The 60948-nt window shown below is 42.3% G+C and overlaps 1 protein-coding gene across 1 annotated transcript; it reads left to right on the top strand.

The window, feature by feature from the left end:
* The first annotated feature begins 14327 nt into the window (after positions 1 to 14327).
* On the top strand, positions 14328 to 56236 carry LOC134965281 (5-hydroxytryptamine receptor 3A-like). The gene is made up of 9 exons (XM_063941766.1): positions 14328 to 14435; positions 26119 to 26163; positions 26476 to 26585; positions 39529 to 39698; positions 39886 to 40043; positions 40998 to 41202; positions 48123 to 48344; positions 51238 to 51395; positions 56153 to 56236. The coding sequence occupies exons 1-9, from the start codon at positions 14328 to 14330 to the stop codon at positions 56234 to 56236; spliced, it is 1260 nt and encodes a 419-aa protein (XP_063797836.1).
* The last annotated feature ends 4712 nt before the right edge of the window (positions 56237 to 60948 follow it).

The raw sequence follows: 60948 nt of genomic DNA on the forward strand, positions 1-60948 counted from the left end.
GTCGACTACGATAATGCAAAGTTACAGCCAAGAGGGCTAAAAGATATTCAATATATGATTATTGGAATAAAAGATGATTTGCATATCACTGATGACTCATCTGTCCCTGACACGAGAGTACACATGTTAAGGGGAAGAATGCTGAGGTAAATTTCCCTCCTCTCATGAGGAAAAAGAGCGGGAAACTTCAGACAAGAGACGGCAGCTTCCCACAAGAGAATTCTCAGGCTGTATCCTTTCCCCACTAGGGCCAGGATGTGTTGAGAATCTTCCCCTTGGGTGTCCTGTTTGCACTAGCTATTCTCAGGGATCCTGCAGATAGCGTGCACATTCTAGTATACTACCCAGACCGGCAATTGTGTCGGCATGGGTTTATAGCGCTGTGGCAGCGTGGACAGGTACCTTATCAGCAGAGATTGAGACCCTAGTATGCATATAAATATTTTAAGATGCTGTCTTAAGTGATAGATATATAATTATAAAGCATGCCCAAAGGGACATGAGTATACTGGGTCCTAGAGACAAAAGCTATGTCGATTTCTGCTTGACGTGTCCTGTAGAATATACATTGGACAGATGATGCCGACTTAAGAGGCATATGGAAGGCTGAGGATTGTGTGGAGAAAGGTTCTCGGGCCTGGTCTCCACAGTTATAGCTGGTAATTCTGATATTTTGCCTTATATTCCTGCACAGCCTAGGAAAGCACGACATTATTAAATGCAGCTTTTCGAATAAAGAAACAAGAAAGTCTGAGGTGCGTCCTTTCTTGTCAGAGACGGGGGCAGAGGAAAGAAGCTGTACAACACAGCTAGTCCCCAGGAACAGAAGTCCTCCCCGGCCTCTACAAAAATCCACCGCATGTCGCTGGGGCTCCACAGGCGGAGCTAGGCCCGGTGGGGACACGCCTTCGTAAGTTCAGCCACAAGTGGGTTCACTCCCTGTTAGATCCCTGGGCAATAGAAATTGTATCGCAGGGATACAGGCTGGACTATGAGAAGATGCCACCTCACCGAGGACCCGGCGGGCTTCCCCCCAAGAGAGGGAGCCAGTGTTAACTGCAATTCGTAAATTGTATCTTCAACAGGTGGTGGTCAAGGGTCCCCTCCTTCAACAAGAGGGTGTTATTATTCAACCATGTTATAATCCCGAAACCAGACGGTTCGGTTAGACCCATATTGAATTAAAATCCCTGAACATATACCTGAAAAGGTTCAGGTTCAAGATGGAATCGCTAAGAGCGGTCATTGCATGCCTGAAATGAATCGGGACATAAGGGATGCATACCTTCGTGTCCCCATTTATCCACCTCATCAGGCGTACCTCAGAATTGCGGTACGGGATTGTCATTACCAATTTCACCAAGGTAATGGCGGATATAATGGTGCTCCTGCGGAAGCAAGGTGTCACTATTATCACATACTTGGATGATCTCCTCATAAAAGCGAGATCAAGAGAGCAGTTGCTGGACAGCGTATCACCTTCTCTGGAAGTGAAACGGCAACACGACTGGATTCTATATATTCAAAAGTCGCAGTTGGTTCCTACAGCTCATCTGCCTCGCCTAGGCATGATCCTAGACACAGACCAGAAGAGGGTTTATCTCCCGAAAGAGAGAGCTCAGGAGCTCATGACACTGGTCAGGAATCCATTGAAAACCAAAACAGGTGTCAGTGCATCATTGCACTCGAGTCCTGGGAAGGATGATGGCATCATACGAGGCCATCCCCTCCGGCTGGTTCCATGCAAGGACAATGGAACTTACTGGACAAGTGGTCCGGATCACATCTTCAGATGCATCGGTTAATCACCCTATCCCCCAGGGCCACGGTGTCTCTCCTGTGGTGGCTGCGGAGTGCTCACCTTCTCAAGGGCCGCAGATTCGGCATTCAGGACTGGGTCCTGGTGACCACGGATGCAAGCGTCCGAGGGTGGGGGGCAGTTACACAGGGAAGAAAATTCCAAGGTTTGTGGTCAAGCTAACAGACTTGCCTTCACATCAATATCCTGGAACTAAGGGCCATATACCACGTCCTAAGTCAAGCGGAGTTCCTGCTTCGCGACCAACTGGTTCTGATCCAGTCAGACCGCAGGGGCTCATGTAAACCATCAGGGCGGCACAAGGAGCAGGGTGGCGAGGGTAGAAGCCACCAGAATTCTTCGCTGGGCGGAGAATCAAGTAAGCGCACTGTCAGCAGTGTTCATTCCGGGAGTGGACACGACCTCCACCCGGGAAAGTGGTGACTTCATCAGGAAGTCTTCACGCAGTTTTGAAAATTGATGGAAACTGCCTCAGGTGGACTACATGGCGTCCCACCTCAATAAAAAGATAAAAAAGGTTTTACGCTGGGTCAAGGGACTCTCAGGCGATAGCTGTGGTCGCACTAGTAACACCGTGGGTGTTCCAGTCGGTCTATATCTTCCCTCCTCTTCCTCTCAGACCCAAGGGCTGAGAATTGTAATAAACGGAGGAGTGTGAACAATATTCTTTGCTCCGGATTGGCCAAGAGGGACTCGGTACCCGGAACTGCAAGAAATGCTCTAAGAGGACCCATGGCCTCTGCCTCTCAGTCAGGACATGTTGCAACAGGGACCCTGTCTGATCCAAGACTTACCGCGGCTGCGTTGGACGGCATGGCGGTTGAACGCCGGATCCTAGCGGAAAAGGGCATTCCGGATGCAGTTATTCCTACGCTGATAAAGGCTAGGAAAGACGTGACAGCAAGACTTTTTCACTGTATATGGTGAAAAATAGGTTGCTTGGTGTGTGGCCGGGAAGGCCCTACAGAGGAATTCCAGGGGGGTCGATTCCTGCACTTCCTACAGTCAGGAGTGACTATGGGCCTAAAATTAGGATCCATAAAGGCCAAGATTTTGGCCCTATCCCTTTTTCTCTCAAAAAGAACTGGCTTCACTGCCTGAAGTTCGGACGTTGTTACAGGGGTGCTGCATATTCAGCCCCTTTTGTGCCTCCAGTGGCACCTTGGGATCTTAACGTGTGTTGGATTCCTAAAATCCCATTGGTTTGAGCCACTTAAGACCGTGGAGCTAAAATATCTCACGTGGAAAGTTGTCATGCTTTTGGCCTTAGCTTGGACTAGGCGTGTGTCAGAATTGGCGGCTTTGTCATGTAAAAGCCCATATCTGATCTTCCATATGGAAAGGGCAGAATGGAGGACTCGTCCCCAATTTCTCCCTAAGGTGGTATCATCGTTTCATTTGAACCAACCTATTGTGGTGCCTGCGGCTACTAGGGACTTGGAGGATTCCAAGTTGCTGGACGTAGTCCGGGCCCTGAAACTTTATGTTTCCAGGACGGCTAGAGTCAGAAAAACTGACTCGCTATTTATCCTGCATGCACCCAACAAGCTGGGTGCTCCTACTTCAAAGCAGACTATTGCTCGCTGGATCTGTAGCACCATTCAGCTTGCACATTCTGCGGCTGGACTGCCGCATCATAAATCAGTAAAAGCCCATTCCACGAGGAAGGTGGGCTCTTCTTGGGCGGCTGCCCGAGGGGTCTCGGCTTTACAACTTTGCCGAGCTGCTACTTGGTCGGGTTCAAACACTTGCAAAATTCTACAAGTTTGATACCCTGGATGAGGAGGACCTTGAGTTTGCTCATTCGGTGCTGCAGAGTCATCCGCACTCTCCCGCCCGTTTGGGAGCTTTGGTATAATCCCCATGGTCCTTACAGAGTTCCCAGCATCCACTAGGACGTCAGAGAAAATAAGAATTTACTCACCGGTAATTCTATTTCTCGTAGTCCGTAGTGGATGCTGGGCGCCCGTCCCAAGTGCGGACTCTCTGCAATACATGTATATAGTTATTGCTTAACTAAAGGGTTATTGTTATGAGCCATCTGTTACTGAGACTCAGTTGTTGTTCATACTGTTAACTGGGTATGGTTATCACAAGTTGTACGGTGTGATTGGTGTGGCTGGTATGAGTCTTACCCTGGATTCCAAATCCTTTCCTAGTAATGTCAGCTCTGGCCGGGCACAGTTTCCCTAACTGAGGTCTGGAGGAGGGGCATAGAGGGAGGAGCCAGAGCACACCAGATATAGTACCTAATCTTTCTTTTAAGAGTGCCCAGTCTCCTGCGGAGCCCGTCTATACCCCATGGTCCTTACGGAGTACCCAGCATCCACTACGGACTACGAGAAATAGAATTACCGGTGAGTAAATTCTTATTATTCCCTTGCTGTATCAGCAGTAGCACAACTGTAATGCAGCCGGCATACCATACCCAACCCAGCTGTAATACCTACCAGCCTGGTAATCATTGTGCAACTCTATGAATACATTTTGAATAACTTCATTTCTAATCACAAATGAGACAATCTACTGGACATTGTTATAGTCTCACATTGAATTTTTGTTCTTGTTTTTATAAAAAAAAAAAACATAAGTAAACTAAAGTTTACAAACATTATATTGTGTTTTCTAGACTGAGCTTTACAGCAACAAGCCATTATTGCATTTAAATTACATGCAGTGTAAAGTTAAGTACTTACATTTGCAGAGAAAACATTAAGATTTCAAGCAACTAATAAAAAATGTGAGTGATTGGTTCCAAGTGGTTTTTAGTGTACTAATGGTGAAGAGGGAGGAAACTACTTTTGGCATTTCAGAGTAACATTAAACAGAGGAGTTGGATGCTGTCTGCAGCTCAGCTTTATTAAGGATTAGCACATTATACAGTAATCAAATAAGGAAAATGAATGAAACAGAAGCAGGGTGTGTGATACTGTATACACTTGTATATAAATTTATGGTAAGTCTGAATGTAATATACTCCATACAAAAGATTTAAAGGAACACCAAAGAGAACAACCAAGCTCTATATACTCTATTCATATATATATATATATATATATTAGAGATGTGCACTTGAAATTTTTCGGGTTTTGTGTTTTGGTTTTGGGTTCGGTTCCGCGGCCGTGTTTTGGGTTCGACCGCGTTTTGGCAAAACCTCACCGAATTTTTTTTGTCGGATTCGGGTGTGTTTTGGATTCGGGTGTTTTTTTCAAAAAACACTAAAAAACAGCTTAAATCATAGAATTTGGGGGTCATTTTGATCCCAAAGTATTATTAACCTCAAAAACCATAATTTCCACTCATTTTCAGGCTATTCTGAACACCTCACACCTCACAATATTATTTTTAGTCCTAAAATTTGCACCGAGGTCGCTGGATGACTAAGCTAAGCGACCCTAGTGGCCGACACAAACACCTGGCCCATCTAGGAGTGGCACTGCAGTGTCACGCAGGATGGCCCTTCCAAAAAACACTCCCCAAACAGCACATGACGCAAAGAAGAATAAAAGAGGCGCAATGAGGTAGCTGTGTGAGTAAGCTAAGCAACCCTAGTGGCCGACACAAACACCTGGCCCATCTAAGAGTGGCACTGCAGTGTCACGCAGGATGGCCCTTCCAAAAAACACTCCCCAAACAGCACATGATGCAAAGAAGAAAAAAAGAGGCGCTATGAGGTAGCTGTGTGAGTAAGATAAGCGACCCTAGTGGCCGACACAAACACCTGGCCCATCTAGGAGTGGCACTGCAGTGTCACGCAGGATGGCCCTTCCAAAAAACACTCCCCAAACAGCACATGACGCAAAGAAGAAAAAAAGAGGCGCAATGAGGTAGCTGTGTGAGTAAGATAAGCGACCCTAGTGGCCGACACAAACACCGGGCCCATCTAGGAGTGGCACTGCAGTGTCACGCAGGATGGCCCTTCCAAAAAACACTCCCCAAACAGCACATGACGCAAAGAAGAAAAAAAGAGGCGCAATGAGGTAGCTGTGTGAGTAAGATAAGCGACCCTAGTGGCCGACACAAACACCTGGCCCATCTAGGAGTGTCACTGCAGTGTCACGCAGGATGGCCCTTCCAAAAAACACTCCCCAAACAGCACATGACGCAAAGAAGAAAAAAAGAGGCGCAATGAGGTAGCTGTGTGAGTAAGCTAAGCAACCCTAGTGGCCGGCACAAACACCTGGCCCATCTAGGAGTGGCACTGCAGTGTCACGCAGGATGGCCCTTCCAAAAAACACTCCCCAAACAGCACATGACGCAAATAAAAATGAAAGAAAAAAGAGGTGCAAGATGGAATTGTCCTTGGGCCCTCCCACCCACCCTTATGTTGTATAAACAGGACATGCACACTTTAACCAACCCATCATTTCAGTGACAGGGTCTGCCACACGACTGTGACTGAAATTACGGGTTGGTTTGGACCCCCACCGAAAAAGAAGCAATTAATTTCTCCTTGCACAAACTGGCTCTACAGAGGCAAGATGTCCACCTCATCATCATCCTCCGATATATCACCGTGTACATCCCGCTCCTCACAGATTATCAATTAGTCCCCACTGGAATCCACCATCTCAGCTCCCTGTGTACTACTTTGTGGAGGCAATTGCTGCTGGTCAATGTCTCCACGGAGGAATTGATTATAATTCATTTTAATGAACATCATCTTCTCCACATTTTCTGGAAGTAACCTCGTACGCCGATTGCTGACAAGGTGAGCGGCGGCACTAAACACTCTTTCGGAGTACACACTTGTGGGAGGGCAACTTAGGTAGAATAAAGCCAGTTTGTGCAAGGGCCTCCAAATTGCCTCTTTTTCCTGCCAGTATAAGTACGGACTGTCTGACGTGCCTACTTGGATGCGGTCACTCATATAATCCTCCACCATTCTTTCAATGGGGAGAGAATCATATGCAGTGACAGTAGACGACATGTCCGTAATCGTTGTCAGGTCCTTCAGTCCGGACCAGATGTCAGCATCAGCAGTCGCTCCAGACTGCCCTGCATCACCGCCAGCGGGTGAGCTCGGAATTCTGAGCCTTTTCCTCGCACCCCCAGTTGCGGGAGAATGTGAAGGAGGAGATGTTGACAGGTCGCGTTCCGCTTGACTTGACAATTTTGTCACCAGCAGGTCTTTGAACCCCAGCAGACTTGTGTCTGCCGGAAAGAGAGATCCAAGGTAGGTTTTAAATCTAGGATCGAGCACGGTGGCCAAAATGTAGTGCTCTGATTTCAACAGATTGACCACCCGTGAATCCTTGTTAAGCGAATTAAGGGCTCCATCCACAAGTCCCACATGCCTAGCGGAATCGCTCTGTGTTAGCTCCTCCTTCAATGTCTCCAGCTTCTTCTGCAAAAGCCTGATGAGGGGAATGACCTGACTCAGGCTGGCAGTGTCTGAACTGACTTCACGTGTGGCAAGTTCAAAAGGTTGCAGAACCTTGCACAACGTTGAAATCATTCTCCACTGCGCTTGAGACAGGTACATTCCACCTCCTATATCGTGCTCAATTGTATAGGCTTGAATGGCCTTTTGCTGCTCCTCCAACCTCTGAAGCATATATAGGGTTGAATTCCACCTCGTTACCACTTCTTGCTTCAGATGATGGCAGGGCAGGTTCAGGCGTTTTTGGTGGTGCTCCAGTCTTCTGTACGTGGTGCCTGTCCTCCGAAAGTGTCCCGCAATTCTTCTGGCCACCGACAGCATCTCTTGCACGCCCCTGTCGTTTTTTAAAAAATTCTGCACCACCAAATTCAAGGTATGTGCAAAACATGGGACGTGCTGGAATTTGCCCATATTTAATGCACACACAATATTGCTGGCGTTGTCCGATGCCACAAATCCACAGGAGAGTCCAATTGGGGTAAGCCATTCCGCGATGATCTTCCTCAGTTGCCGTAAGAGGTTTTCAGCTGTGTGCGTATTCTGGAAACCGGTGATACAAAGCGTAGCCTGCCTAGGAAAGAGTTGGCGTTTGCGAGATGCTGCTACTGGTGCCGCCGCTGCTGTTCTTGCGGCGGGCGTCCATACATCTACCCAGTGGGCTGTCACAGTCATATAGTCCTGACCCTGCCCTGCTCCACTTGTCCACATGTCCGTGGTTAAGTGGACATTGGGTACAACTGCATTTTTTAGGACACTGGTGAGTCTTTTTCTGACGTCCGTGTACATTCTCGGTATCGCCTGCCTAGAGAAGTGGAACCTAGATGGTATTTGGTAACGGGGGCACACTACCTCAACAAATTGTCTAGTTCCCTGTGAACTAACGGCGGATACCGGACGCACGTCTAACACCAACATAGTTGTCAAGGCCTCAGTTATCCGCTTTGCAACAGGATGACTGCTGTGATATTTCATCTTCCTCGCAAAGGACTGTTGGACAGTCAATTGCTTGGTGGAAGTAGTAAAAGTGGGCTTACGACTTCCCCTCTGGTCTGACCATCGACTCCCAGCAGCAACAACAGCAGCGCCAGCAGCAGTAGGCGTTACACGCAAGAATGCATCGGAGGAATCCCAGGCAGGAGAGGACTCGTCAGAATTGCCAGTGACATGGCCTGCAGGACTATTGGTATTCCTGGGGAAGGAGGAAATTGACACTGAGGGAGTTGGTGGGGTGGTTTGCGTGAGCTTGGTTACAAGAGGAAGGGATTTACTGGTCAGTGGACTGCTTCCGCTGTCGCCCAAAGTTTTTGAACTTGTCACTGACTTATTATGAATGCGCTGCAGGTGATGTATAAGGGAGGATGTTCCGAGGTGGTTAACGTCCTTACCCCTACTTATTACAGCTTGACAAAGGCAACACACGGCTTGACAAATGTTGTCCGCATTTCTGGTGAAATACTTCCACACCGAAGAGCTGATTTTTTGGGTATTTTCACCAGGCATGTCAACGGCCCTATTCCTCCCACGGACAACAGGTGTCTCCCCGGGTGCCTGACTTAAACAAACCACCTCACCATCAGAATCCTCCTGGTCAATTTCCTCCCCAGCGCCAGCAACACCCATATCCTCCTCATCCTGGTGTACTTCAACACTGACATCTTCAATCTGACTATCAGGAACTGGACTGCGGGTGCTCCTTCCAGCACTTGCAGGGGGCGTGCAAATGGTGGAAGGCGCATGCTCTTCACGTCCAGTGTTGGGAAGGTCAGGCATCGCAAACGACACAATTGGACTCTCCTTGTGGATTTGGGATTTCGAAGAACGCACAGTTCTTTGCGGTGCTTTTGCCAGCTCGAGTCTTTTCATTTTTCTAGCGAGAGGCAGAGTGCTTCCATCCTCATGTGAAGCTGAACCACTAGCCATGAACATAGGCCAGGGCCTCAGCCGTTCCTTGCCACTCCGTGTGGTAAATGGCATATTGGCAAGTTTACGCTTCTCCTCCGACAATTTTATTTTAGATTTTGGAGTCCTTTTTTTACTGATATTTGGTGTTTTGGATTTTACATGCTCTGTACTATGACATTGGGCATCGGCCTTGGCAGACGACGTTGCTGGCATTTCATCGTCTCGGCCATGACTAGTGGCAGCAGCTTCAGCACGAGGTGGAAGTGGATCTTGATCTTTCCCTAATTTTGGAACCTCAACATTTTTGTTCTCCATATTTTAATAGGCACAACTAAAAGGCACCTCAGGTAAACAATGGAGATGGATGGATACTAGTATACTTATGGATGGACCAGCGACTGCCGACACAGAGGTAGCTACAGCCGTGTACTACCGTACTGTGTCTGCTGCTAATATAGACTGGATGATAATGAGATGAAATTAATATATATATATATATATATATATAATATCACTAGTACTGCAGCCGGACAGGTATATATATTTATTATGTAATGACTGATGACGGACCTGCTGGACACTGTCAGCTCAGCAGCACCGCAGACTGCTACAGTAAGCTACTATAGTAGTATGTATCAAGAAGAAAGAAAAAAAAAACACGGGTAGGTGGTATACAATTATGGATGGACCAGCGACTGCCGACACAGAGGTAGCTACAGCCGTGGACTACCGTACTGTGTCTGCTGCTAATATAGACTGGATGATAATGAGATAAAATTAATATATATATATATAATATCACTAGTACTGCAGCCGGACAGGTATATATATTTATTATGTAATGACTGATGACGGACCTGCTGGACACTGTCAGCTCAGCAGCACCGCAGACTGCTACAGTAAGCTACCATAGTAGTATGTATCAAGAAGAAAGAAAAAAAAAAACACGGGTAGGTGGTATACAATTATGGATGGACCAGCGACTGCCGACACAGAGGTAGCTACAGCCGTGGACTACCGTATTGTGTCTGCTGCTAATATAGACTGGATGATAATGAGATGAAATTAATATATATATATATAATATCACTAGTACTGCAGCCGGACAGGTATATATATTTATTATGTAATGTCTGATGACGGACCTGCTGGACACTGTCAGCTCAGCAGCACCGCAGACTGCTACAGTAAGCTACTATAGTAGTATGTATCAAGAAGAAAGAAAAAAAAAACACGGGTAGGTGGTATACAATTATGGATGGACCAGCGACTGCCGACACAGAGGTAGCTACAGCCGTGGACTACCGTACTGTGTCTGCTGCTAATATAGACTGGATGATAATGAGATGAAATTAATATATATATATATATATATATATATAATATCACTAGTACTGCAGCCGGACAGGTATATATATTTATTATGTAATGACTGATGACGGACCTGCTGGACACTGTCAGCTCAGCAGCACCGCAGACTGCTACAGTAAGCTACTATAGTAGTATGTATCAAGAAGAAAGAAAAAAGAAAAAACACGGGTAGGTGGTATACAATTATGGATGGACCAGCGACTGCCGACACAGAGGTAGCTACAGCCGTGGACTACCATACTGTGTCTGCTGCTAATATAGACTGGATGATAATGAGATGAAATTAATATATATATATATATATATATATATATATAATATCACTAGTACTGCAGCCGGACAGGTATATATATTTATTATGTAATGACTGATGACGGACCTGCTGGACACTGTCAGCTCAGCAGCACCGCAGACTGCTACAGTAAGCTACTATAGTAGTATGTATCAAGAAGAAAGAAAAAAAAAAAAACACGGGTAGGTGGTATACAATTATGGATGGACCAGCGACTGCCGACACAGAGGTAGCTACAGCCGTGTACTACCGTACTGTGTCTGCTGCTAATATAGACTGGATGATAATGAGATGAAATTAATATATATATATATATATAATATCACTAGTACTGCAGCCGGACAGGTATATATATTTATTATGTAATGACTGATGACGGACCTGCTGGACACTGTCAGCTCAGCAGCACCGCAGACTGCTACAGTAAGCTACTATAGTAGTATGTATAAAGAAGAAGAAAGAAAAAAAAAAACGGGTAGGTGGTATACAATATTATATATATATTATATACAATTATATATATATATATATATATATATTAAACTGGTGGTGATTATTAAACTGGTGGTCAGGTCACTGGTCACACTATCAGCAACTTGCAAGTAGTACTCCTAAGCAGACAATCACAATATATATTATACTGGTGGTCAGTGTGGTCACAATGGCAGTGTGGCACTCTGGCAGCAAAAGTGTGCACTGTACGTTATATGTACTCCTGAGTCCTGCTCTCAGACTCTAACTGCTCCCCACTGTCAGTGTCTCCCCCACAAGTCAGATATACATTATACAGTCACACTATCTATCTATCTATCTATCTATCTATCTATCACTTCAGCAAGTAGTAGTACTCCTCCTAATGCTCCCCAAAATTACTACTGTGTCTCTCTCTACTCTAGTCTCACTCTCTTCTTCTCTTCTCTATAAACGGAGAGGACGCCAGCCACGTCCTCTCCCTATGAATCTCAATGCACGTGTGAAAATGGCGGCGACGCGCGGCTCCTTATATAGAATCCGAGTCTCGCGATAGAATCCGAGCCTCGCGAGAATCCGACAGCGGGATGATGACGTTCGGGCGCGCTCGGGTTAACCGAGCAAGGCGGGAAGATCCGAGTCGCTCGGACCCGTGTAAAAAAAAATGAAGTTCGGGCGGGTTCGGATTCCGAGGAACCGAACCCGCTCATCTCTAATATATATATATATATATATATATATATATATATATATATATACATATATATATGAAAAAGAAATTGGAGGTGTGAGCGCAAACCGTGTTTAAATGGAGAATGTCTGTGGAACTACAAGTCCAAGTCCAGATAGTTAGATCCAAATTGAAACAGGTAGAGTCTCCAGACAATCTGGCTGCACACTGCCGTTTAGATCAGCTGTCATCCACCCCGTTCTCCCGTCTCCCAACGGGGAAAGATTTTGTCTAGAGAAGATAGAATAATGGGGGGCACCAATAGTGCATTAAAAAATGACAATTTATTGACACATCATAAAACACAGGTCTAAAAATGTAAGTGTACCAAAGATGGTGGTATAATCACTGCTGATACATTCGTTTTAAAATCAAAGATACAAGATGGATTCACCACTGCATGTTGTCTTGTTCAGCGTCCATCCATAAGCCACGCCCCTACATATATATATACGGTATATATATATATATATATATACTATATATATATACAAAAATACAGAGGCACTCTGGTGGGCTTCTTTCCAAGAAATGACACAAGGCACACATGTAGCAACGTTTCGGAATTTACTACTTCATCAGGACATACAATTAAACATTAAGTTGAAAAATCACTCACCTATATACCATCCAAAAGTGAACTAGTTCCCCTCCACGCTCCCACTGCTCCAGACACCGGTGCTGCCAGCACTTCCGGTCCTGTGACGCTCCGGGAATCCCTGATGTCATTCCACCACTCAGAGACCAGCGGCGTTGGCATAGCAACCCGTGTTGTCTTGGAGCAGGGATTGCTATAGGAGATTTGCATAACAAACATAATAAACTAACCAATATATAAGATATCTATATGAGCGGGTTCATACACTAAGTCCATACTATTTAATGTACTTGTACTCATATTACCTGCTAAAAATTATGACATACATGTATAATACCTAATATCAATGTACTATAGGAAACCCTTATCGAGATCTAATATATTAAGATATCCAAATATTTAGACATGATATGACTAAATGAACATATTAAATGAAAGCTGTTCATTAAGGCCTCTTGGTTTTACTGTATTGAGCTTGAAAATCCATTGTGCTTCCAATTGCAAGAGTCTCTTATTACGATCTTCACCACTTTGATAATCTGGAACTTGATCAATGATCATGTATCTCAAGGCAGCCAGACCATGTTTAGCTTGCGCAAAGTGCCTGGCTACTGGTTGATCGCTCTCTTTATTAGCCAAAGCGGCTCTTATAGCTGAATGGTGTTGTGCTATACATTCTCGAAATGTTCTCATAGACCACATGGGTACATGTACAGGTAAGTGAATAGTCAATGCAAAATTGACACCCAGAGTGTGGATGTGTAATGTATTTTGAAGTAATCATATAGCTGCACGTAGTGCAGCCCACACATTTGTAACAACCTCCTGGTTTCAGTCGAGTATGGCTGGGCATTCTTTTGGAGATGTCAGTACATACAACCCAGTCTTTAATATTGTGTCCTTCACTCATGAGATTAGTAAAACTGAGATACACTTCCTAGATGTCTTGATACATCTAGAGGGAGGTGAGATAAAGACATCCATCTTCTCTAAACCTATGGATCTTAACACAATCTTGGCAGCCCAAAGTCATTATCCTCCAGCCCTTAAGAGAGGTCTTCCCTTCTCCCAATTCCTTCAAGTCAAAAGACTCACAAGTGATCCAACGGAACTAGAGATAAAGATGAATGACATGGAAAAGAAATTCATACAGAGGGGGTATTCATCCCAGGTTTTGACTAAAGCAAGAGAACGTGTGAACAACATGTCTAGAGAAGAGATTTTGGGGAGGAAAATGATGATTTCCGGATACCCAGACAGATCGTCTTCATTGGGTGTATAAGTACAACTCTGCAGATCAACATATTAAGAAGACCTCTGAATCTTTATGGCCCATAATACAGCAAGATCGGGGTTTTAAAAAATTTGAAACATACCAGGAGTATGTCCTGCTACAAGAGAGGACGCAATATTAAAGACTGGGTTGTATGTACTGACATCTCTAAAAGAATGCCCAGCCATACTCGACCGAAACCAGGAGGGTGTTACAAATGTGTGGGCTGCACTACGTGCAGCTATATGATTACTTCAAAATACATTACACATCCACACTCTGGGTGTCAATTTTGCATTCACTATCCACTTACCTCTACATGTACCCATGTGGTCTATGTTATCAAGTCCCATGCTGGCTTTATTATATAGGTAAGACAGTGAGAACATTCCGAGAATGTATAGCACAACACCATTCAGCTATAAGAGCCACTTTGGCTAATAAAGAGAGCGATCAACCGGTAGCCAGGCACTTTGCGCAAGCTAAACATGGTCTGGCTGCCTTGCATTGATCAAGATCCAGATGATCAAAGTGGTGGAGATCGTAATAAGAGACTCTTGCAATTGGAAGCACAATGGATTTTCAAGCTCAATACAGTAAAACCAAGAGGCCTTAATGAACAGCTTTCATTTAATATGTTCATTTAGTCATATCATGTCTAAATATTTGGATATCTTAATATATTAGATCTCGATAAGGATTCCCTATAGTACATTGATATTAGGTATTATACATGTATGTCATAATTTTTAGCAGGTAATATGAGTACAAGTACATTAAATAGTATGGACTTAGTGTATGAACCCGCTCATATAGATATCTTATATGGTGATTAGTTTATTATGTTTATTTTGCTTATCTCCTATAGCAATCCCTGCTCCAAGACAACACGGGTTGCTATGCCAACGCCGCTGGAGCGTCTGGAGCAGCCAGCGCCGGCGTCTGGAGCAGCAAGAGCGTGGACGGGAACTACTGTAGTTCACTTTTGGATGGTATATAGGTGAGTGATTTTTCAACTTAATGTTTAATTGTATGTCCTGACGAAGTAGTAAATTCCGAAACGTTGCTACATGTGTGCCTTGTGTCATTTCTTGGAAAGAAGCCCACCAGAGTGCCTCTGTATTTTTGTCTACATTATCCCTGTGAGCAGTGCACCGCGGCCATTGTGATGGATTAATGGAGTGCCGGTCTATCAGCATATATATATATATATATATTCATCACAGTATATTCATACTATGGCATATATTTTGTAAACCTGTGCAGGTGAGTACATCTTTCTATATTGTTAGTTTATAAAATTGAGAGCCACAATATACATAAAGTTTAAATACATAGTCTTCCTATTAATTTTAATGACTGTGGATAGATAGATAGATAGATAGATAGATAGATAGATAGATAGATAGATAGATAGATAGATAGATAGATAGATAGATAGATAGTACTTCTTGTGCATAGATAGATAGATAGATAGATAGATAGATAGATAGATAGATAGATAGATAGATAGATAGATAGAGCAGTACGGATGGTGTAATGGTTAGCATTACTGCCACATATTAATGCCCTGCGTGGGTTTCCTCCGGGTACTCCGGTTTCCTCCGGGTACTCCGGTTTCCTCCCATAAACCAAAATATATACTGGTAGGTTAACTGGCTCCCAGCAAAAATTAACCCTAGCATGAATGTGTGTGTACATGTGGTAGCATTGGTGTTTCTATAATGGGAGCAGTGTGTGCGGTGCACACGGGCCCCTGAGTCCAGAGGGGGACCCCACCATACACACTGTACCCATTTTTAAAATACTCACCCCTCCGAATTCCAGCACCGGCATCCGCAGGGCCATTAGAACACTGTGAAAATGGCTCAGCGGCCATTTTCACGGAGTTCTGCGCATGCGCAGTAGAGAAATCTCAGGAAAAATGCCCGCTGCGCCATTTTCCTGGAGATCTGTGCATGTGCAGTAGAGTCTGAGCCCTCTAGTGCTCAGACTCTACAGCGTCTGGGCAGAGAGGAGGGGGCCCGAACGGAGGAGGCTGAATGCTGGCCTCCTCCTCTCTTAATGCGCCCCTGTGTGGAAGGGCGTATAGACTGGGGCAGGGACTGATGTGAATGGCCAAATATTCTCTGTAAAGTGCTGCGGAATATGTGTGCGCTATACAAATAACTGGTAATAAATAAATAAATATTAGATAGATAGGCAACAGAGCCCTGCACTCTGTACAACCACTCACACACCCTTAGTTACAGCCCTGACTGAAATTCATACAAGTACTGTACTACAGATATTTTGCCAAGCTGCTGCCTTAAAATAACATAGAAAATCTATTTAAAACTACATTAAACTTTTGTTGTTAAAAGCCACTGTGGCATATAATACAAGTTCAATTTGGTGTATGATAGATAACTAGTTTTTAAACAAACAGATAAAACAAGTAAACAAAAATAAACTATGCATATACAAAATGCTGGTGACAATTATTTGCATTGCAAAATATATTCTATTTTTAATTTCTACTGTTAATACAAGCAGTGTCAGGATGGAAATAATACCCTTTCTGGGCTGCTCCACCTCCTTCCTCCCCACAGCCCTTCTCTGCCTTCCTCCAGGACCCTACTTTCCCTTGCACTCAGCCCAACCCCTATAGTGTGCGGCTAGGTACTGTGGGCTGGCCCCTCCCCTGGGACCAGCTCTGTGCCCTTCTCACTTCCCACTTGATATGTTCCTCACCTCTTACCCCTCAGTTCCCCTTTCTCTTCCCATACCCTTCCTTTATGGTACCCCCTGACCTCCCCCCATTTCCAATTGGGATCAGTTGAAAGTGTACCCTGTAAAGTCTCATTAATCTGTAAAGTTCCAGCCAGGGTGAGAGCTATGAGTCGATCCTGTCTCTTTGTCTTCTACATAAAGTCACTCACATGTTACAGTTATGTTTTGAGGTCATATTTATTATACACATTTTGTTGGAAATAAGATACCCTTAACATGCACAGTAAGTTACCCCTTTTATTTCTTGGTGATGTGATGATACTTGTAGATTTTACAATGCATTTCTCAGTGTTTTCCAACATGCAGTACATTACTGTCTTACATACATGAGACAGTAGATAGTGGTAAACGTAATAAGTGACATTAATTAACTAGAAAATAAATTATTATATGCATGCAGGGGCGCCAAAACCTTTTTGGTTGGGGAGCCAAGATACATTTTCATTTTGGCTCCCCTAAATCGCTGAATGTGTTTTCCTTACCCGCCACACCAACTACCTGGTGACGGAGATATCTATCTATCTATCTATCTATCTATCTATCTATCTATCTTAATAATTATTTTTGCTCAGTATTCACTACTGAAAGATAAGGGAAGGGGCCACAGTTAAGTTGCAGGAATATTCAGGAAAATGAAACAAGTACATTTACAGAGTAGAAGGTCCTAACCAATCTCTCAAAGCTGAAAGTGGACAAATCTATGGGGCCAGATGGGATACATCCAATGATACTAAAATAATTTAAAGAGGTGCTGGTAGCACCATTAACAGAATTATTCAACCAGTCATTAGCAACAGGAGTAATTCCAGAGGACTGGAAAAGAGCGAACATAGTCCCACTGCACAAAAGTGGAAGCAAGGAAGAGGCAAACAACTACAGACCAGTGAGTCTTACATCAGTATTAAGGAAATTGATGAAAACACTCTTAAAAGGAAGAGTTGTAGATTATCTCAAATCCAGCAATTTACAGGATCCCATACAACATGGATACACTGAGGGGAGATCATGTCCAACAAATCTTATTGACTTTTTTGACTGTGTGACTAAAGTGATGGATAAAGGTGGTGCCCTGGATATAGATTATCTAGACTTTAGTAAGACTTTTGACACTGTCCCACATCGCAGACTGCTAAATAAACTTGAAAAGTTGGGATTGGATACTAAGATTATTGAATGGATAAGATCTTGGTTGCAGGATAGAAAACAGAGAGTTGTGGTAAATGGAGTGCATTCACAGGAGGGAAATGTTACCAGTGGAGTACCCCAGGGATCTGTACTTGCACCAGTGCTTTTTAATATCTTTATTGGTGACATTGCAAATAGCATTAAAAGGAAAGTATGCCTTTTTGCAGATGACACAAAGGTATGCACAGGGTAGACACACCAAAAGGGATAAAACAAATGATTGAGGATCTAGGTAGACTAGAGGAATGATCAAGAGTGTGGCAATTACAGTTTAATGATAAAAAATGCAAAATGATGCACTTGGGTCTCAAAAATCCAAAGGTTAAATATAGTATTAATGGCACTATACTGGAAACTACTGGGGAGGAAAGGGATCTAGGAGTCAATATTTCAGATGACTTAAAGGCAGGTAAGTGTGAGGACACTGGGTTTATGTGCACTTATTATGGGAGCAGCCTTCAGAAAGGCTGTCCTTTACAGCTCAGTGCAGTTACCCCAGTGCCCGGTATGGGTCGGGAACCACACAGTAAGGACACAATAGCAAGGTACAAAATGCACCTTTATTTCATATTTATCATTGCATATGAAAACCGTATCCACTTTTGTAACATACTATACAGGTCGCACTACTACATAACAAACACAGACTAAACTACTATGAAAACCACAGAAGGAACTCTTCCCCCCCTAAGCAATCAATAGTCACCTCAGGCAATTTGTGAGCTGGGAGGACATGGCATGCTGGGAGGCTCCTGCTGTATGCAAAAAGGCTGCTGGTAAGCTGGTTGTGAGTTCTGGCTGCCCGTCCTGCTGGTGATGAATCCCAGCCGCTTTGGCCTGCTTGTGATGAATGCCGGCTGCTTTGGTCTGCTTGTGATGAATCCTGTCCGCTTTGGCCTGCTTGTGATGAATCCCGGCCACTTAGCCTCCTTGTCCTCTATTCCTGAGAATAGGAGGCACTGGGGAGTCACCAGCTTTTGGCCGGCCCACTCAACCCAATCACCTAGGACAGTTCCTGCGAGAGCGTCTAGCCCTGGCTGTATCTCTGCTGCTGGAGGGCTGCCTCTGCTGGGGTATGCTGTTGGTCTGGCTGATGTCAAAAAGCCTCGCTGGGTCTGGAGGGAACTCAGCCTCCTCCACTCTGATCCTGCCTCTCAAGGACAGTCACCATGAACAGATCCAATCTGAAGAACACAGAGCCTGGCCCCTCCCTCTATCCCTCAGATCTGTGCAGGGATTGGCTGGCTCTTGAATCCCAGAATGTACATGTCCACGTAATTCTGTGCTGGTATTGGCTGGCTCTTGAATCCAAGAAATGTAAAACGTCCCTTGAGCAGCATGGCTCCCTGCTGGGCTGGTGCCTGGGATTCTTGAAAGAGCCCTGGTAGAACAAAGCCAGGTAATTATGCTGATAAGGGGGTGGACCATAAGAGGATCATAAAACGAGTCACTGTTAACCCCTTCTCGTCATTCGTTATGTCACAGCCTCTTCAGCTGATTGTGGTTTCCTGTAAGGGGGGGGTTTTAGAGGGGGTTGTGTCAGCCCTGTACTTCCTGTACACATAAGTCCTTTAGTCACTGGGCTACATTTAAGAATACACATTTCCTGGGTTACGAGCCTGCATGGCTTAGGGGTGACTACTATCTGATGATCCTGGTGCAGGCCATCCAAGGATCATCACAGTAAGCAATGTAACAAAGCAAAGAGGAAGGCTAGTCAGATGCTTGGCTGTAATGGGAGAGGAATCAGCAGCAGAAAGAAAGTAATAATGCAACTGTATAGGTCATTGGTACGGCCTCATCTAGAATATTGTGTTCAATTCTGGAGACCATATCTTCAAAAGGATAGTAATACATTAGAGACTATACAAAGAAGGGCAACTAGAATGGTTCATGGCCTACATCACAAAACATACCCAGAAAGGCTAAAAAAATCTCAATATGTATAGTTTGGAGCAGAGAAGGGAAAGGGGGGACATGATAGAAACTTTCAAATATATCAAGAGTTTTAACAAAGTCCAGGAGGGAAACATTCTCCTAACGAAGAGAAGCAATAGGACACGAGGACATGCACTGAGACTGGAGAAGGGGGGGGGGGGGGTTCAGGGAAATTTGAGGAAAAATTACTTCACAGAAAGGGTAGTGGACAAGGGGAATAGCCTCCCATCAGAGGTGGTAGAGGCTAAGACAGTAGAGCAATTTAAGCATGCATGGGATAGACGTAAGGATATCCTTACAAAGAAATAAGGATCAAATAAGGTTTGAGATAAAAATCTGGTAAAAAAAAAAGGGGCAAACTAGATGGGCCAAGTGATTCTTGTCTGCCGTCATAGTCTATGTTTCTATATTTCTATCTATCTACAGTATCTATCTATCTATCTATCTATCTATCTATCTATCTATCTATCTATCTATCTATCTATCTATCTATCTATCTATCCATCCATACAAACAAACAAACAAACAGACAAACAAACACATAAGCATACAATTATGTAAAAGACAGCATAGAGGACACTATGGGGAATGTGTATTACAGAAGTTGTGCAGCAGATATCTGCACTTTGCCTTTTTTCTATAGCAATAGCAATTGTGTTAGCCATTGTAGTCTATGGGCTACATAACACAATTTACTGGGAGACGGATTGTCTGGATCCCTCCCTGGTAACAGCCGTTGGTGCATGTGCTGTCTAATGACCACACATGCACAGTTGATCTGCAGCCTAAAGTAAATTGTTGGAACAAAAGATCTGGTGTACCTGCACTGCTGTAGTATTTGAGTATTGATTAATTGTAAGTGACCAACATATAAACAATTAGGTTGAATAATTCATCAATAATTAAATGGTGTTGGCGGTGCTCCCCAGAGGAAATGATAAATATCATACAGGGTTTTTGTGCCGGGGAAAGAGGCCGCGGCAACAAAGAAGAAAACCTCTTTTTTGGGGGCACTCGTTTGATAATACAAAAAATATATTTTTTTTATATTGTTTAAAATATATTATTTTAATTTAATCAGTTTAAAAATATATGTATGTGGGATATTAACCCAATCTGCTACACCCCTTAATAGAGTTTGCAGAGACAGAGACAAAGTGGTGCAAATTACTAAAAAAAATTTTAAACAAAGTTAATTGACCACTGGTTACTTGGTAAGTATCTAATAATTCACAAGGTACAAGTATTATTTTTTGAAATGTTTCTTTTACCTTTAAATCCAGGACAGCAGTAGATATCTTGTGTCCATGGCTCAATAATTTGTAGCAAAGAAGATAATTGGTGAAAATATTTGCTCTGTACCTAACAGGTGAATGTGCCTAGTAGGTGAATATGAACATCTGTAGCATGATGGGATTCCAAGTGGAAATAGTTTCTCCCACCCTGTCGGGCATAATAATTTACCCAGGGAAACAGATATATATATAGGGCATTTAGTCCGTTTGAAAAAACACACTTATTTCTAAGAGAAGTAGAATCAGTGTCGGTTTTTCCACTGACTTCTACTGCCTTCCCATGTGCGGATGATTCCACAGTGAATGGGAGGTGAGAGAGTCGAGCGGCCGGCGCTGACGTCAAAGTGACGTCACAAGGAGTTTCCGTGCAAGAGAACACGGCTCCGTTCCCGGGCACCAGGAGAAACACACGCTGACCAGCCGCAGCGCTGCTGCACGCTCCACAAGCCAACACACTTTCTACGAACAGGTATTCTGGTGTGCTCTCATTGAGGAGCAGCGGGTCTCGTTCCCCTGCAATGACGTAAGGTTACCAGGGATTACCCGACCCGCAGCCCACAACAGTAGTAAACGCCGCCTTCTTTCTTCACATCAGCGCCGGCCGCTCGACTCTCTCACCTCCCATTCACTGTGGAATCATCCGCACATGGGAAGGCAGTAGAAGTCAGTGGAAAAACCGACACTGATTCTACTTCTCTTAGAAATAAGTGTGTTTTTTCAAACGGACTAAATGCCCTATATATATATCTGTTTCCCTGGGTAAATTATTATGCCCGACAGGGTGGGAGAAACTATTTCCACTTGGAATCCCATCATGCTACAGATGTTCATATTCACCTACTAGGCACATTCACCTGTTAGGTACAGAGCAAATATTTTCACCAATTATCTTCTTTGCTACAAATTATTGAGCCATGGACACAAGATATCTACTGCTGTCCTGGATTTAAAGGTAAAAGAAACATTTCAAAAAATAATACTTGTACCTTGTGAATTATTAGATACTTACCAAGTAACCAGTGGTCAATTAACTTTGTTTAAAAATTTTTTTAGTAATTTGCACCACTTTGTCTCTGTCTCTGCAAACTCTATTAAGGGGTGTAGCAGATTGGGTTAATATCCCACATACATATATTTTTAAACTGATTAAATTAAAATAATATATTTTAAACAATATAAAAAAATTATATTTTTTGTATTATCAAACGAGTGCCCCCAAAAAAGAGGTTTTCTTCTTTGTTGCCGCGGCCTCTTTCCCCGGCACAAAAACCCTGTATAAAGTAAATTGTTCCCTGATGCGATCACTTTATCTTACATATTGTTGGGTTGGGCTGCTATCAGTGGATGTGATTTTTAATAAATCTTGGTGAAAATTTCTTATTGCTTGAATTGCTGCAATAAGAAATTCTATTTATTTAGTCTAAAACTCAATGATCTGTAAATGGGCCCTTCATGTATTTTTCTTCTAATACACATTCACTATAGAGTCCTCTGTCCTGTTTTTACATAAATGTGTGCTGATGTGTATGTATGTATGTATGTATGTATGTATGTATGTATGTATGTATGTATGTATCTATATATATAGAGATAGATAGATAGATAGATAGATAGATAGATAGATAGATAGATAGATAGATCACCAAGAAATAAAAGTACACTCATGAGATGTTATGGAGAGAACAAAAAAAGTCTTTATTCCACATTACACAAACCTGGGAGCACTGCCCTGATGAAGAGACGTGGCATACAGCACATTTCCACAGCTGTTTTCATTGCTAATTTTATACGGTAGATGAAAGTATTTTTGAACTGGTAAAAGAGTGTTACCAGAGGCTCCAGCTTCTCTCACAATTTCTCCAGTGTATATAAACCAAGCACTGTTATTATTAATTCAACTGAACATAGTGGACTAATGCAGACCAGACATCAGAGCTGCAATTCCCTTACTCCCCGACACGGGGGGGTCATTCCGAGTTGTTCGCTCGCTAGCAGTTTTTAGCAGCCATACAAATGCATAGTTGCCGCCCACGGGGGAGTGTATTTTCACTTTGCAGGAGTGCGAACGCCTGTGCAGCAGAGCGCCTGCAAACACATTTTGTGCAAAACAAGACCAGCCCTGTAGTTACTTATTCTGTGCGATGATTGCTGCGATGAGTGACACGGTAATGATGTCAGATAACTGCCCAGCAAACGCCCGGCCATGCCGGCATTTTTCCAAACACACCCAGAAATGCCCACTTTCTGTCAATCTCCTTGCGTTCGGCTGTGCGAATCAAATCGTCACTAGAACCAGTGCAAAACCACAAAGGACTTCGTACCCGTACGACGCGTGTGCGCATTGCGGTGCATACGCAGATTAGCAGTTTTTTTCACTGATCGCTACACAGCGAACAACGGCAGCTAGCGATCAACTCAGAATGACCCCCACAGAACCTAACTGCCAAACAGCAGACATTAATGATTGCCGATTTGTCAAGGAATCGGGAAAAGACAGCATGTAATCCCCAACTACCGGATCTTGATAATGTTTTGGTGATAAATGGCAAAATGAGGATTTCCAACATGTTCCTCCCCCAACCCAGGCACTGGGAGAACAAGGAATTGCCCCAATTCTCCCCTGATGTATAGTTCCCTTAACTGAAATCTCTGCAATTAACTTATATATAGAAAGTATATCCAAATTGCTAAATACTGTAGTAGTAATAATAATAATAATAATAATACTAAACAAAAATGTTGTCAGGGATAATACTTTGAGGATAATATAAAGTACTTCAATATATTGTGACAATAGGGCTTAGTAGCTATGGAGTAAAATAACATGAAAAAAACAAATCCGGAGACACTGCTGTACGGTTGCAAATGCAAACCACAAATCATTGACTGAAAACAGCAATTCTGAGCCATTCACTGGTATCAAGGGCATTGAGCGAGGGTTATAAAAATATATATATATATATATATATATATATATCGGGCCTTATTCAGATTTGTTAGCAAACAAAACAAAATTAGCAATTGGGCAAAACCATGTGCACTGCAGGGGAGGCAGATGTAACATGTACAGAGAGAGTTAGATTTGGGTGGGGTGTGTTCACACTGAAATCTACATTGCAGTGTAAAAATAAAGCAGTCAGTATTTACCCTGCACAGAAACAAAATAACCCACCCAAATCTAACTCTTTCTGCACATGTTACAGCTGCCCCACCTGCAGTGCAACATGGTTTTGTCCAATTGCTAACTTTTTTGTTAGCTGACAAACCTAAATAATCCCCACTGTGTATTAATTCAGGAGAATTGGTAGGTATATAATCTCTGTGGTTGAACTCAACTAGAAACTGGGTATTTGAAGGCTTCCATTATTGAAAATAAAATCTGAGAAACTGTGCCCATGTTCTTCCGAATTTATAGATCAGTGACAATGGGGTTAATTCTGAGTTGATCGCAGCAGGAATTTTGTTAGCAGTTGGGCAAAACTCTGGAGGTAATTCCAAGTTGATCGCAGCAGGAATTTTGTTAGCAGTTGGGCAAAACCATGTGCACTGCAGGGGAGGCAGTTTTAACATGTGCAGAGAGAGTTAAATTTGAGTGTGGTTTGTTCAATCTGCAATCTAATTTGCAGTGTAAAAATAAAGCAGCCAGTATTTACCCTGCACAGAAACAAAATAACCCACCCAAATCTAACTCTTTCTGCACATGTTATATCTGCCTCCCCTGCAGTGCTCATGGTTTTGCCCAACTGCTAACAAAATTCCTGCTGCGATCAACTTGGAATTACCCCCCATGTGCACTGCAGGGGAGGCAGATTTAACATGTACAGAGAGAGTTAGATTTGGGTGTGGTTTGTTCAATCTGCAATCTAATTTGCAGTGTAAAAATAAAGCAGCCAGTACAGGTTGAGTATCCCATATCCAAATATCCGAAATACGGAATATTCCGAAATACGGACTTTTTTGAGCGAGAGTGAGATAGTGAAACTTTTGTTTTCTGATGGCTCAATGTACACAAACTTTGTTTTATACACACAGTTATTAAAAATATTGTATTAAATGACCTTCAGACTGTGTATATAAGGTGTATATGAAACATAAATGAATTGTGTGAATATAGACACACTTTGTTTAATGCACAAAGTTATAAAAAATATTGGCTAAAATTACCTTCAGGCTGTGTGTATAATGTGTAAATGAAACATAAAATGCATTCTGTGCTTAGATTTAGGTCACATCACCATGATATATCATTATGGTATGCAATTATTCCAAAATACGGAAAAATCCGATATCCAAAATACCTCTGGTCCCAAGCATTTTGGATAAGGGATACTCAACCTGTATTTACCCTGCACAGAAACAAAATAACCCACCCAAATCTAACTCTTTCTGCACATGTTATATCTGCCTCCCCTGCAGTGCACATGGTTTTGCCCAACTGCTAACAAAATTCCTGCTGCGATCAACTTGGAATTACCCCCAATATGCAGAACTTTTCTCAGTAAACCAAGAAATAAGAAGTACAAAGGAAAGTACTTCTTCAACTATTTTTTAGCATAGAAATGTGGGGTTCAGTACGATATGCCGGCGGGTGGGCTCCCGGTGACCAGCATACCGGCGCCGGGAGTCCGACCGCCAGCTTACCGACAGTGTGGCGAGCGCAAAGAGCCCCTTGCGGGCTCGCTGCGCTCGCCACGCTACGCGCACCATACTATTTTATTCTCCCTCCAGGGGGGTCGTGGACCCCCACGAGGGAGAATAAGTGTCGGTATGACATCTGTCGGGATCCCGGCGCTGGTATACTGTGCGCCGGGATCCCGTCAGTCGGCATACTGAAGACCACCCAAAATGTGAATGAGTTGATTGTAGTAAGGTCTTCAATAGCCAACATACTTCATTTTTGGAAATACTTCTGCACATGTTTGTTGCAAATGGTTTTATTAAAATGTCTTAATAAAGTGCTTTTTATTTTATAATGTTATCTGAATATATTCTTAAAACATATTATTTTTAATATTAGACACACAACTTTTTGTGATTAGTAAGTTTTTGCTGCAGACCTGCATCTTTTGATTTTTTTCTCTTCTCTCAGACTGAGAAAAGTCAAGTACTGACCACTTACATATGGTATAATCAGGTAAAATTATTTTATATTTATATGTTTGTGTTACATTAATGTCTATTTAAGTAATTCTTGCAAATTTTTTATACATAATAAATAGCTATTGTATCATGTTCACATTTATTGAGATAATGATAAATTCTGGTGATCAAATGAACAGTGGATGTACACAAAATGAATTAAAATAGTACCAACTGCTTGCTACTAAAAGAATTTGCTGTTCTACAGTAGGTGTTTGAGTAGATTTATTTCTACTTTGCGGATTTTGCTATTTTATTTTATTCTAATACAGTTAATTTTTCCTTTATACTTTTATATCTACTGTAGTCCTGGGTGGATGAGTTTCTAACGTGGGATCCATCAGACTTTGATAATGTGACTGTAATTTCAATTCCCACACGTCGCGTGTGGGAGCCGGACATAATGATCATTGAATTGTGAGTATTTATTTAATCTGGTAAAAATCTTTATTTTTATTGGCTAATAAATGAATTATTATTGCATGGCTTGAAATATAATAAGTGGGCTACTTCAGTAAAACACACATTAAATACAAAATATTGCAAAATAAAAACAATCCAGAAACCACTACTGTTTGGAATAATGCTTACAATGTGATAATTGCCAAATAAAGTAAAAAAAAATTGTTTAAATCAAGATCACTCTAGAGCACAGGTTCTCAAACTCGGTCCTCAGGACCCCACATGGTTCATGTTTTGCAGGTCACCTGTAGATTTTTAAAATGTGACAGTTGGTGATACACAGTTTGACAAAGTTTGAGAACCACTGCTCTAGAGTAATTGTAGTCACTTGTGGTTAATACTGAATTAGATAGGATAACTGGAAGCGGGGCCAGAGTATTAGGGGGCCACATGGTTCTGGCCCCCTTGCCCTTATGGATCACCAGTGAAATGCAGTATCATAGGATATGGATGTCCCCTTCTCCACTGGACATGACATCATCTATTACTATGCTGCATTTTCTGAAGAAAAAGGTGGCTGCATTGCAGTACAACTGCTCATGCTGCTGCCAGGAACAGACTGGGGCTGTAAAATAGCATTTGGCTCTGTGCATGCACAATAAGGAGGCGCGTCCTGAGGGGGAGTGGTCATGTCTCACGGCCATGCCACGAGTCACAAGGGTCTGGCTTTGCGGTATGTCCACATTACTCTGTATGCCAGGCTGTTGGGCAGAGCACCTGGAGATGGAGTGTTTGGCCAGCCCCTATCTCTATGTTTCCCGGGCAGCTGAGCAGAGTGCTGGGAGGCGGAGGTACTTGGCAAGCCCCTGTCTCTCTTTCTGCCATGCGGCAGAGCAGAGGCAAGGCTTTTAGGCTTGACCTACCCATTAGATCGTGGAGATAAAGTAAAGAGGGGTAATGGAGACAGGAGTGACAGAGGAAAGGAGGGTGGGGTTCACAAGTGCACAATAGGTGGCGGGATGAATGCATTTTGAACAAGGTTACAGTGCGGGGTGGGTGCTGATATAATATATACAGCTAAGGGACCAAGTTTGGCATATTGCAACACTAATTACAGTGCATACAAAAAAATATTTTGGAAAAAGTTTATATATTTTTTTATTTCAAAACTTTGTGAATGTTTTTTTTTTTCAAACTGACTGTTACTTTTCTTAAACTAAATGAGCAGATTTATTTAAATCTTACCTTTAATTCGCCAATCAGAAGTTCTATGTTTTAGATACAAATATCTTTATTTTGTACAGTATCACTGCTCTCTCCTGACAAAAATATGTCCATGGTCCAGGCATTTATTTAAGTGAATGCGTTAAGAAGGGTTAATTGAATACCTGATTAATTGAATACTGGATTGGTACAGTACTGAAATGATCTCATTTTTAAAAATTGTACAGATATATAAATGAACCACTAAAAAACATTCAGGAACATACCAGAGCTAATGCTACATGTCTGAAGTAGAAGATGACAGAGAACAAAAGCTTACAGAACTGTATGTTCGGCTACATAACTAATGAAAATAGAATATGATTTTCAATATACTGTAGATTAAAGATGTGCACCGGAAATTTTTCGGGTTTTGTGTTTTGGTTTTGGATTCGGTTCTGCTGCCATGTTTTGGATTCGAACGCGTTTTGGCAAAACCTCCCTTAAATTTTTTTGTCGGATTCGGGTGTGTTTTGGATTCTGTTTTTTTTTTTTCAAAAACCCCTCAAAAACAGCTTAAATCATAGAATTTGGTGGTAATTTTGATCCCATAGTATTATTAACCTCAATAACCATAATTTCCACTCATTTCCAGTCTATTCTGAACACCTCACAATATTATTTTTAGTCCTAAAATTTGCACCGAGGATGCTGGATGACTAAGCTAAGCGACCCAAGAGGGCGGCACAAACACCTGGCCCATCTAGGAATGGCACTGCAGTGGCAGACAGGATGGCACTTAAAAAAATTGGCCCCAAACATCACATGATGCAAAGATAAATAAATAAAAAAAGAGGTGCAAGATGGAATTGTCCTTGGGTCCTCCCACCCACCCTTATGTTGTATAAACAGGACATGTACACTTTAACAAACCCATCATTTCAGCGACAGGGTCTGCCACACGACTGTGGCTGAAATGACTGGTTGGTTTGGGCCCCCACCAAAAAAAGAAGCAATCAATCTCTCCTTGCTCAAACTGTCGACCTCATCATCATCCTCTGATGCCTCACCCCTTTTACTGTGTACATCCCCCTCCTCACAGAGTATTAATTCATCCCCACTGGAATCCACCATCACAGGTCCCTGTGTACTTTCTGGAGGCAATTGCTGGTAAATGTCTCCACGGAGGAATTGATTATAATTAATTTTGATGAACATCATCTTCTCCACATTTTGTAGAAATAACCTCGTACGCCGATCACTGACAAGGTGACCGGCTGCACTAAACACTCTTTCGGAGTACACACTGGAGGGGGGGGGGGGGGGGGCAACTTAGCTAAAATAAAGCCAGTTTGTGCAAGGGCCTCCAACTTGCATCTTTTTCCTGCCAGTATACGTACGGACTGTCTGACGTGCGGTCCTTCAGTCCGGACCAGATGTCAGTTTTTGCTCCTGAATGCCCTGCATCACCGCCAGTGGGTGGTTTTGGAAATCTGATCCTTTTCCTGGCAGCTCCAGTGGCGGTAGAAAATGAAGGAGGAGCTGTTGGCGGGTCACGTTCTGCTTGACTTGACAAGTGTCATGGCGTGCAGGACTATTGGCGTTCCTGTCTAAGGAGGAAATTCACACTGAGGGAGTTGGTGGTGTGGCTTGCACTGGGAGCTTGGGTACAAGAGGAAGAAGGGATGTAGTTGTCAGTGGACTGCTTCCACTGTCACCCAAAGTTTTTTTAATTTGTCAATGACTTCTGATGAATGTACTCCAGGTGACGTATAAGGGAGGATGTTCCTAGGTGGTTAACGTCATTACCCCTACTTATTACAGCTTGACAAAGGCAACACATGGCTTGATACCAGTTGTCCGCATTTCTGTTGAAATAATTCCACACCGAAGAGGTGTTTTTATTTTTATTTTGACCAGGCATGTCAATGGCCATATTCATCCCACGGACAACAGGTTTCTCCCAGGGTGCCTGACTTAATCAAACCACCTCTCCATCAGATTCCTTCTTGTCAATTTCCTCCTCAGCGCCAGCAACACCCACATCCTCATCCTGGTGTACTTCAACAGTGACATCTTCACTTTGAATATCAGGAACTGGACTGTGGGTGCTCCTTCCAGCACTTGCAGGGGGCATGCAAATGGTAGAAGGAGCCACCTCTTCCCGTCCAGTGTTGGGAAGGTCAGGCTTTGCAACCGACACAATTGGACTCTCCTTGGGGATTTGTGATTTAGAAGAATGCACAGTTCTTTGCTGTGCTCTTGCCAGCTTAACTCTTTTAATTTTTCTAGTGGGAGGATGAGTGCTTCCATCCTCATGTGAAGCTGAACCACTAGCCATGAACATAGGCCAGGGCCTCAGCCGTTCCTTGCCACTTTGTGTCATAAATGGCATATTGGCAAGTTTACGCTTCTCCTCAAACGATTTAATTTAGATTTTTGGGTCATCATTTTACTGAACTTTTTCTTTTTGGATTTTACACGCTCTCTACTATGACATTGGGCATCGGCCTTGGCAGACAACGTTGATGGCATTTCATCGTCTCTGCCATGACTAGTGGCAGCAGCTTCAGCACTAGGTGGAAGTGGATCTTGATCTTTCCCTATTTTACCCTCCACATTTTTTTTCTCCATTTTTATAATATGTGGAATTATATGCCAGTAATATTATTATATCAATAGCAATTGCCTACTGTACTGTACTACTATATACTGGTGGTCACCAAAATGCTGCACTGTCCTACTATATACTGCTCACAACAATGCAGCACAGATATGGATACTTGAAGTGACACAGAGCTGCAAGATACAGCAATGGCCTACTGTACTGTACTACTATATAAACTGGTGGTCACCAAAATGCTGCACTGTACTACTATATACTGCTCACAACAATGCAGCACAGATATGAATACTTGAAGTGACTCGGAGCTGCAAGATATAGCAATGGCCTACTGTACTGTACTACTATATATACTGGTGGTCACTAAAAATGCTGCACTGTACTACTATATACTGCTCACAACAATGCAGCACATATATGGATACTTGAAGTGACATGGAGCTGCAAGATACAGCAATGGCCTACTGTACTGTATTACTATATATACTGGTGGTCACCAAAATGCTGCACTATACTACTATATACTGCTCACAACAATGCAGCACAGATATGGATACTTGAAGTGACCCGGAGCTGCAAGATACAGCAATGGCCTACTGTACTGTACTAGTATATACACTGGTGGTCACCAAAATGCTGCACTATACTACTATATACTGCTCACAACAATGCAGCACAGATATGGATACTTGAAGTGACATGGAGCTGCAAGATACAGCAATGGCCTACAGTACTGTACTGCTATATATATACTGGTGGTCACCAAAATGCTGCACTGTACTATTATATACTGCTCACAACAATGCAGCACAGATATGGATACTTGAAGTGACCTGTAGCTGCAAGATACAGCAATGGTCTACTGTATTGTACTACTATATAAACTGGTGATCACCAAAATGCTGCACTGTACTACTATATACTGCTAACAACAATGCAGCACAGATATGGATACTTGAAGTGACATGGAGCTGCAAGATACAGCAATGGCCTACTGTACTGTACTACTATATATACTGGTGGTCACCAAAATGCTGCACTGTACTACTATATACTGCTCACAACAATGCAGCACAGATATGGATACTTGAAGTGACTCAGAGCTGCAAGATACAGCAATGGCCTACTGTACTGTACTACTATATATACTGGTGGTCACCAAAATGCTGCACTGTATTACTATATACTGCTCACAACAATGCAGCACAGATATGGATACTTGAAGTGACCCGAAGCTGCAAGATACAGCAATGGCCTACTGTACTGTACTACTATATATACTGGTGGTCACCAAAATGCTGCACTGTAATACTATATACTGCTCACAACAATGCAGCACAGATATGAATACTTGAAGTGACTCGGAGCTGCAAGATATAGCAATGGCCTACTGTACTGTACTACTATATATACTGGTGGTCACTAAAAATGCTGCACTGTACTACTATATACTGCTCACAACAATGCAGCACATATATGGATACTTGAAGTGACATGGAGCTGCAAGATACAGCAATGGCCTACTGTACTGTATTACTATATATACTGGTGGTCACCAAAATGCTGCACTATAATACTATATACTGCTCACAACAATGCAGCACAGATATGGATACTTGAAGTGACCCGGAGCTGCAAGATACAGCAATGGCCTACTGTACTGTACTAGTATATACACTGGTGGTCACCAAAATGCTGCACTGTACTACTATATACTGCTCACAACAATGCAGCACAGATATGGATACTTGAAGTGACTCAGAGCTGCAAGATACAGCAATGGCCTACTGTACTGTACTACTATATATACTGGTGGTCACCAAAATGCTGCACTGTATTACTATATACTGCTCACAACAATGCAGCACAGATATGGATACTTGAAGTGACCCGAAGCTGCAAGATACAGCAATGGCCTACTGTACTGTACTACTATATATACTGGTGGTCACCAAAATCCTGCACTGTACTACTATATACTGCTCACAACAATGCAGCACAGATATGGATACTTGAAGTGACCCGCAGCTGCAAGATACAGCAATGGCCTACTGTACTGTACTACTATATACACTGGTGGTCACCAAAATGCTGCACTGTACTACTATATACTGCTCACAACAATGCAGCACAGATATGGATACTTGAAGTGACACAGAGCTGCAAGATACAGCAATGGCCTACTGTACTGTACTACTATATATACTGGTGGTCACCAAAATGCTGCACTGTACTACTATATACTGCTCACAACAATGCAGCACAGATATGGATACTTGAAGTGACACAAAGCTGCAAGATACAGCAATGGCCTACTGTACTGTACTACTATACTGGTGGTCACCAAAATGCTGCATTGTACTACTATATAGTATATACTGGTCACACAACAATGCAGCAGATATTGAGCACTGATCAGGATACTAGTACTGAGTCTGACACGGAGCTGAAAGATACAGCAATGGCCTACTGTACTGTATTACTGTATAATATACTGGTGGTCACCACAATGCAGCACACTGAGCACAGATATTGAGCTTTTCAGGCAGAGAACGTAGCCACGTCCTCTCCGCTCAATCAACAATGCACAAGTGAAAATGGCTGTGACGCGCGGTTCTTTATATGGAATACGAATCTCGTGAGAATCCGACAGCGGGATGACGACGTTCGGCCTCATGCGGGTTAACCGAGCAAGGCGGGAAGATCCGAGGCTAAAACACGTGAAGTTCGGGAGGGGGGGGGGGGGGGGGTCGGATCTCAATGAACCGAACCCGCTCATCTCTACTGTAGATACATGTGAATGTTGTGCAGAGATGCTCTTTTACTAGCTTCTCTGAAAACCTCATGATCAAGTCGATTATTGGAGCCCAGGTATGTAATAATAAGATTTTAAACCTACCGGTAAATCTTTTTCTCGTAGTCCGTAGTGGATGCTGGGGACTCCGTAAGGACCATGGGGAATAGACGGGCTCCGCAGGAGACATGGGCACTTTAAGAAAGACTTTGACTCTGGGTGTGCACTGGCCCCTCCCTCTATGCCCCTCCTCCAGACCTCAGTTAGAGAAACTGTGCCCAGAGGAGATGGACAGTACGAGGAAATGATTTTTGTTAATCCAAGTGCAAGATTCATACCAGCCACACCAATCACACCGTATAACTTGTGATATACTACCCAGTTAACAGTATGAAAAACAACATAGCATCAGTCCAAGACTGATGAAACTATAACATAACCCTTATGTAAGCAATAACTATATACAAGTCTTGCAGAAGTAGTACGCACTTGGGACGGGTGCCCAGCATCCTCTACGGACTACGAGAAAAAGATTTACCGGTAGGTTTAAAATCTTATTTTCTCTAACGTCCTAGAGGATGCTGGGACTCCGTAAGGACCATGGGGATTATACCAAAGCTCCCAAATGGGCAGGAGAGTGCGGATGACTCTGCAGCACCGATTGAGAAAACAGGAGGTCCTCCTCAGCCAGGGTATCAAACTTATAGAAATTTGCAAAGGTGTTTGACCCCGACCAAGTATCAGCTCGGCACAGCTGTAGTGCCGAGACCCCTCTGGCCGCCGCCCAAGAAGAGCCCACCTTCCTAGTGGAATGGGCCTTAACCGATTTTGGTAACGGCAATCCTGCCGTAGAATGTGCCTGCTGAATCGTGTTACAGATCCAGCGAGCAATAGTCTGCTTTGAAGCATGGACGCCAACTTTGTTGGCTGCATACAGGACAAACAGTGCTTCTGTTTTTCTGATCCTAACCATTCTGGCCATGTAAATTTTCAAAGCCCTGACCACATCAAGGGACTCAGAATCCTCCAAGTCACGTGTAGCCACAGGCACGACAATAGGTTGGTTCATATGAAAGGATGAGACCACCTTAGGCAGGAATTGAGGACGGGTCCGCAATTCCGCTCTATCCATATGGAAAACCAGATAGGGGCTTTTATGTGATAAAGCCGCCAATTCCGAAACTCGCCTAGCCGAAGCCAAGGCTAACAACATGACCACCTTCCAGGTGAGATATTTCAACTCCACTGTCTTAAGTGGTTCAAACCAATGTGACTTAAGGAAACTTAACACCACGTTAAGGTTCCAAGGCGCCACCGGAGGTACAAAAGGAGGCTGAATATGCAGTACTCCCTTCACAAAAGTCTGTACATCAGGTAATGAGGCCAATTCCTTTTGAAAGAAAATGGATAAGGCCGAAATCTGAACTTTTAATGGAGCCTAATTTTATGGCCAAATTCACTCCAGTTTGTAGGAAGTGAAGAAAACGGCCCAGGTGGAATTCTTCCGTAGGAGCATTCCTGTCCTCACACCAAGAAACATATTTTCGCCATATTCGGTGATAATGTTTAGACGTCACGTCCTTCCTAGCCTTTATTAGCGTAGGAATGACCTCATCCGGAATACCCTTTTCCGCTAGGATCCGGCGTTCAACCGCCATGCCGTCAAACGCAGCCGCGGTAAGTCTTGGAACAGACAGGGACCTTGTTGTAACAGGTCCTGCCTTAGAGGAAGAGGCCACGGATCTTCTGTGAGCATTTCTTGCAGAGCCGGATACCAGGTCCTTCGTGGCCAATCTGGAACAATGAGAATTGTTCTCACTCCTCTTTTTCTTATTATCCTCAACACCTTGGGTATGAGAGGAAGAGTAGGAAACACATATACCGACTGGAACACCCACGGTGTCACTAGGGCGTCCACAGCTACCACCTGAGGGTCTCTTGACCTGGTGCAATAACTTTGTAGATTTTTGTTGAGACGGGATGCCATCATGTCTATTTGGGGTAGTCCCCACCGACTTGCAATCTGCACGAAGACTTCCTGATGAAGTCCCCACTCTCCCCGATGCAGATCGTGTCTTCTGATGAAGTCTGCTTCCTAGTTGTCCACTCCCGGAATGAACACTGCTGACAGAGCGCTTACATGATTTTCCTTCCAGCGAAGAACTCTGGTGGCTTCCGCCATTGCCACTCTGCTCCTTGTGCCGCCTTGGCGGTTTACATGAGCTACTGCGGTGATGTTGTCTGACTGGATCAGAACTGGTCGATTGCGATGTAAGATCTCCGCTTGACGTAGGGCGTTGTATATGGCCCTTAGTTCCAGGATGTTGATGTGAAGACAAGTCTGTTGACTTGACCAAAGTCCTTGGAAATTTCTTCCCTTTGTGACCGCTCCCCAACCTCGGAGGCTCGCGTCCGTGGTCACCAGGATCCAGTCCTGAATGCCGAACCTGCGGCCCTCTAGAAGGTGAGCACTGTTTAGCCACCACAGGAGAGATATTCTGGCCCTGGGGGACATGGTGATCCGCTGATGCAATTGCAGATACGACCCGGACCATTTGTCCAATAGGTCCCATTGGAAGGCCCTTGCATGGAATCTGCCGTATGGAATGGCTTCGTATGTTGCCACCATCTTTCCCAGAACTTGAGTGCTGATGTACTGACACTTGTTTTGGTTTCAACAAGTTCATGACTAGAGTCATGAGTTCCTGCGCTTTTTTCCGGAAGAAAAACCCTTTTCTGGTCTGTGTCCAGAATCATGCCCAAGAAGGGCAGACGAGTTGTAGGATTCAGCTGCGACTTTGGAATATTGAGAATCCAGCCGTGTCGCTGTAACACATTCAGTGAAAGTGATACGCTGCTCAGCAACTTCTCCCGTGACCTCGCTTTTATGAGGAGATCGTCCAAGTACTGGATAATTGTGACACCCTGCTTGCGCAGGAGCACCATCATTTCCGCCATTACCTTGGTGAAAATTCTCGGGGCCGTGGAAAGCCCAAATGGCAACGTCTGAAATTGGTAATGACAATCCTGTACCGCAAATCTCAGGTACGCCTGATGAGGAGGATATATCGGGACATGCAGGTATGCATCCTTTATGTCCAGAGATACCAAAAAATCTCCCCCTTCTAGGCTGGCGATAACCGCCCTGAGTGATTCCATCTTGAACTTGAACCGTTTAAAGTAAAGGTTCAGGGATTTTAAATTTAAAATGGGTCTGACCGAACCGTCCGGTTTCGGAACCACAGAGTTGGTAGTACCCCTGCCCTCTTTGAAGCAGGGGAACCTCTACCACCACTTGTTGCAGACACAATTTGTGAATCGCATGTAACACTATCTCCCTTTCCAGGGGTTGTTTCGGTAGGGCCTATTTGAAAAACCGGCGAGGAGGCACTTCCAGCTTGTAACCCTGGGAAAAAAATTCTATTGCCCATGGATCCACCTGTGCGTGGACCCAGACATGGCTGAACAGTCGAAGACGTGCCCCCACAGGAGCTGACTCCCTCAGGGGGGCCCCAGCATCATGCGGTGGATTTAGCAGAGGCCGGGGAGGACTTCTGTTCCTGGGAACTAGCTGTGTTGTGCAGCTTTTTCCCTCTGCCCTTACCTCTGGCAAGAAAGGACGATCCACGTGCTCTCTTGCTTTTATTGGAACGAAAGGACTGTATTTGATAATGAGGCGCTTTCTTAGATTGTGAGGGAATATATGTCAAAAAATTTGATTTACCTGCCATAGCCGTGGAGACGAGATCCGAGAGGCCCTCTCCGAACAATTCCTCACCCTTGCAAGGCAACAACTCCATATGCCTCTTTTAGTCGGCATCACCTGTCCATTGCATGTTCCACAGGACACGTCTAGCAGAAATCGACATAGCGTTGACTCTAGAACCCAGTAGACTAACGTCTCTTTGGGCATGTCTTATTTATATATATATATATATATATATATATATAAGACAACATCTTTTACATATATATATATATATATATATATATATATATATGGGTTCACTACGATATGCCGGCGGTAGGGCTCCCGGCGACCAGCATACAGGCGCCGGGAGCCCGACCGCCGGCTTACCGTCAGTGTGGCAAGCGCAAATGAGCCCCTTGCGGGCTCACTGCGCTCGCCACGCTACGGGCACGGTGGCGCGATACGCGCGCCACACTATTTTATTCTCCCTCCAGGGGGGTCGTGGACCCCCATGAGGGAGAATAAGTGTCGGTATGCAGGCTGTCGGGCTCCCGGCACCGGTATGCTGGTCGCCGGGAGCCTGACCTCCGGCATACTGAAGACCACCCTATATATATATATATATATATATACTAGGTACAATAACATGGTATCCTTATCTAGGGTTTCAATCTCCGCTGATAAGGTATCTGTCTACGCTGCTACAGCGCTATAAACCCATGCCGACACAATCGCCGGTCTGAGTAGTGTACCAGAATGTGTGTAAATGGACTTCAAAGTACTTTTACTGCATGCTATCTGCAGGATCCCTGAGGATAGCTTTAAAGTCAGCGCTACCTTTTTGGGTAAACGTGTCAATGCCTTGTACACCCTAGGGGAAGATTCCCATCGTATCCTGGCACCATTAGGGAAAGGATACTCCCTGAGAATTCTTTTTGGGAAGCTGCAGCTTCTTGTCTGAAGATTCCCGCTCTTTTTCTTCATGAGAGGAGGGAAATTTACCTCAGCTTTCTTCCCCTTAAACATGTGTACCCTCGTGTCAGGGACAGATGAGTCATCAGTGATATGCAAAACATCTTTTATTACAATAATCATATATTGAATACTTTTCTGCCAGTTTTGGCTGTACTTTGCATTATCGTAGTCGACACTGGAGTCAGACTCCGTGTCGATATCAGTGTCTATTATTTTGGATAGTGAGCGTTGTGAGACTCTGAAGGTCTCTGTGACATAGGGACAGACATGGGTAGATTCCCTGTCTGTTCTCTAATCTTTTGTGTAATAAATTCATCTTAGCACTTAATTTCACATATCCAATCAAGCGTCGGCGTTGTCGACGGAGACACCACACACACACACATTTGCTCCATCTCCTCCTTAGGAGAGCCTTTTACCTCAGACATGTCGACACACACGTACCGACACACCACACACTCAGGGAATGCTCTTCTGAAGACAGTTCCCCACAAGGCAATTTGGAGAGACAGAGAGAGAGTATGCCAGCACACACCCCAGCACAATATGACCCAGGAAACCCCGTAGCGCTGTTATTATTATCTGCGCCAAATTATGTGCCCCCCCTCTTCTTTAAAACCCTCTCTTCTACCGTGGTATAAGCAGGGGAGAGTCCGGGGAGCTTCCTATCAGCGGTGCTGTGGAGAAAAACATGGCGCTGGTGAGTGCTGAGGGAGAAGCCCCGCCCCCTCGGCGGCGGGCTTCAGTCCCGCTAAAAGTGTAAAATTGGCGGGGGCTCATGCATATATACAGTGTCCAGCTGTATATATGCTCTCTTTTGCCAAATAAGAGGTTTATATTGCTGCCCAGGGCGCCCCCCCCGCCCGCCCTGCACCCTTACAGTGACTGCTGTTTGTGAGGTGTATGGGAGCAATGGCGCACAGCTGCAGTGCTGTGCGTTACCTCAGTGAAGATCAATGAAGTCTTCTGCTGCCTTTTGAAGCCTTCTTTCTTCTCATACTCACCCGGCTTCTTTCTTCTGGCTCTGTGAGGAAGACGGCGGCGCGGCTCTGGGACGAACGTCCAGGGCGAACCTGTGTTCCGACTCCCTCTGGAGCTAATGGTGTCCAGTAGCCTAAGAAACAAGACCTTGAAACTCAGAGAAGTAGGGTTGTTTCTCTCTCCTCAGTCCCTCGATGCAGGGAGTCTGTTGCCAGCAGTGCTCCCTGAAAATAAAAAAACTAACAAATATACTTTCTTAGCAGGAAACTCAGGAGAGCTCCCTGCAGTGCACCCATCTCCTCTGGGCACAGTCTCAAACTGAGGTCTGGAGGAGGGGCATAGAGGGAGGGGCCAGTGCACACCCAGAGTCAAAGTCTTTCTTAAAGTGCCCATGTCTCCTGCGGAGCCCGTCTATTCCCCATGGTCCTTACGGAGTCCCAGCATCCTCTAGGACGTTAGAGAAATGTAAAATTCATGTTTAAGTTATGGAACTCCTTCCCTGTTGTGGGTGGCTCCTATATAATGACATAGGAGGAGAATGATGTATTAAACATTTACTAAGTACATTCTATAAAATGATGTAGAAAATGATTGGATGCTATTGTCATCCTCTCCACTTGCCCACTTTAGAATGTTTGCTACATCTCCCCTTCTAGCCAAGTCAACTAACTTCACTTTAATTGTTTTACAGTGTGGATGCTGGTAAGTCCCCAGAGGTTGCTTATGTCTATGTTAATAATAAGGGCAGAATATTCAACAACAAACCAATGAAAATAGTAACTTCCTGTAACCTTGACGTTTACTACTTTCCATTTGATCATCAGAACTGCTCCATCTCTTTCGCAAGCTGGACTCACAAAAGTAAGTTTTTAACTTTTTCATAAATTCACTTTCTTCCTATTAATGAAGCATAAAGCTATGTAACTATAAAGTACTTCTTGTTTTCTAAAACAAATATATTTAATAGCAGACCAGATTACTGTACGTAGTCAATTATCCCATCATTGACAAATTAACTGATTCATTTATTTACATTTCTCATTTCTAGTTCAGGATATTAGCATATCATTTTGGAGAAATGCAGATGACACAAATAATTTCCAGACTGTAAACAAGAATGAAGGAGAGTGGAAGCTCATCAGTGTAATTCCCAACTACAGCGTATTCAACGATAGTGACAGCAGCTATGGAGAGTTAAAGTACTTTGTAAGTTAATTCTTCCTTCTGTCCACTGGCATCCCGACCACCAGCATATCATACCCAACCCCTCTAGGGAATGAAAAAATATTAATTCAGTACAACTTCCTCCTTCTTGAAAAACACAATTTATATATGTTCTTGTCCTATCCAGAAATAGCCCATAACTGCCTTATGGCCAAAAGTATTCCCAAGCTAGATGACACTTCCAGTCCATCATGAATTATATTGCTAGCAGAGGTAGTACATCAACTATTTTGATAGCAACTGGCACAATTTATTTATTTACAGTAGGTGCTCCCGGTGGACTGATGAGTGTTGGAGTGTCCTGATGAGCCCATGTGATCATAAATTCTTTACAGAATGGGATGGATAATCTAGTGGTAGCTACAAAACCCAGCCATTGTCATTTAAGAACATTAAAAACACACTTTCAACTATAGCAGTATCCATACAACAAATGCACATAAACAAAACCATTCTGTCCCAAAGGGTAGTGTATTCAAATAAGCTTGCAAACTAATTATATTCCCGGTTCCATGATTGATTCTGTTCTTGAGGCATGTTGTTTTCCTCACTTCAGGCAAGAAAATATAGTGATAGCAAATATAAAGACCTCCATAGATCTAGATGCTGTGTCCCCAATTTCCCAACTCAACCGGAACAGACGTTCATCAATCGGAACCGCCAACCGATAATCAGCGACCCTTGGGGGAATCAGGGGAAATTCTTGTTACAAAGCTGCGATCCTGACTGTTTTCGGTCAGGAGCGGGTATCAATATTTTTAAACTTGTTGAATGTTCCTGAGTCTCTGACCCAGGCTTCAGAAGATGAGGAAATTGCAACAATCTATCATTATCATATGGGGGCTTCTTCTCAGAATTCTATGCAACACTGTAGTATTGCATTATTGACTTGTTTTGTCAGTTTTCATTTATTTTTCCCCATTCATTTTCTGACAGATAATAATCCGAAGACGGCCTGTCTTTTACGTTGTGACTCTTGTTCTGCCCAGTATGTTTCTGATGGCCATGGATCTCGTTGGATTTTACCTTCCCCCAGAATGTGGGGAGAGAGTATCTTTAAAGATTACCCTCCTTCTAGGCTATTCTGTCTTCCTCATCATGGTATCAGATCACGCGCCGGCAACTGGAACCCCGCTAATAAGTGAGACTTGCTTGGGTTTTGAAAATTATGATAATAATGATAATGGTCTGATACGGTAACAGTTGCAAACTGGGCATAATTTTTACTAAAAACAAAGTGGCACACATAAAAATAGCATATGTGCCAGGTGCACCAGGAATGTTACATGTACTTAGATTTATGTTTTAAACCATTTTTTTGTTTGCACATAATGCATTTGCTAATACAGGTTGAGTATCCCATATCCACATATTCCGAAATACGGAATATTCCGAAATACGGACTTTTTTGAGTGAGAATGAGATAGTGAAAACTTTGTTTTTTGATGGCTCAATGTACACAAACTTTGTTTAATACACAAAGTTATTAAAAATATTGTATTAAATGACCTTCAGGCTGTGTGTATAAGGTGTATATGGAACATAAATGAATTGTGTGACTGTACACACACTTTGTTTAATGCACAAAATTATAAAAAAAAGTTGGCTAAAATGACCTTCAGGCTGTGTGTATAAGGTGTATATGTAACATAAATGCATTCTGTGCTTAGACTTAGGTCCCATCACCATGATATCTCATTATAGTATGCAATTATTCCAAAATACGGAAAAATCCCATATCCAAAATTCCTCTGGTCCCAAGCATTTTGGATAAGGGATACTCAACCTGTAGTCAGAAATACTGTAAGACATAAAATATCTCTAACACATGTGATACATCTGTCTCATGTATGGAATAATTGCTACATACGTACACCAAAATACACTGTATGTGCAAAAGAATGAAGAACGAAGAGAGCAGCAATTAGAGTCTTAGTTGTTTTCATAATAACAGCCAATCAGAAATGGTTTGCTAGTGCAGATGGTGACCATCTACAGTACTGTACATCATCATCTGCTATTTACACTTTCCCTGTACACGGGTAAATAATACAGTTCTCCACATGCATATACAGTATGCCTCTGTGTATCAGCATACATCTATTCCCAATTGCACGAACATGCCTTTCTGCACTTGTCTTAAGCTATAATTCCCCTCCCATCCCTTGCACTTCTGTGAGGTGTGATACAAAATGTCAACATTCAGAATGTCTAAACCAAAATATTGACATGGATATTATGGTAATATGTCAAATGTTGACCTCACAATTTAGTCATTAACATAACGACAACATTGCCAGAATGTTGACATTGTAAATGTCAACATTCAGAATGTTGACACCATGTTTAGCTGAATTTAGCCCTAATTGCAGCCTGACCATAACCATAAAACGGACTGGCATTCACAATGCCGACATTATGACATATAGACACTGTGAATGTCGTCATTTTGACTGTCTATGGGCATAATCCTATTGGGCATAATCCTACCTATCCTATTAGCCATGATGATGGCACGGTTATCGTACGATGCAGGCACTTATTGGGGATTATGCTTCGGGTGCCTCAGGCACGCGAAGCAGCCCCTGGAGCTGAGATAACACGTGGTATCAGAGACTTATCCCCGATCCCATGTGTTTTCGTGTGATTGAGGGTCTGATTTTGGCCAATGACAACGGCCTTTCATTGGATACTGAGATAATGACCATCATTTATTAATTGCGATATCTGGCCATATTTAATGGACAAATCGCATCATGGATAATAGGATACCACCCCATGTTTTGTCCATCCAAACATTGTGAATGTCAACATCCAGACCATGTTGACATTCTGGCATTGATATTCTGAATGTTAACATACTGACTACACAGACCTTCCATGCACACACAGTGCAAGTGGCAGAATCACACAAGGCTGAGTACTCAGCCTGTATTAGCCTCACTATGAAATAAAAATATTAAAATACTGAGAATATTGGTTTTAGCTAGAGATGTGCGCTGGCCTAAATCTTGGGTTTTGGTTTTGGATCTATATCTCCTTCGTGTTTTGGATATGTATTGGTTTTGCCAAAACTGCCATTGGGGGTTTCGGTTTTGGATCTGTATTTTTAGAAAAAAACATAAAAACCGCGAAAATCACAAAATCACAGAATTTGGGGATGCTTTTGTACATACAGTATTATTAACCTCAATAACAATCATTTTCACTCATTTCCACTCAGTTTTGACCACATCACAATATTGTTTTCATTCAGCGCTGGATCTTGCTGGTTTTGGATTCCACATAAGGGAGCCGCATCCGGAACTCAGCGCAATTGCACTCCCTTTCTGCCACGATGTCTGCAATAAAGTGAAAATATGTTGAATTAATACGAAAATTAGTTGTGTATATTGGTCAAAAACATTTACATGGTACTACATACCTTGTGTAATGCTGGATGAAGCAGTTACCTTCTCCAAGTCGAACATAACGTTGAGAAACTGATCCTACATTGAGGCTGAAAATAATCTCTACAGATGATTATAGCATCTAAAAATATAATACTGCACAATATATATTTTTTGTTGCTTGTACTGGGGTCAAAATTGCCTGGAAATTAATCGTATTGGGTTAATAATACTCTAGTCACAAAAAAAGGCCAAATCATGTTATTTTACATGTTTTAGTAAAAAACATTTTCTAAAATATTTGAAACCGAAATCGGCAAAAATGGTCTGACACAGATCTTTATCAATAACTAGATCAGGGGCCCAAGGAAGGTCGAGTATGTATATAGTGGAAGGAAGGGTTGAATAATTTAATTTAATTTGATTCTAAAAATTTAAATTAATCATTGGTAGCATTGGTGATGGTCTTTATTGCATAGGCAACATTTTTTTATTGGTTATATGATTGCACTAATCTGACTTTTACTAATCCAACTTTTACTTTTTATTTGATTTTACATGCCCTGATTTAAGTTGTCTATGCCGCCCCTCTCAATTGTTTGTCCTCCATATCTATCATCAAACACAAACCAAGTGGGGTACAACACACACCACAATTAGTACAAAAAATGTACCACCTACAGTGACAATACATGTATGAGTATGAAATAATAACACACTGCTGTCTGACCAGCAGTGTCACAGTACATAAAAATAAAATAAAAATTGTATAGTACACTGGAGTACAGCACAAACAAAGAAAATATTGTATAATTATAATTTTAGGTTTTTGATGTTAGCTTTTATTATTTTAATTTTACACTGGGACAGAGCCCCTGTATGGATGAACAGATCACCCCTTTCAGATACAGCAGACAGAGCACCCCTTTCATATACAGCAAACAGAGCGCACCTGGACTGACACTGATAGGACACACCAGCCCCTGGATGTTACTGGGTTAATTTAATTAACACAGGGACAGAGCCCCCTTGCAGGGGTGTAGCGAAGGTGGCTCCGGGTGGCAAAAAAGTTAGAGGGCACGCTGCCGCCTGCCACCTCCCCTCCCGCCGGCCGCTGTACTGTCAGCCGCAGAGCAGGAGGAGGAGAAGCAAAAAAGGAAGCACACTGACTCAGACTCGGAGACTAGGTAGGAAACAGGACAGGCCAGAGGCAACTCTCAGGCTGCTGCAGCACCACCTCTCTGCCCCTCAGGCTACTGCGGCATTGCTCAGGCACTTCTGGGACATTATTTTCATTGAAGCATTCTGGTATTATCATGTCTGGGATGGCAGTTCTAGGGTATTATTTTCATTGAGGCATTGGAAGATGATCAAATTGGGGGTGGCGGGGCAATTTTTGTGCATTATTTTCATTGGAAGTTTTAGGTGGTTTAAGGTCTGTGAAGATGGTCACATTTGGGGCATTATTTTCATTGAGGCATTGGAGATTATCAGATCGGGGGGGGGGGGGGGGTCAGGTTTGGGGCATTATTTTTATTCAAAGATTGGGGGGTTATCAGGTCTGTGGGGGGTCGCATTTGGGGCTTTATTTTCATTAAGGAATTGGGGGGTTGTGAGGTCAAGTCAGTTGGGGCATATATAGTGTCTAATTTATTTGAATTAAACAAGTAAATAGTTAAATATAGCTACTCCCACAGCCACTCTACCATGGTGTAATGTGTATAAGGGGCTCTCCTGTGTGGCATAACAAGTATAAGGGGCTCTACTGTGTGGCATAATGTGTATAAGGGGTACTACTGTGTGGTGTAATGTGACTAACGGACACTACTGTGCGGTGTAATGTGAATTAGTACTATTCTCAATGAAGCCATTATTTATTTACCAGTAATTTACATAGCACACATATATTCTGCTTTACAGAGAATATTTTGCCATTCACAGTAGTCCCTACAGATACAGCAGACAGAGCACCCCTTTTAGATACACCAGCCCCACGCCAGTCAGACAACACAGTACTGAGACAAACACGTCTGTTCAGTACACTCTCCACAGCCAGCGTGAAACTGGCACCAATCACCGGGGACCTTTATAGAATCAGACAATGGGATGATGACGTTTTGCCTCAATTTGGGATCTGAGTAAGGCGGGATACCCTGAGCTGGACTCAGATTCGGACTCAGATCGGGAAGCTCGGGTGGGTCTGGATCGGGAAGCTCGAGTGGGTCTGGTTCTCGGGGAACCAAACCCACTCATCTCTAGTTTTAGCCCAATCACCTGAAGACCCAAATGAAAACAGAAAAAGCCAGTTTGAGCTGATTTGTCACGCTGATGTGTAAAATGTTTAATACTACAAAGATATTCCCTTTTTTTTCCTATCCCCTAAATGAAATTGAGTTGACTAACCTGTTCTTGCTTTTAATTTACTGTTGACCTACAGTTTAGTTGAAAAGGAAATACAGGTGTCTATAATTAAAGTTCACTTATTCCAAGCAGTCTACAGCAAAAACTACTTATCAGAATGTCTCCAAATTTTCAGTATGTCTTAATGAAGCCATGGAAAGGAAATTCACTGCAAAAAAATTTCATAAATTGCATCTTTTTCAAAGATCTTTCATCTAACTAAATCTCTGCAAAGCTTCTGGGGCTGAATTAGCATTTTGGGATAAAAAAATTCAGGATTGCATGTTTTTGTAAATTTTATTTAATTTTGAATTTAAGACAAAATGAGAACAAAAAAGTTGCGAGGATGTTGTTTACTGTAGATAATGAAAAGAGGTATGATTTGCTAAATAAATTTGCATATCTGATACCTTACAAGCTGAAAAATGACCCCCTAGTGGTGATTTTTTAACTAATAGTTTTTGCCGTGAGTTTCATTTCCATGGTCTCATTAATATGAAAATTTGATGACATTCTGATAAGTAGTTTTTGCGGCAGACCGGTTGGAATAAGTGAACATTAAATATAGACACCCTGTGTATACTTTTTGCAACTTATTTATCAATATAGCCTAAAAGAAAGACTTTATATTGCCACAATTTTTTGTAATAGAACATTGTTTTCATTTCAATGCAACAATCTCAAAAACTTACTTAACTCTTTAGCATTATTGGCTGGCAGCAGTATAAAAATAGTGACCGCTTCTCTGCCCAATCTTCAGTAGCCATGCCCCCTTCATGACATCATCTATCCCGTCACGTTTCCTTTGTGATGCCATTGGTCAGGGGGAGTGGTTGGGGCATGGCCAGCACAGGGCACCTTGTTACGGCACTGGAGCATGGGATTCCACTGTGACTTGCATGAACCCCGCATTAGTTGAACACTCGCATTAGCACAAAGTAGTAAATCGAGTTAACATGGCTGCCCACAACTTCAGCCACTTTACGTGCGACTCTGAATCCTCCCCATGGTCTTTCTTTACCCCACTTTCAGGCGATTTTCACAATCAGATTAATAAGTACACTAAGTCGCTGGCTGATTATCTACCACTGACTACAAAGTTACTGCAGGCTGCTTCTGCAAGATAGTAGTAATTAAGAGTGGACTTTATGTTAAAGAATAGTTTTTAGCATCTTTGCTGTTTGAGGAATCTTAATGACACAATTTTCAGCATTCTGCAACTATGGTATCTGTTATATATTTTGTTCATACTGTTATTTTTTTTATTACAAAATAACATGTTGGCATAATGGGGTGTCACTTCAGTTTTTTTTGGCAAAGGCTCTTTGCTTGCTCTGTTTAACAGCCTGCCAAGCCTCACCTCCAGCAGCCAGAATTTAGATGCTATACTAATGAGTCCAAATGAACAACAGCATATGAGTCGGTTAGTAATATTATTGCACATTTGTTCCTATACATTGTATGGAATTCCATCTGCAGATGCTTGCAAATGTTAGAGATTTGTTATACTGTTTAATCATCAATAGAATCTGATTCGATTTGAAATTGGTTATATCTTCACTGTTTACAGTTTATATTCACAGCTTACAGTTCAAAGTTTGCTCCGTTTGATTGAATAAAGATGGGTTGAATTTTTTCTAACTCCGAGTTCCCCCTTTAGTTTGAGTTCACAGTTTGCAATTAAGAGCCACCAAAATGAAACAAATTTAGCTCGTAGATGTTTGAGCTGGTTAACACTGTCATGTAAACATGATTTAATCTCTTCTTCATGTCATTAATAAACCTTTGCTTGGTACAGTAAATGTGGTCTTACTTTGACTGCATTATAAAATGGATTTGCTGAATTATATGACCGGTGATACATAGAACGGTACTTGCTCAAATTAATGTATTGGTCACCATCCACCACTTGTGCTAATTCATCTAAACTAGCATAAAAAATTCACCCAGTGCACCACAAAAGACCAGCAAAAGCTACATACATCCGACATACATACATACATACATACATACATACATACATACATAATAGTAATGCAGGGATCTCAGTTATACACATTTGCAAACATATGGTACGCCACCAGATGCCTTACCATGGATGGTGGCTTACTATATGTTTGCAAATGTATTTAACTGAGATCTCTGCATTGCTATTACCATGCATAATATGTTTAATTTGCTGGTCCATTATAGTGTTCTGGGGGAATTATTTTAATTTTATATTTTTAAATATATGACCTTCCAGACACTTTTCTCTTTACTTTTTTTATAGGTGTGTATTTCATTTTGTGTTTGGTACTGCTCGTAATCAATTTGATGGAGAGCATTTTAATAGTTCATATAGTCCATCAGAAAAATCTTCATCCAGAGGTTCCACAGTGGCTGAAGACCTTGGTTCTGGAGAAGATGGCCGCCTGGTTTTGCATGAAGGGAAGAGTTCACTTTGGAAAATCATGCAACAATATATCTGAGAATATGGAGAGCAGTTGTACCAGTAAGCACCAGAATGCAGCGCAAAAAAACCCTCTTTTTAAATAGAATTTGCATGAAAATACTTCATTTGATTATCAAATCTAACATGATGATGGAGCAATGAGATAGTTTATATGCAAATTATTTTGTAGTATACTGTAGCCATTATGACTGTAAAAGATCTAATGTTTGCACTATCTGCCTGCATAGTTTACATATATTATTCAGTGCATGGTGTAAATCAGCCTAATAATATAGTTCTAGTCAAACAGTTTCACAGACAGTATATACCTACTTCACAGACAGTATATACCTACAGTAGCTTGTTGTTTCCCTGAGGCTCACCCTGTGTCCACGGCGGCCTCAGCATGTGGCTATGACTGTGTGTTAGTGGGGGGCACCTTCCCCCATTGCCACCGCTGGTGATTGCCTGTCCCACTCTAAATTCTGCACAGTTGGGAGAGGGAGTATAGGTCTTGCTACACACCTGCTTTGATATCATAGTGATTAGCATTAAAGCGGAAACATGAAACATTAATGTGGACTATATCGTTCCATTGCATCATATGTATACTGTGGAAGGTTACAACGGAAACATAGGTCATTTATATTTGTGTGTATTGGCTGACATATGAATCTCTGTTCTGTATCTTCAGTTCCCTGCAGTCTACAGTAAAGAAGCAACAACCACTGCGTCCTGATTGCTAACAGATTTTTGAAACATAGTGCAAGTCACAGAGATAACAATTAATAAAATCTATATGACTTTAAATCTTAAACTTAACAAATGCGGTCCAGTAAACAGAATAGAAATAGCCGTAAAGTTGCTCTGTTATAGAAATGAGGAAGGCCAGCTTGTCAGTCCTCACCATTATAAATAACAACTCGCCCTACCCCTTGGCTGCTTGTTATATTGCCAGCCCTCCACACCCTCAGTGGTATCCCTAACATGTCCCGGAGGTGAGTATTTTACAACTTACAGTAGATTACAATGAAATGTACAGGGATATATGTACAGTATTTAGTAACTAGATAGATACAATAGCTCAAATATTATTACAAAGTTATGTCATTAAGAGCCTATGGAGTTAATCAGGCAAGGCGGGGAACACAAAATATCCTTGGGGGGCCACGTGTAGTTAAAGGGTGCCAAATGGAAAACCCTGCCCTAATAGGTGTTAATGCAAGTGGGATCCATGCAATACTACCTTAGCATTTCTCAGGACGGTGCCAGATTCTACAACCAAATGGAACTCAGTGCAGTGACGGCAGTTTCTTTGCAGAACTATGACTGGACCTTGCCAGGGTTTTCGTGCAGTCTCGCTGTGGGCATGACACTCCCATAACATGCCCATGACACTCCCATAACACGCTCATAAGACAGACTATCTCTGCCACTGCAAAGGTATGTCCACTGCATTTTCAACATATTGCTGACACGTGCGTCTCCCGTGCACCTTGATCACAGCTCTGACTCTGTGCATAGGCTATCTAGACAGATGCATAGTGAGACACAAAGGAGGGTGTAGGAGCCGAGACAGGGGTGCCGCAATGGGACCTCCCCCTCCAATGGGTCATGGACTACCTCCTCCCCAACTTTCTCTTTGGCATAGAGACTACTCTCCTGGGCTGTCCATGTGAGTAGTCTATGTTTTTGGAGGGGGTAGGGGAATAGTCCATAATGCGGCAGAAGCAGAAAGTCCCATAGTGGCACCCCCATCTCGGCTATTGCGCACACCTTTGGTGCAACATAGATGCATGCGCAGAATAAAATAAATCATTTTACTTCATCTGACATCAGCAGTGCATGGGACTCAGAATCAGGCCCAATATCTCAGTCTAGTTGATGAACAGTGAGGGGCGGGATGTAGGAAAATATTATTTCACTAGGATAGATTTTAGTAAAAACTTTCAAAATATGTAGTTAAAAAAAACCAATTAGGAATATAAACTTACAAATATGACATATCATAATGTAAAATATAGATTTAAATAAATAATAGTCTGTTATAAGAATAAACTATTAGGGCAGTGGTTCTCATGGACTCTTGCAGGGGTGCCTTGGGTTGGAGGTCAAGAACCAATTCAAACTATTTATTGTCAATATAATAGGTAAAACCAGAGCTTGTGGCTGCACATCATAAAATATGTGGACAAACAGAAGCAAGTCATGTCCCTCACCACATAACTGGCCCTAAAGATGATATATAAACATAATTTACTTAATTTAATATTTTTTTTGTAAATTTCTCAACAAGACACATTTGGCCTAGTGGTGCCATGAAAAAAATCTGATTCTCTGGGGCACTGTGATTCAAAAAAGTTTGGGAACCCCTGTATTAGGGGATTAGACAAGCCATTTTCACTGTGAATTTGCACCATGATTCTCATTTGCAATGCTATTCCAAATTCGCAATTCATTTTCCCAGAAATGTGTGTTTTTTATGCACTCAGTAGCATGACCCTCACTTGCATGGAGGTCCAATGAAAGATGTCGCTGATGACACATGGGAGCATGCATCAGCAGCGGCATACTGCATACACACTGGACAATTTTAACGAGGTGTTGTTCCAATCCATTGGAATCAGCTTCAGTTTTATGATGCAAGTTGACTTTTACAAACGTGTTTCTGATTGAAGTGACCCCTTTATGTGTCTTCTGTATTTAGTATAGTTTTGCCCTTCACCCATAATAGTTGTTAGAGCCTCTTGTATTAGCAATCTGTTTATTATTAAGGTCACTTTATTTCTAATAATTGAGCCCAAATTATTATGTCAGCAAGCTCTGTAAGCAGGTCTGTCCAACTCAGTACTTAGGCAGCAAATGTTTGATGGTCTGGCAGAGCGGTGCCACCCCAGGGCTTCTCTGCTTTATAATCAATACATTTATACTAATGGATGTTTTCTGTCTACAGTGATGAGTTACAGTAATGAAAATGGAAAGAATTACAACAGCCAACTAGCAGTAACAAAGGACTCTGAAGTACTGCTTTGTATCCTAAAAGAGGTTGAATCCATCCAAGAGCGTCTGAAGGAAAACGATGAGCATCGTATTACCAAGGAGTGGCTTCAGGTTGGCTACATTGTTGACAAATGTCTTTTCCGAGCATATCTTGTAGCTTTGTCAGTGTACGCAGTTGTCATAATAACTGTTTGGCTCCAACACATTAATTTCTGAGATGTATTATATCTATTGATCAATATCTTATAATGTACAGTAATGGAGATGAGAAAAATGTTGTACCTGTTCTGCACCATATTCACCTCATTCTTCAAATGGGCACAGAATTTCACATCTTCGCTGATGCAATTTGCCCTTAAGTGGTTTGCCTGTAATTCTCGCTATCAATTTGGACTACCCAAGCGTCTCCCTTATAACGCAAACACTAGAGATATGCTCTCCTAATTCAACAAAGTTCCTAAACTAGTTTGTTGAATCTACACAAAGTAAAAAAAAAAAAAAAAAAACATTATCAAAAGTCTGAAGGTTTGAGCTTGTTTAAGCCTGTCCAAAAATTATTTGGAGCTGGATGAAAAAAGTCTTGAACCTATTAGATGTTGGCTATGATGGCTGTTTTCTAAGCAAGTTCAATTTTCAGTAGCTCCTTAAGTCACAAAGGAACCATTCCCAAGTCATGAGTGAATGAGTGAGTTCAATAACATTAACCAAGCCTCTTCATTTTGAAGTTCCTTGACCAATTTTCACATATCTGTGTTGGCAACCACACTACAGTATACAACAGAATGAATTGATACTGTTTTCATCCCAACCCTTTTACTATGCTATATGTATATACCATGGAGCACAGAATTTATTATTACACTGCAATGTAGCATTCGGCAAAATAAGAACGTAAGACTGGAAATGTAACATTTGCATTAAAGATCTTGACATCTCTACAAAAGTCTACTGCATCTTGTTCCATCTTTATCAGAAGACGTTGTGTGTGACACAAATGATGCGGACAATATACAGAGCATGCAGAAGAACCAATGTTCATGGAAATGCAACCTATCAAATCACCAGGAATCAATGACACCCCTGAGGCACCTTCTTTTAGCTGTACTCATGCACACACTTTTTGTGCATCGGAGATGTTATGAATACTGGTACAAGTTACAGATGTCATGTTACTCTAATATTATTTTACAACTGTTATTAATGAAATACAATGTATGATTTAAAATGTATACATATTACTAGCAAACTAAATAAATATATTATTATCTAGTAGAGCAGGCATTCCCAACCACAGTCCTCAAGGCAAACCAACAGTGCAGGTTTTAGTGATATCCAGGCTACAGCACAGATGGTTAAATCAAAATAACTGAGCTACTAATTAAGTCACCTGTGCTGAAGCCTGGATATAACTAAAACCTGCACTGTTGGTGTGCCTTGAGGACCGCGGTTGGGAATGCCTGTAGTAGAGGTTTTAACTTAATCAAAAGCACTCTATACTGTATGAGGCAGGTGAATGGAGAAGAGTACATAGGGCATAGTAATTAATTATATGTATGTCTTTATTTGGAATTGCATTAAATAAATATTAAATCATGCTGAAAATGTTTTTCTTTACTATAACTGTGTTATGATACAGTATGTTACTTAAATCACAGATGATGCTCAGGAGGAGGTACAAATGCAGAAATTATGGGGGGATGGGGTCTGCAGTAGAGGGGAGATGCAGCAAGTAGGTGAATGGGGTGGTGAAAGGGGTTTTGCAACATTAAGCCCCATCTCCTTGTAGCATAATATCACTATTCGTCGGTCTATGAATAGGGGCAACTCAGAGGGGTACTCAGACCTCACCCTCATTCAACCCCCGCATGCACCACTGAAATGTAACAATTTTTTTTTACTTAAGGGGGGTACACACAGGGAGATGTGTGCTGAGCGATCTATCACAGACCGATCAGCACACATCTCTCCCCCAGCTCAGTACTCAGCACGATGTGTGCTGAGCGAGGGGGGGCGCTCACTTCACACAACGGTGGCATTACCCCCCTAACTAGTCACCCCTGGCCAGGGTTCCCTGGGAAAGTGGGAATCCCCCCAATAAAGGGGTCCCCCCCTCCAGACATCCAAGGACCAAGGACTATGCATGATGATTTGACTAAAATGTCTGACTGATGCTGCTGTCAGCCATTACATTTTATCCCTATTTATAGTAACTATAATGCATGACTATGCACCATACCCCTGGATATCCTTATCCATTAGGAATTTATCTAACCCATTCTTAAAGGTGTTGACAGATTCCGCCATTACAACTCCCTCGGGCAGGGAATTCCAAACATGTATTGTCCTTACCGTGAAAAAGCCTTTATGCCGTATTGTGCGGAATCTCCTCTCCTCTAACCTGAGCGAGTGTCCACGAATCCTCTGTGTTGATCTAACCAAAAACAGGTCCCGCGCAAGCTCTGTGTATTGTCCCCTTATATATTTGTAGATGTTGATCATATCCCCTCTTAGTCTCCGCTTTTCCAATGTAAACATGCCTAGTCTTTCAAGCCTTTCCTTGTATTCCATCGTCTCCATGCCCTTAATTAGTTTGGTTGCCCTCCTCTGTACCTTTTCAAGCTCCAGGATATCCTTTTTGTAGTACGGTGCCCAGAATTGTACACAGTATTCAAGGTGTGGCCTCACTAGTGATTTATATAACGGGAGTATATACTCTCGTCCCTAGCATCAATACCCTGTTTTATGCATGCTAATATCTTATTAGCCTTCTTTGCTGCAGTCCTACTTTGGGCACTACTGCTTAGCTTGCTATCTATGAGGACACCTAAGTCCTTTTCCAGTACAGAATCCCCTAATTTTACCCCATTTAGTAGGTAGGTGTAATTTATGTTCTTGTTACCACAGTGCATTACCTTACACTTGTCTGTGTTGAAGCGCATTCTCCATTTGGCTGCCCATACTTCTAATTTAACTAAGTCGTTCTGAAGAGACTCGGCATCCTCCTCTGTATTTATAGCCTTACACAATTTGGTATCATCTGCAAAAATTGACACCATGCTCTCTAGACCTTCTGTTAGGTCGTTAATGAAAATATTGAACAATAGCGGTCCTAATACTGAGCCTTGCGGCACACCACTTAGCACTTCAGTCCAAGTTGAAAAAGATCCATTAACCACAACGTGCTGCTTCCTATTATCTAATCAGTTTTTGACCCAAGTGCATATTGTGCTTCCTAGCCCTGATTCTTGTAGCTTGTAGATAAGTCTCATGTGTGGTACAGTATCAAACGCTTTGGCAAAGTCTAAAAAGATTAAATAAATATTGTCTTTTGCTGTGGAACTACAAGTTCCAGCAAGCCTCCCTGCATGCTGGTACTTGGAGAACCACAAGTGCCAGCATGCAGGGAATTAAAGGCCCGCTGGTAACTGTAGTTCCACAACAAAAATAAATATTCAAATAAAGACAATACACACACACTTAAAGTAAAAAAATTATAAATGACACTAGCACACTCACACTCACTCACTCACATATACTTACCTACATCCCACACCGCCATTCACGTCCACTTGTCCAGTAGAATCCATAAGGCACCTGTAAAAAAAAATAATATATATATATATATATATATATATATACTCACCTATGCCCTGTGTAGTTCTGTCCACTTGGGTCCATGTAGGCATCCAGAGGATTAACAAAATTAAAAAATGGCAAACCGAACCATCCCGGACAGAGGAGTAGCATGTGTTGTTACATTGTGCTCCTCTGTGCGAATGACAGGGACCAGGGTGTCTACTGTCACTGGGACACCCCTGAGCTTAGAGCACCGGAGGACTATGGAGACTGTGACAGATGATCCAGAGCAGGTGGGCTAGAGTTGTAACCAGCAGATGTCCCAGGACTGGAATGGATTCAGGACCCGCATCACAGGGGTTCAGGCATGTTTTAATATTTTCATTCTGAGTTTGTCCCCACTTTTACAGTTTTAGGGAGGACTGTGAGGGACCCTTCACCTGGGTTTGGGATAGCTGTGTGGCCTCGAGTTTGCTGTGCTTCAAGTTTATGGAGGCTGGCTACTTCCCTGGGATCAACCACCAATCATCTGTTTTCTCTTCCATTCTCACACTTCTTCCCTCTGTACTGCCTTCTGTGAAGCCATTCCCCTTTTTCATTATGAATACTGTGTAAATTTAGGATCTAATCCGGTGAGGTCATGGCCTGAATGTCTTCTGCATGTATACTTACTTATCCTTACCATGCTTATGAGGGAAGTCTGGTGGTATGTGGAGAGATCAAAAGGACATACTGTATATGTGCTTTGGAGGGAGGTTACAGCATTTGCTTGCTGCATCCATGGTGGTGGTGGTTCTGTGTGTGTGTGTGTGTGTGTGTGTGTGTGTGTGTGTGTGTGTGTGTGTGTGTGTGTGTGTGTGTGTGAGGGGGGGGGGGCAGGGCGGAGGTGGAGAGACTGGCAGGGTGCCTGTCTGTTTCATTGGTACTGGGTCCCACATTTGCTGATGGTGGCCCTGGATGGATGTCTTCCTCCAAAGCAAGATTCTTGTCTTAAAGGTCCTTCTCTCCTGAAGCATAAATTATTTAATTGTATATAAATCTGTGGGCAAAGGACCATGAGGATGAAGCATACCTGTAGATGACTGTTGGGAAAGAAGGGAAAAGGCATCTACTTCAAGAAAAATAGTTCTGAAGAGTCAGGTTATGAAGGAGTCAGGTTATCTATTCTCAATAGGGACTAATATTCTGTAAACGCTTGTTTTAAAAGGTGTAGAGCTTGAAAAGAAAATCCTGGGCTCTACATACCTGTAAGTGCAGTATAAAAATTGCTATCCTCTATCACTGCTTTCCAGATTATTGGACCTCCTCAAGGGAGCTATAGCTTGATCCGTGTTAGAAAAGAGGACAAATGGAAGAACTCTTTAAAGCCATTATGAATATTTAGTAATGCTATACAGGTTATGCAATGTGCTTGCTGCATCCATAGAGCTTTTCAATGCCCCCTTTTTATTAGCACTCTCCCAGGTCAGGGCTGTGATCAGCACAACAGGAGTAGAATATTCTTGACTAAACTATTAATAATAATTTGCTAGCTCTGTATAGCCTTGAAGTTGGTGGGTTAGAGTCAATCAATGATCAACTGTATTATTTCTGTATCCATCTGAAGCTTTGTGCTGTAAACAATATATCCAAGAAAGGATACTGAAAGTTGCTGAGACATATACTTTTTAATGTACAAAATAGATAGCGGGTTCGGAGCCAAATGAGAACCTCCACAACTAGTATTCTGTGGAACTGGATATCACTGGAAATATGTCATCAAGGTATATGACCATGTACCAGTAGAGCAAGTTTCAAAATATTTATTTGTCAACATTTTGAAATATGGCATGTCATTGCATAAAGTGAATGGCATTGCTAAATACAATGGACAGCCTGAATATTGATGAAAACCTGCCATTGGTCCCCTTCCATAATACTGTTATAGGCGCCTCAAAGATCAGTCTAGTGAAAATAGAAACTCCCTTGATGCGGTCAAATAATTCGGAGATCAGAGGTAGACGATAACAATTTCTTACTGTGATCTCATTGAGCACATATACAGTATAATCCAGTATTCTCCAACCCATAGCTCGCGAGCTACCGGTAGCTCGCCGTAGTATTTTTGGTAGCTCACAGAGTGCACGGGCTTGGGCAGTCACTGGCACTCCTCCTCCCTTCATTTTTAATATGGTGCCGGATGTCAGCCAATCAGAGTTCGTGGACTGGCAGTGACGGCACCTGATTGGCTGCCGGACCGCGAGTTTTGATTGGCCCACTTACCATATTTTAAATGCCCGCCACATCGGAGACTCTGTCACCCTAACCGCAGACGCTCTCCGGACTTCACAGGAGAGGCACGCACTGCGCTCTCCTACCCTTCTGTCCCTCATACAGGAGGAGCAGCATCGGCGGCAGTTGAAGAAGCCAGCAAGGGTTAGCACTGTGTGGGGCACTGTATCGAACACTGCGGGGAAGCCTTTTATCTGGTGCTGCGGGGGGGCATTTTAAATGGCACTGCAGGGGGAATTGTATCTGGCACTGTTGTGGGGCATTGTATCTGGCACTGCTGGGGGACATTATTTGTGTATCTGGCACTACTGGGGGCATTATTTGTGTATCTGGCACTGCTGAGGGACATTATTTGAATATCTGGCATTACTGAGGGGCATTATTTGTGTATCTGGCACTATGCGGGGGTGCATTACTTGTAGTTGTGAGGCCACACCCACTTTTGTGAGGCCAGACCCACTTTCGCAGGAACGCACGCGCATTGGGGGGAGGAGGTAGCTCCTTCAGAGGTTTTATTTTCCAAAAGTAGGTCACACCCCAATTAAGGTTGGAGACCACTGGTATAATCTATACAAGGACACACTGTAGACATCCATCTTTCTTTGTATTGAAAAGAAATCCTGCTCTGTCTAGGAAGACTTATAGATGAAACCTCATTCCAAATGTTCTTTACTGTGCAGTAATGAGACACACCTTGTGCCTCAGACAGGGGGAGAGGGTATACAATTGTAAGACCACTGGGTGAAAAAGATTAGTCTGTTTATTGCAGTCTACTCAATTTCAAATAATTTCAACAAATACAATTTAAAAGCCATAGAGTACATGACAATTTCACTATTCTTTACAGTTTATCTATGTTGGAGCTATTTATGTAATATTTATATATACAGAATAGAGTCTGTGAATAACAATTCTTGAATGGATTTTTTTTATGAACAATCACAAGGGACAAGAGTGTAATCTTGCCACTGTACAAATCATTGGTACATCTGCACCTGGAATATTGTGTTCAGTTTTGGGCACCACATTATAAAAACGATATCTGGGAAATCAAAAGAGTTCAAAGGTGAGCTACTAAAGGACACAATTCACACCCTACAGATCCTTGAAGAAATCCAATGGGAAGATACATACTTCATTTGCACCAGCGATGTCAAATTGTTATATACATGCATCCAACATCCATTAGGCTGTGAAGCTGCAAGACACTATCTAACTGAACAAACTACAATTCCAAACAAACAAATTAATTTCATCATGGAGCAAATAGAATTTATACTCTATAACAATTATTTTTGGTACGGCGGAGAGTTCTTTCTGCAAGTTAAGGGAACTGCAATGGGAACCTCCTTCGCACCATCATATGCAAACCTTGTTGTTGCATATTGGGAAGAGGAAATGATTTGGAACAAAGACAACAACAAACATTTAGACAAGTTATTATGTTGGAAAAGATACATAGATGATTTGCTTTTTATTTGGAGAGGATCAGAAGAAGAACTGAAAGATTTCACAACCTATATGAATGAGAACAACTTGGATTAGAATTTACAACAGTCACCAGCAATACGAAAGCCATGTTCCTCGATTTGGAAATCTATACAGAGAATAATCAACTACTCACCAAATCATACATCAAAGAGGTAGATGGAAACAACATCTTACCATATAACAGCAACCATCACAAATATTGGCTAAATAACATCCCTGGTGGCCAATTAAGGAGAACCTGGAGAAACTGCACACTGACAGAGGTGTATGAAGAACAAAGCCTGGAAGTGAAAAGAAAATGGCTCAAAAAGGAATATAAAGAAGAGAAAATAAATACAGAAATGGAGAAAACAACGAAAATTGAAAGAAAATAAACATTTCAATATACAAGAAAAACTAGGGAAAATACAGAGTTACAGATGGCATTCATCACACAATACAGTTCGAACCATAAAGAAATAGAAAATATTCTACAGAAGAACTGGCATGTCCTAATGTTGGATGAAAATTTTAAAATGATCATCCCCCCAAAAAAAATCGTTTATAAACGTGCCAAAAATCTCAAACAAGAACTCACTCAAAGTTACATTTCTATAGAACAGGAAAATGGAAGGAAAAAGACTAACGGCTTCTTCTCATGCTTAAACTGCATGGGATGCAAAACAATGAAAATAAAAACAACAAAACCACTGACTTCATTCAAATCAAACCAAACAAATAAAATATATACTGTAAAGACAGAAATAACATGTGAAACGGAAGGAGCAGTATACCTATTGGAGTGCCCTTGTGGCAAACAATACGTGGGCCAAACTAAGCGAAAGTTAAAAACACGACTTTCAGAACACATATACAATATAAGAAGAGGTTTGGAAACTCACAGTGTGTCCCAACATTTCCTGACACATCATGGAAAAGATCCTAGTGGATTAAAATGTATCCCTATTCAGTAAGTCGAGAAATATTGGAGAGGAGGAGATCGAACTACAAATCTAAAAAAGTTGAAACCAAGTGGATCTACGAATTGAAAACTCTGAAACCTCATGGATTAAATATAGATATTGAATTCAACGTTTTTTATAGTATAAAAAGAAAAACACACTCATACCCTGCAGAAAGCAACTTTTAACATTTTAATTAATTGTACATTAATTCATTATATTTGAATTCATTATAGTACAAGTTAAATACAAAACATTCAACATAAGGTCAAATGCTGAATAAACAGGTGCTTACCACCTTTTATAGGAAGTTCCTGTTTTGTAACTTCCGTTTAAAAAGAAAGTTTCTCAATAAAGTTGATTCAAGATTCCCTATAAATATGGATCACAAGCATAATTTAGCACAAGCACCAGCACATAATTTAGCACAAGCACCAGCTACCCAAGACGAAGTGCCGCAGTGCATGAAATGCGTTGGTCACCAGAAGCCCCGTTACCGCATCACCCAGAAGTGATGTTCCGCAACGCTGCCCGAACTTCCGGCTGGAAGGGAGAGACGCCGACAGAGAAAGAACACTCGCTACCGCAACCAGAGGACCGGAGGTAGGGTAGGGAAAGTTAGTAAACCCTCCTGGGCCCTCACAATTGTGTTGACAAAAGTGGGCATACGCTGTACTATCGGGACTTTTTAAAAAATTTCACCAAAAGAGCTTAAACATTAATTTTAACCTTATCTTTCTTTTCAGCATTTGACCAAAACATAACATAATTCTATTTTAACTCCTCAGCGCTTCATTATTCAATTATTTTTACTTACTAGACCAACATGGAGCCAGTGGCGTAAGTTTGTCACAGTTGCCCGGGGGCAAGTTCATACCAGTTGCCCCCCCCTTTATATTTAGATAAATATATGTATGTGTGCATGTGTGTGTGTGTGTGTGTGTGTGTGTGTGTGTGTGTGAGTGTGTATGGAGTGTTCTGAATTTTTTTTATATACTGTATATATACATTTCATTGTCTTTTATTTTAAATCACACATTTCGTAGCAGTCATACCCAGGATTAGAACCCACTGGCAGCAGACACTTTACTGATGGAGCTATTTGCTCCAGTATAGGAAGCATGAGAATTGTAACTATATGAAGTTATGTGTAATTGTCAGAGAAGTAACTTCATATAGTGAAAAGATAGCGGCAGCCATCAATTAACTTACTTCAATGGTGTCACAGAATGGGGGGAGAAAAGCCCCCCTTTAGAGCAGGAGCCCGGCGGCAGATGACTCCGTTGCCTCCCAGAGTTCTGCCTCTGCATGGAGCTGCTTTAGAAGAGCGCAGCACACTTTTTTAATATATTGTACTAAATTGATTAAAGGGCTAGAGGCACTGG

This window comes from Pseudophryne corroboree, chromosome 10, assembly GCF_028390025.1.
Source record: "Pseudophryne corroboree isolate aPseCor3 chromosome 10, aPseCor3.hap2, whole genome shotgun sequence".
NCBI lineage: Eukaryota > Metazoa > Chordata > Amphibia > Anura > Myobatrachidae > Pseudophryne > Pseudophryne corroboree.

Bases quoted from the DNA above. Each gene is read 5' to 3' on its own strand.
- LOC134965281 (XM_063941766.1), top strand. From the start codon at position 14,328: ATGGTCTGGCTGCCTTGCATTGATCAAGATCCAGATGATCAAAGTGGT. The intron at 14,436-26,118 runs GTAAAACCAAGA...CTCTTCTCTCAG, and splicing joins GGATTTTCAAGCTCAATACA to ACTGAGAAAAGTCAAGTACT. The intron at 26,164-26,475 runs GTAAAATTATTT...TATCTACTGTAG, and splicing joins CTTACATATGGTATAATCAG to TCCTGGGTGGATGAGTTTCT.